Consider the following 70,931-nt stretch of genomic DNA (forward strand, 5'->3'; position numbering starts at 1 on the left):
TCCTCAGACTGGAAGCTTCTGGGTTCTCATCCAAATGGATCTCAGCTGAACTGCTTCTCAAAAGCCTGAAAGCTTAACCAGCCTAGTTCCTGGTTTTCAAGCCTTATATGCCTTTCTGCTTTCTGCCCTCACTTCCTGGGATTAAAGGCTCACTTCCTGGGATTAAAGGCGTGAGTCACCATGCTTGGCTGTTTCCAGTGTGGCTTTAAACTCACAGAGATCCAAATGGATCTCTGCCTCCCAAGTGATAGGATTAAAGGCGTGTGCACCACCATTTTCTGGCCTCTATATCTAATGGCTGTTCTGTTCTCTGACCCCAGGTAAGTTTATTAGGGTACACAATATTTTGGGGAACACAATATCACCACAGTCTTAAAAGTTTATTTTTATTTTTATTATTTTTATTTTTTATTTTTTAGAGCCAAGAGCAAAGAAATTGTAGAGAGCCACCCAGGGTATTATAATCCTACCATGGGTCCTGATCGGGAACTGCCTCAGCCCTGGGTGGATGGGCAGCATTAGTTTGATGAAGCTGGTCTGCATGTATCCAAGCCTGCCCCAAACTTGTCTGTGCTCCCCAGGAAGTAGGTTACTAGAAAGGATCATGTATATATCATGAAAGGTGAGACTATAAGATTGGGTAATATATTGGAATTGTTTAATAAAGGAAGTAGAATTAGAGATATAAGAACCCAGTTTTTTCTCTATCTGAGAAAGTTCCATGAGGAAGAAAGGGACATGAACCTTAACCAGTCCATTCGCCAGGGCCACCTCTCACAAAGGGAGAATGGTTGCCTAGTTGGCACGGCTGGAGTTGAATCCCTTAGCAGACCGAGAACCAGTGACAGGAGTGAAGGTGGGAGCCAGAGTCGGGTGGTTGGAGCAGCCCGATATCAGAGAGGATGAGGGCGTTAGTGGAGGAGCCAAAGGGCCAGACGCCTGAGGAGTGGGGGCGGGAGGTTGGATAGGCAGAGCTTCATTAGCAGGGTTCAGAGCAGTAGTGAGAGATTCTTCAGGTTCAGGTTGCATAGCTAGGAGCACATGGGCAGGAGAATAAGTCAAGAAGAGAGGGTTTAGAGCTGGGGCTAAAAAAAAAAAAAAAAAAAAAAAAAAGCTTGAATGTAAGGTAACTTTCCATTTGCCCATTCACTGGCAGAAGTTAGATAATTCTTGTAAAATATCGGGGTCCAGTGAGCCATTAGGTAGCCATTTTTTATTGTTATCTAGGGGATATTTAGGCCATTTTTTAGTGCATAGTTGGACAAGCTTAGAGATTTTTAAGTAAGACATTAAGCTGAAAGGCTTATGAGTTTCTAGAAGACATTCCAGAGGAGAGGTGGGACTAATGGGGCTGGAAGCCATGTTTCCCATGGCTGTGGCAGAGAGGAAAAAAAAAAAAGATAAACATGATCCAAGACTACAATCTCAGGTGTCTCCAAGATCCCAAGATCAAGCGAGGATCGGCGATTGGCACAAGTCATTCAATGCTTCATAAAGCTAGAGAATGAGGTCTGAGGCATATGTAGCCTGAGGATGAGGGTCTGACAGGGAGAACGATATCTCAGATCACAATCCTGGGGAATGGCTAAAGATTTAAGCCTGCGACTGGGGCCAACCGTAGCCAATGAAGGCCATGGATGGGGGCTCCCCCAGTCCCAAGGACACCAGAGGGATGGCGGAAGATTGATGGTCATTCCCACGGGTCTAGGGAACTGTTTACACTGGCTGGTAAAGGGTAAACTCGCCAATCGAAGCAGCTGGTGTTGTGCAGAGTGTTCCGGTGGCCAGGCAGATAGAAAAGTGGGCAGTTGTAGGTAGAGCAAACCTTGGTACAGGATCCTGGGCTCAGGGCACCCGGAGGGTCTACCTCATCTCGGCACCAATGGGAGAGAAGCCATGAGACACAACAAAACCCACTATAAGAGTTAAGAGATGGGAATAGAAAGGGTGTGCATAGGCCTGTGGAATAATTGTGCAGAAAGAGAGAGAAGGAATAGGTGGAGCCTGCTTTTATAGGTCTCCCCTCCCAGCCTGCACATGTGCATATGGGCTTACGTAGCTATGCCATGCATACACACGGATTAGGATTACGTATGAGGTAAGGCCCTACGACGACTAACCATGCTACTGGACAGCGCATGTGGGGTCATGCATCTGGGGAGTGGCTAGGAATTCTAACACCAATGTACAGTATAAGGACAATGATCTCAAAATTGTGACAATACACAAAATATCTTTTTTTTTTCAGAGCTGAGGACCGAACCCAGGGCCTTGCGCTTGGTAGGCAAGCGCTCTACCACTGAGCTAAATCCCCAACCCCACAAAATATCTGAAAATGAGGTAGAAATGTATAGTGCAATATGATAACAATATCCTTAATATGTGCAAATCCACCTGGCAGTTCGATCACACCAGGAAACACGTACACCAGGAAGCATCGCTTCTTCAGGCTGCATAGCCTAAGGTCATGGGTAGAACAATTACCAGTACAGTTTTCAGTAACATAGCAAAGGTCTAATGAAATCTCTGAATCTGAGGAAGAAAGGAGAAAGGGTCATGAAATGAACTCTACTGGATAGGGGGATGGTTCCTATTAGATCTAAGAGGGAGCTGAGAAACAGAAAACAGGGTCACTGTGAGGGACAGGGTCATAAGGAGGAATGTCACCCAAGGGAGGACAGGCAGCTCCAAGGGGCAGGTGAAGGGGTCTTTGACCCCAGGAGGGCATAGAGAAACTACAAGACTTCCAGGAGGGAACTAAGAGGGAGCAGAGTCATCACAAGTATAGGCCCAGGAAGGCATAGCCAATAGAGGCAGAGAGGTAAGTGTCCTAGTAGACAGATGCCCACGATGGCATAGCAGGCCAGAAAAATGGAGAGATGCCCAGGTGACAGGTACCTTTGGAGGGTGTAGCAGGCTCCAGGAGCCAGAGAGACTGAGAGATGCTTGACAGATACTTGACTGAGAGATGCTTTACATAACAGATTCCAGGAGCCAGAGAGACACTTACCTAGTAGATGAGGAAAGATGAATGGTTATAGCAGGTGGTGGGAAGAAGCAACTGAAAAGGTGGACTCTAGAATTTGGAATCAAATTTGGTGGGTGGCAGAAGCCAGCAGGAACAAATGATCCACACATACCTTAGGAGAGCCAAATCAACAACTTGGTTTGGTTAGGAGAGAGGTGGGCCTCTTGGAAGGAGGCTCATATATGCCTCTCCGGGGTTTCAAGCACCAGATGAGTGAAAATGAGGAGATGACTGCTCCAAGATATGGTTGAGGTTTTTATTGTAAATATGAAAATACAGATAGAGACATCTGGAAGAGTCTAGACTGATTCAGACCATGAGAGGAGGGGGCAGGGAGAGCAAGAGAAAAAGAGAGGGGCCAGAGGGCAAAGGGGCCATGAGTGAGCTAGCCTGAAGCCAAGAGTAGAGGATCAAGAGAGCCCACGGCCAAAATGGCAAGTTTATATAGGAATGAGAAGCTGGGCAAAGGGAAGTGAACCCCAGCGCTGGGGCTGGAGAGGTTTAGGGTAGGGGTGGGATTAGAAGTGCTGAGAAGAGCCACAGGTACTGAGTGAACCTAGAAGCCAAGCAGACACTTTGATATACGGATAGGCACCACAGTTAGCCATTTGTCCTGAGATTTTGGGGACCTGACAGGAATGCCATGGGTTTTTGAAACCTCAAAGCCCACCCCACCTCCAACACCTGCCACCCAGTGACACACTCTTCCAACAAGGCCATGCCTCATAATCCTTCCTAAACAGTTCACCACATCTGAGTTTACAGGGGCCATTCTCACTCAAACTCCCACAATGCATTTTGGACCACTCAGCTTTTGAGAGGGATGTCTGAGTCCTCAACAGAATGGAGACTTAAGAATAAATTCCATCTGTGACTTTAAGGCCACACCAATGTGCTAGAAAGCTCCTTTCACCCTGCTGGGCCCCTGTCATGTGGAAGGGGGACCTCTTCTCTGTGATTTGAAACATTTCTCTCTGACAAGTCTTTCAGTTTGCTTGAGGATGCCCCAAATTGAAATTCTTCCACAGTTACATTTGCTGTCTCTGCTCCCTTTGTTCTCAACTCCTTCCTTGCCCACCACTAGGCGCTTCAGTCCTGCAGCTTCTCTTCACCCTCCCAGCCTATATGATATTGGAATCCTCCCCTGGGTGGTGTTCTTGCTTGTCACCCTGTCTCTCAGCTCCCTCTAGGAGTTAATTGGAACCATCTGTGTTGCAGAGTTCATTTTGTTATTCTTTCTCCTTTTCTCCTTGGACTCAGATTTCATTAAAGCCTCATTATGTTACTGCAAATGACTTGGTCTCAGTACAGCTCAAGGGCCAAAGATGGCCCACTTGATTTTCAAATTCTGTTATGTGGTTAGAAACTTCTGCCACTGCACAAACAAATGATCTCAAATCTCTTATATCTAAGCTTTCTGTGCTCTACACTCCCAAAATTCTTTTATCTCTAAGCTTTTCTACTTTCCACTCTTCAAATCTTTTGTCTCTATGTTTCTCTGCACTCTGTTCTCTAAAAATCTTCTAAGACTACTATGCAAGCACTCTATCTCAGGATTTGTAAATTCGTTGGGTGTGGTTAAAGAATCTGTAAAATTTGTAACAAAAAGCTGGGCATCTTTAATCCCAGCACTCAGGAGGCAGAGGCAGGCAGATCTCTGTGGGTTCAAGGTTAGCCTGGTCTACAAAGTGAGTCCCAGGACACCCAGGCTACAGGAGAAACCCTGTCTTGAAAACAAACAAACAAACAAACAATAAAACAACAACAGAAAAAAACCCAACTTGTAACAAAAGGTTGATAATTTAAAAATCTATGCAAAAGTATATTTAAAACTTTTATCTCTTTTTATAAACTTAAAAATTTATGTAAGCTTCAGGGAATCTCAACTTGAATGACTCCTGTCAATCAACAGTCTAAGCTTTCCACCCTATTGCCTATCCCTGAGGGTGGACCCCACTTTTCCCTAGTCTTGGAACTCTTCCCCTCCCTCAACTACCAGGATCATAGGCCTGGAAGTTTCAAGTGTACACCCAAAATAAAGATTTTCCCCTAAACTCCTCAACTTTACCTTCTGTCCCTAGTCTATATCTGTCCAGGAAAATTTCAAAAAACTCCATACTGCAAACTGCTCCAAAACTGTCTCCAAAGCACCAGCCCTAGGTGCTTCTGAAAGAATTTCTGATCAGCCTGAGTCTCTGCATCCCAGGTTGCTCCAAGGCTGCTCCAGGTGGTTCTTCAGAACCTGGGCAGCAAGTGAAACAGATGTTCCCCAGCCTGCACTTCTCTGCATTCACAGTTTTGACCAACGTTCCAGTCTTCGCGCCACCCCCAACAAAGATGCCCCAATTAGAGCTAAGAAGCAATTACAGAAGAGATTACGTTGCTCCTCATCATCAAAAAAAAGGCTGGAATGTTAGGTCCCAAAGAAACCTGGGACAAGGCTTACTCAGTGCATATGGCTTCTCTCAGTTCTTCTCACCCTGCCCTCTACCCTAAATGTTTCCATTCCAGGGGATGGGCTCCCCTTTCCTTCCCCCAGGTTATTCATATATAAACCTGCCGTTTTATCCATGTACTCTCTTGGTCCTTCTCTCCTTCCTTGGTCCACTTGCCCTCTCTCCTCTTCTCTCTCTCTTCTCTTCCTCTCTTGCTTTGTGCTGCCCCCTCTCTTCTCATGGCCAGGTTCAGTCCTGACTCTTCTAGATGCTTCTGGCTGTTCTCTCTTTCATATCTACTATAAAAACCTCCACAACTATACTTTGAAGTGGTCATGTTCTCATTTTCATTCAGTAACGATCCATGGAAGGCAGTTTGGTTCAGCATGACTAAGTATCCAGTATTGGTTCAAACTTTAGGAGTCTAACTCCAATTAGTTTATTTAAGGCATATTTAAGCATATAACAATTGGTGAAAACTTTTCTGGTGATAACTAACTCAATCTCATGTGCACAATAAAGCATACATAAATCTCCTTGAGGAACAAAGTAAGCTATGTAAAGATTAGATGTGACTGCTTTGAAACTCTTTATAAAGTACATGTGACACCTTTCATAAAGATAAATTCTATAGACTAACTGAGAAAAACAAGTTTATGATAAGAGTCTGGAGGAGGATCCAGTGTGGTCTCTGGCCACACAGATAGTGCAAAGGTCACCAAGCTAGAATGCATGTCCACTACCAGCCTTTTGGGCAGATAACAGGTTATACATTCCTTCCCTTGAAGGAACAACCCTGGTGCTAACATTTTAAGTTTCCCTAATGCTTATCTGTGAGTACAAGGACCTCTATGCCTCCTACAGTCAGGCATGGTGTGGCATCACACACCTTTAATTCTAGCACTCAGGAGGTGGAAGCAAGCAGATCTCTATGAGTTTGAGACTGGCCTGGTCTACATAGTGAGTTCCAGGATAGCCAGGACTCTATAGAAAGACCCTGTCTCAAGGGAGAAAAGAGGTGGGGTCTCTGTAATGCTAAGAGGACAATGTTACACTTTTATTCTCAGTAACAAAGTTCCAGATAAGTGTAGCTTGAGTTTTCCTGCCTGGCCCACAGTCAGGGCAAATCTCTTTCACCTGCCAGTCCCACAGCCTCTCAGACCCGATCAAGTAAACACAGAGACTTATGTTGCTTTCAAACTGTATGGCCGTGGCAGGCTTCTTGCTAACTGTTCTTATAGCTTAAATTAATCCATTTCCTTTCATCTATACCTTGCCACATGGCTCGTGGCTTACCGGCATCTTCACAAGCTGTTTCTCATCGTGGCGGCTGGCAGTGTCTCTCTGACTCAGCCTTCCACTTCCCAGCTTTATTCTCCTCCTTGCCCCGCCTATACTTCCTGCCTAGCCAACGGCCAATCAGTGTTTTATTGATTAATTAGCAACACACTTGCCATATATCCCACAGCACTTCCCCCTTTTTTTTTTTTCAAAAAGGAAGGTTTTAACCTTAACAAAGTAAAATTACATATAATTTGGGAATTTGGGCGTAGCTTCTCTTACTACTTCCTGCTGGAGGGGGGCGCTGTATCTTATGGGGAAACAAAGAAAATTTTAGAATTATGGAATAGTCCATGAGGCTGTATCGTCTGAGCCAGATGCCTTCAAACCATTCTGGATGTTGGATCATCTGGGCCATGGTGTCTGGAGACCTTCAGGGGGTCTTGGCTGGTCAAACCTGATGTATCTTAATCTTGAACAAATCCATAGCCTCTGGCTTTCTGTGGGAACAAAAGCAGAGTCTCCTTTCCAAAGTAACATATCCTTATATCCAAATTTTGAAGTCAAGGTATCTCTAAAATATACATTTTGCCATAACTCAACAGCTTTTACAATCAAATGTTTTTCTGCCGTTAAAAATCCCAAAGACAACACAATCCAGATTCTCTGTGTAATATCCATTTTATGTGGCTTATTTTTTATACTACCTTTACTGTCTCTGTAATGACTTTATTTTTTAAAACTATGTATTTGTTTCTATAACTCTATATATCACCTTTTTTGTCTCTTTCAAGCCTACGTATCTTTTACACACATTGTAAACTATTACATCTGAATCTGTCTTATTGTGAATCTCTTGCCTTAAACTGCAGCAGCTGGGCTGCTGGCTCCGCCCACCTCAGCTTCCCAACATGGCTACGTTTACCACCAGCTCTGGGAGCTATCGTGGGTCTATGCCTTTATCCAAGCAGCGTGTAGCCCAAAAACCTCTTTTTTCGTTTTGTACCTGCAAAGGCTAAATCCACCATGCAGCTTAATGTGCCACCTGCAGAGGCCTGATTCCCACCATACTGCAGGTCGAGCACGCACGCCAGGAACCCACCAGTAGCTGAAACCAGCAGCTGCCGCTCATTTGAGAGAGACAATTAGGAAGCTGTTTTTAGCTCCGTTTTAGAATCTTTTTTCTCAGTTTTTAGGTGGAAACTCTTGCCACCACGTTGGACGCCATTTGTAGCTTGAGTTTTCCTGCCTGGCCCACAGTCAGGGCAAATCTCTTTCACCTGCCAGTCCCACAGCCTCTCAGACCCGACCAAGTAAACACAGAGACTTATGTTGCTTTCAAACTGTATGGCCGTGGCAGGCTTCTTGCTAACTGTTCTTATAGCTTAAATTAATCCATTTCCTTTAATCTATACCTTGCCACATGGCTCGTGGCTTACCGGCATCTTCACAAGCTGTTTCTCATCGTGGCGGCTGGCAGTGTCTCTCTGACTCAGCCTTCCACTTCCCAGCTTTATTCTCCTCCTTGCCCCGCCTATACTTCCTGCCTAGCCAACGGCCAATCAGTGTTTTATTGATTAATTAGCAACACATTTGCCATATATCCCACAGCAGATAAGTGCATTATTAGAGACCTTAGAGGCCTTAATGCTCTTGCCAATACAACGATGAAAAACCCATAAATTAATAACTCTCTTTTTAATCTCATGGGTTCACAGCAGGAACCCTGATACTTAGGCAGGAAGTATGGAACAGGATGGGGGACTGTGGTGGTATTGTGTTCCCCAAAATATTGTGTACCCTAATAAACTTATCTGGGGTCAGAGAACAGAACAGCCATTAGATATAGAGGCCAGAAAACGGTGGTGCACACGCCTTTAATCCTATCACTTGGGAGGCAGAAATCCATCTGGATCTCTGTGAGTTTAAAGCCACACTGGAAACAGCCAGGCATGGTGACTCATGCCTTTAATCCCAGGAAGTGAGCATTTAATCCCAGGAAGGGATGGCAGAAAGCAAAAAGGTATATTAGGTGTGAGGACCAGGAAATAGAGCTGGTTAAGTTTTTAGGCTTTTGAGAAGCAGTTCAGCTGAGATTCATTCTGGATGAGAACCCAGAAGCTTCCAGTCTGAGGAAACAGGATCAGCTGAGGAATTGGCAAGGTGAGGAGGCTGTGGCTTGTTCTGCTTCTCTGATCTTTCAGCATTCACCCCAATACCTGGCCCTGAGTTTTTTTTTTTTTTGTTGTTGTTGTTGTTGTTGTTTTTAATTAATAAGACTGTTTAAGATTCATGCTACAGGGGACACAAAAAGTATTTTAAAAGAATATAAAGCATTAGTGTTTATTTATTTTGAGACAGGATTTCTGCAACCCTGGCTGGTCTGGAATTTTCTATGTGTAAGAATGTAATGTTAGAATCTAGCCTCTGTAGACAAGGTTTCTTTGGACCTCCAGTCTTGTGGGCTGCAAGAATATATCATAGAGATTCAGCTGTGTATTAAAGCTGAACTTTGACCAGCCAAGGGTCTGTCAAAAGGTAAGCTATTTATTATCAATATTTGGTGTTACCCAGCCTTTAATATTTCAGCTGTCTTCTATGAAATCCTTGTGTGCCCAGACCAGTTGGTAACAGTTCAGCTCCCCAGACCTGCTGAACCTACTAAATTACTAACTGCCCAGCTGAGTTTAGGAGATAAGCTGGCAGGAGACGCCTAGCTTTGTTTCCTGTGCTAATGAAGCTCAGACCATCCCCTGGCCTTGAGGAGGCCTAGGGGTTCTCTGGAGCACTTTGACTGAGAACAAAAGAGGTTTTTACATATCAAGGTGAGAGATAAAACAACATTCCTGAGGAGGCAGGGAACCACCTGCCCAAGGAAAGAAAAGGCAAGTATTTTCTGTAGACACAGAGAGAACAGCATGGAGAAGAGAAAAGAGAATGGAAGAAGTAGAATGGTAAGAACTTGAGAGGAACAAACTGAGATGGGGAAGAATATACTGAAGGGCTAGAAGAGAGTACTAGAGGAATGAGATGGGAGATGAGGAAGAGCCAGATGGAAAAAAAAAACAAGATGAGGAAGAGCCAGATGAGAGAGAAGGAGATGGGAGAGGAGCTGATAGGGGAAAGAACTAGATGTCTTGTGTATCCTAGACTGTTGGCAGACTTTTCTGTCCCACCGGCCCACTCCCAAATAACCACACTGAGACTTATTATTAATTATAAATGCTCAGCTGATAGCTTAGGCTTGTTACTAACTAGCTCTTTCAACTTAAATTAACCCATATTTTTTATCTACACTCTATTGTAGCATGAATCTTAAAAGTTCTTATTAATAAAATCAAACCCAGAGGCCAGTTATTGGGGTAAATGCTGGAAGGTCAGAGAGATAGAACAAGCCACAGCTATCTCACCTTGCCAGTTCCTCTCAGCTGGTCTTGTTTCCTCAGACTGGAAGCTTCTGTGTCCTCATCCCAATGGCTCTCAGCTGAACTGCTGCTCGAAGCCTGAATGCTTAACCAGGCCAAATGCTTCTAGTTTCTGGTCCTCATGCCTTATAAACCTTTCTGCTTTCTACCACCACTCCCTGGGATTAAAGGCTGCTTTCTGGGATTAAAGGCGTGAGTCACCATGCCTGGCTGTTTCCAATGCGGCCTTGAACTCACAGAGATCCAGAGGGATTTCTGTCTCTGGAATGCTAGGATTAAAGGCGTGTGCTAACATTTTCTAGCCTAAGTATCTTGTGGCTTTTCTGTTCTCTGACCCCAGATAAGTTTATTAAGGTACACAATATTTTGGGGAACACAATACAACCACAGTTCCTCTCTTTTTGTCTAAAAGTAAAAAAGGCTTATAACTAATACAAGAAAAACTGTCCAATAAGTATATACAATATATACAGCCAAAAATTACATTAATGATGTCTAGTCCATTAACATGACAGATTCAGATAAAAACTCCATTATATATATTAACAATGTCCAGTCCAGTAACATCTGATAAATTCAGACCAAAATTTTTCATTACTTATTTAAAACAAGTAGTTCCTTTTTAAAATTAGATTCCATAATCTCCCTTTTTATCTTATCATATCCATACTCTATCACATGGCAGTACCTTTTTTTTTAGCATGGCATGTTCATCTCCTGCTTCCTCTGTGTCTGGCTGGTGACTCCACCTTTTTTCTTCCCAGTGTTCTTTCAGTCTGGCTCTCCTACCAAACCTCTTCCTGCTTAGCTATTAGTCAGTTGGTTCTTTATTAAACCAATGAGAGTAATACATATTCACAGTGTACAAAAGAATTATTCCACTGCACTAGACTGCCCTCAAACTCCCTCTATAGCTGAGAATGACTTTGAACTTCTGATCTTCTTGCCTCTACCTCTTGAATCCTGCCTGTACCATCATGCCTGTTTTATACAGTGTTGATGAATGAGCCCATGGCTTTGTGCATGCCAGGAAAGCACTCTATCAATTGAACAACATTCCCAGTCCTTCTTTTCAAATACTTTGAATAACAGGATCTCCCAATTAAATGAGCTCTCTTTTCCTAAACAAAGTAAACATATATATATTATATATATATAGCCACTTGTAAAACTCCTTTAGATTTCCAAGACTACATAATTTCAGTAAGATTTTATCCTAAGATAATGCTAAGTGATATCCTTTTTTCAAAAAGTGATTCAAGGCCAAGCTGTCTCTCTCATAGGATAGTTTCTTTTAAATATCATAAGTATAACATAGACACGATTTTATTTAATACAGCCTGTTAATGTATGACTATTTAGTTCCCTATACTGAATCTAAAATCTTTCTAAAATGTTCCTCTGTGATTTGGACTTTGTATCTCCCATCTGGGATCTTGTATATATGTTGTCTTTAAGACAGTAAACACTGTGGCTAGAGAGGTGGTTCAGTAGTTAAGAGTATTTGATGCTCAATCATAAAGACCAAGAGTTTAAATCCCTCCATCCAAGTTGGCTCATAAAAGCCTCTAACTCCAGTTCCAAGGGGATCTGACACTCTCTTTTGACCTCTTTGGGTGCCTGCACAAACATATATATATATATATATACACACACACACACACAGATACAGGCACACACACATAAATAATATAATGACAATACAAAATAGTAAACATATTTTCTGTTTAAGTTGTCAACATAAAAAACACAACTCTCACCCCAAAGGGAAAAAGAGTTTATTTTGGAGTCAAAAAATGGCCTGGGAACACAGATCCAATTTATCCCAATTCCATGTTCCAATGAGAGAACAATTTCATGAAATTATTAAAAGAAACAAAAAAATAGTTTTCAGTGGTCTACGGTGGCACATACCTTTAATCCCAGCACTCGGGAGGCAGAGGTAAGTGGATCTCTGAGTTCAAGGCCAGCTTTGTCTACTGAATGAGTTCCAGGACAGCCAGGGCTACACAGAGAATGTCTCAAAAACAAACAAAAATACTTTTCAAATACATTGGTGGAAACATCAGGTGTGTGGGTTTTAGCAAAGTGGGGGGGAAATCTCAGCTATAGGCCTCAGATGCTATTTGAAGGCATCATTAATCTTTTGGTTTTATCTAAGCCAAAATATTTTATCTGTTAGTCACAAGGATGTTAGGTCAGATACAGAGGTGGGCAAATAATGGCTATTAAGAAACTAAAGACAGTCTGACCTCTCCACAATCAGCCTTGTAGTAGGTTCAATGTAAGGATTCAGTTTCTTTCTGGGAACTTACCTTCACAATGTCTAGGCATACTTTTACAACTTGTTGGGACCCTAGGAGATGTCTTTGTTTTACACCAAACTTAGTGCATTTTAAAAAGTTTTTTAAAACAATTATTGTGAGTAACTATACATCATATATGTATAGTGAGGGGTTTGTGTGTTTGGGGGATATTCAGTCACACTGTGAACCCCAAGTTAGCATTTGCATTGGTTAAGTAAAATTAACCTTGAGTCAGGAAGCTGAGTTATCAACTAGTTGACAGAAAGTGATCATAGAGCGTCATAGAGCATCTGGAAGAGATAGACTCACTGGAAGTAGTAGGAAGAGAGTTTGAGTGGCATGGGCTTTTTTAGGTTTTGACAGTGCTGAAGGATGCACTTTTTGGGAGACAACAGCAAGAAGAGAAGGTTAGGTAGTTTCTACTCAGCCTCTCTGAGCTAGCAGGCTTTCATCACAGCCTTTGAATCTCAAGTCTTATTTGTAAATAGAAACATAGAGATTTAGTTAAAGCTAGCTTTAGCAGCAGCAACAGAGCCAGTGCCTTCAGGAACATAATTCCTTCCAGGTTGCAGCCTGAGTGGCTGGGCCACTGCCAGAGAAGCAGGCTGATAACTATGGAGTCACAATTGTTGGCTGAAATAGCAGTAGATTAAGACACAGCCACTGTGCCAAAGATAAAAGTTATGTGGAGGTAAGAAGACGACTGTGTGGAGTTGGTCCTTTCCTTCCCCCTCATGCTGTCAGCCTTGTTCAGTGTCTTAGTTATGGTTACTATTGCTGAAACACCATGACCAAAGCAACTTGGGGAGGATAGGGTTTATTTGGCTTACACTTCTGTCTTAGTTAAGGTTTTATTGCTATGAAGAGACACCATGACCATGGCAGTTCTTATAAAGAAAACATTTAATTGGCATGTGTAGTCAGAAGTTTTCTCCAGTTCTGCCAGGCCCCTGCAGTCCTGTGGCCCACTTATAAAATAATCATTCAGAATCTTATATTAATTATAACTTCTTGGCCATTAGCTCAGGCTTATTACTGACTAGCTCTTACACTTAAATTAACCCAAAATTCTTATTTATGTTTAGCCACATGGCTTGGTACCTTTTCCAGTTCTGCCTTGTCATCTTGCTTCCTCTGTGTCTGCCTGGAGACTCCTGACTCTCTCTTTTCTTCTTCCTGTTTGAATTTCCTATGTGTCTCTAAGCTGCCTTGCCATCGACCAAATGGCTTTATTTATCAACCAATCAGAGCAACATATATTCACAGTGTACAGAAAGACAAAATTCAAAACATTACACATGCAAAACAAAATCACCACCCTGTGATATCAAGAAACACGTTAATATATAATCTATTGTATTGTAGGACTAGCAGTATTGTAGGCACAGTTCTGAATCCCAGAGAACCCAGTTAAGTGTTGAGGCACTTGTAAAACCAAGAGCAAAGAACTGGACCAGCCATACATGGTTAGAAATAGAGGTAGTTTACTAAAAGAAAGAAAAAGCATTTCTGAGAACAGAGGTAGCTACTGAGAGAAGGAAAAAGCATGGACTTAAAAGTATAGATCCATACTGGGTGTGGGGCACTTGCCTTTAATCCTAGCATAGAGAGACAGAGGCAGGCGGATCTCTGTGAGTTGCAAGCCAGTTTGATCTACGGAACTAGATCCAGTACAGCCAAGACTATTATTACACAGAGCAACCTTGTCTTGAAAAATCTCTCTCTTTCTCTCTCTCTCTCTCCCTCTCTCTCTCTCAGAGGAAGAGTCCAAAACAATGCAAGCAAAAATTCTGCCTGTCCTGATGTTACTCATCTGGGAAAAATACAGCCCATTTTACCACAGTCCCATCACCCTGTGCCACAGCTCCAACACTCTGAATTCTTAGAGCTGCCTAGCCTTAGTGTAGAGTTCCAGGAAAGAGTAAACAGAGGTGGCACAAAGAATGCTGAGTTGTCTGACCAGCTCTACCAGATCAGAGAAACTGAGGTCATGTCAGTATCCAGGAAGTGAGGGAGGCCTGGTAGAGAGCTAGGGTTTGGCTATGACACTGCACTAGAGGCAGCTCCAGACCAGGGTGAAAAACCAGTCTCGATGCATGCACAGAACAAAGCCTGACACACTCTAACCTTTACTTAAAACACGGCCCTGGTGTACACCCTGGTGCTCTCTCCAGGTACTGCCTAATAGTCCAACCCCACTTCAGAGAATATGTAACCTGACGGACTGCAAAAAGCATATCTCCTCCTCCTTGTGTCAAGGTGGCGCGCCCAAGAAGTTTTAGAATCGCTTCTATTAAGAAGTGCAGCTGCCTGAGGCCTGCAAAGTGAGAGAGACTGGGAGACCAGGTAGCCCAGATAGATTCCTAAGCATTCCACTGGGTGACCTCTGATACTCCATGCTTAGTTCATCATGGGTGTGGCCTCCCACTTGGGAGGAACTGGAGTCCAAATCTCTGAGCAGATACCCAAGACAAATTAGAAAACCCAGATTTTTAGAAAAAGCTTAATTTGAACTTTGTAAGTGTTCACTTTGAAATGGGGCTAGCCAATCAAATCATATGTTTTGAGTGAGTTTGAAATGCATCTGCCGTAAGCGTTGTAGCTTGGATGTTAAAGTATTCTGGCAATTGGGAGCCAAGGAATACCACAAAGTCACTGTAAGCACATCAGCTTATAGTTCTGCTCCAGGGAAAGGTTTCCCCAATGTAACAACTGTGCCCTGGCAGGGGAGGGTTTCCCCAGCGGAAGTTTTCCCCAAGGAAAATGTTACAGTCCTGTCCTCACCCAAATCTCATTCAAGAGATTTATTGGGAGGGAGTAGTTCAGGGGAGTGGCTGCCTCTGCCAGGGTGGAAAAAGGTAGCAGCAAACTGAACAGGCACAGGGTTTCTGAGGGGCAGAGTTTTTCCGGGGTGAAGATTTTCAGGGTGGGAATTGGTTGAATTTCAATCCCCGAGCTTGGACAAGCTCAGAGATTGCTGGATTTTGTGTTCAGGGATTGGTTGGTTTCTGTGCTGTGCTGGTCAGGGGCAGAGTGTTTCTTTGGCTCTGGTTTCAGGGCCAAAGTATGTTTCTTTCACTGGCCCTTTTTAACTTTTTGGCTCTAATTTCAGGGCCAGGGTATTTTTCTTTCACTGTCTCTGGTTTTAGGGCCAAAGTGTGTTTCTTTGGTTCTGGTTTCAGGGTCAGGGTGTGTTTTTTTGGCTGGCCCTTTTTCCCTACACCTGCCCCCATCTCAATAACAAACTAGGGCCAGTTAAATATTTCAGAAGCTACCTCGGCCTCGAGTGGAAGATCTGAGATCTCTTCAGATTCTAGGGCGTGTTGGCAAGGCACTCAGAGGTCACAACTCCTACCCAACCTGCCTAAAGCCAGACCAAGCGCCGATTGGCCGCCGCTAGGTACATTGGGGAATGTAGTCAGGGTGTTGTGTGCTCCCCTCCCTCCACCTCCCCTCAATCTAAGTCGTCTCAGACTATATTTCCCAGTCAGGGATCCAAGCACAACCCAGCTGCCTGGAGAAAATCCTGGACGAACGCACTGGGGTGAGCTGGTCGCTAGGAGTTGTAGTTTTTCTTCTAAGACACCCGCCTACGCCTGGGAGGGGGGGGGGGCCCGGAGGGTGAGGGGGCGCGGAGGGTGGGGGGGGGCGGGGGTGGGGTGGACCAGAAACTACAAGTCCCAGGGAGCGCTGGCTGCGTGCGCTAGGCGGCCTGTACGAAAGAGGAACCCGCCTAGTGCATGGTGAGTGAGGGCCCTAGTCCGACTAAGGCTGAGTCTGCAACTACGCGATAAAGGCCGCCCGAGTCGTTCATGGCCCAGCGGGACAGTGACCATTGTCTCGCTGCCATGTTGTCAGTGATGCAGCGGTACGGGAGGAGCCGGGAGCGGAGCGCGGTGGTTGTGCGAATGGACAGAGGGAGGGGAGGTTGTGAGGGAAAAATAAGCGGCAGACAGCACGGCGGTGCGCTGGAGCAGAGCAGGATGTGGGAGGTGTGGGACTTCCGTTGGTCTGTTGGTGTCACGAAACGGTCGAGGTCCTGCCACAGGATGTGGTCTTCTTGAGGACTTTGCTGTGCATACCAGTTAATCAGCGTGATAAATTTCCTACCGCATTTCGTCCTTTGGCCTTTGCAGTTTCTCCCTCCAACTCCATTCTTAGTTAATTCTCAACTCAGTAGGCATGTTAAATTTAAAGGTATCAAACTTGGCCCAGTATTTTGTTTTTGTTGTTTTGAGACAGGGCCATGTAGCCCCTGCAAGCCTAAAACTTGGGATCATCCTGCTTCTATTGGCCCATAATCTTGTGTTTCTTAGTATTACTATAGTGTACAGAGAAGGCAGAACAGAGATCATTTCATTTTTTCCCCACCTCGGTGCTGGTGGTGGGTGTGGGGCTGGAGGATGTGGGTGGGGAGCTGAATCCAGGGCCTTTCACATTTTAGGCCCTTGCTGTTCAGCCCCTGCTTTTTCTCTATCTTAAATCCTGCAGAAATCCATGGCTTGGCTTCCCTGGGTTGATTTAGGTCACAAAAATAGTGTGATGGTGGGTACACTTAAGAGCCACATAATACTTTGAGTACTTTTTTTTTTTTTTTTTCTGACCCTGAAGCTTGTAGAAGGAACTACAGATTTGGATTATGCAGATAGTTTCTTTTCTTGACTTACATATCCTGGCCTTAATAGTCTTTCCTAACGCAAAGCAAGCATATATCTTGATGAACTTGAGCTCATCTTAGGCAAGCTCTTTTGTCCACTGGCAGCATCTGTCACAACACTTCTCAGAACTGGCTTGCATCTATTCTCCATGTTAATTTGGATCTATAAGATAACTCGTTTAAAGAACATTGCTACCAGGCAGTGGTGGCATACGCTTTTAATCCTATCAGTCAGGAGACAGAGGTAGGCACATCTCTGAGTTCCAAGCCCCAAGATAGCCAGGGCTACACAGAAAAACCCTGTCTTGAAAAACCAAAATAATAATGCTGCTGCTGCTGCTGCTAAGCATTGCTTAGGGGCTGGAGAAATGGCTTAGTGGTTAAGAATAAGTATTTGGCAAGAAAATGTGAGTTCTAATTCCAGCACCCATATCCAGATGCTCACAACCACCTGTAACTTCAACTTCAGAGGATCCAACTCCTTCTGACCTCCATTAACACTGCATTTATGTTTATAAATATATATACATATAATTATGTAATTAAAAAAATCTTTAAGAAACTATATGCTGGAGAAGATGGCTCAGAAACTAAGAGCACTTGCTGCTCTTGCAGAGGACCAAGGATGAGCTCCTAAACACCTACGTGGTGCCTACAATCATCTGTAACTCCAGTTCCAGGGGATCTGGCACCCTCTGGCCCTCTGCAGGTACCAGTCACCCATGAGTAGAATAGGCTTTTCTCAAATTCAGAAATCCACCTACCTCTGCCTCCAGAGTGGGACTAAAGGCCTGTACCACCACCCTTCGTACTTTTCTATGTTTTATTTTTGTGGGTTCACTGAGTTCAATTAATGCTGCCTGTTGGAATGTTAACTGATCTTCTTGTTGGCTTGATCTTATACAAGTAGTCATAGTTTCAGGGAGTTCATGTGTGCAATAATTGTATCATGTCCAGAAGACAGCAATTTACAACGTTATTCTCCATCCTCCAGCTTTTAAATTCTTTCTGTCCTCTCTTCCACAATCTTCCCTGAGCCTTGGAGAAGGGAGGGTTGAAATAGATGTCCTATTTAGGGCTGAGCATACTTATTCTCAGTTCTTCAACCACCAGCTAAGTTATCTTTTTACTTATTTATTTATTGAGACAGGATCTGGCCTTGAACTCACAGAGATCTTCCTGCCTTTGCCTCCCAAGTACTGGGATTAAAGGTGTGTACCACTATACCTGGCCTAGATTACCTTTTAAAGGAGAATACAATAGTGTGTGACATTTTAATCTTTGGCATATGTCAGTATGTTATGTCACTACCCTGGGCCAGATGTATTCTATTCTTTTGACCTGGATGCCTAAGGAGGGACAGGATATTTTCCTTTCTGATATTACCAGGGAAATGGGAGGTGGTACCTAATCAACCATGAGGGAGGAGTGTAGTCGGACTTTCCTTGGAGCTACCAGAGTTTGGCCTATAGCTTATCCTTGTTTCTAACTAGTTCTTATAACTTAAATTAACTCATTTCTATTAATCTACATCCTGCCATGTGGCTTGTGTCTGTTACCTCTCCTGTACACCCTGCTTCTGCATCTGGCTGGTGACTTCACTTTTCTTCTTCCCAGAGTCTTCTCTGTCCCCAGAAGTCCCACCTAACCTCTTCCTGCCTTTATTAAACCAATCAGAAGATGCCTTGGCAAAGATACATCTTCACAGTGTAAACAAATATTCCATAACATTTCTCCTTTTTGTCTAAATAAAAAGGAATAGGTGTAAATTATAACACAGTAAAACTATATATAATAACAGTTTTCAGGTAAGAATTACATTTACAAAGTCCAGTCCATTTGTACTTGGCAATTTTGGTGAAAATACCCTAATCTATCCTATCTTGATGAATCCAAAGTTTTATACCTAAAACACTTTCTATCATAACTTGTATTGCCACCCTAAAAATATCTTTTAGCCCTTAAACATCTTTTTATATAAACAACTTAAGCTTTTATGTCTCTCACCCTTATGCACTTTACACCTCTTTTGTGAGTTTCTTTTCCGAATTTGGTAACAAGGAAAACTGTAACTATACCTATTAGTCTTCAACTCCATCAGAGGCCTGAGAAGGATATACTATTACCCGAGAAAGCAGGAAGTGCTGTAGAAGTAACTGTCTTATTAAATAAGAAACACAGAGCCAATGTAAAGATAAAAGCCCAAGAGGTCAGAGCTAAAAGCCTTACCCTTCCTGCTTCAGCGATCCTCTTCAGCCAAGAGAGACCTACTTCCTGAGTGTTTGTCTTTATATAGACTTTCTGTTCTGCCTTCTCATTGTTGTAAACCCAACCACATGACCGCCTCGTCACTACCTGTCTGTACAGACCTCCAGGTCTTCTATGGTTGGTATTGAGATTAAAGGTGTGTGTCTCCAATGCTGGCTGTATCCTTGACCACACAGAAATCTACCTAGCTCTGCCTACCAAGTGCTGGGATTAAAGGCGTGCACCACGAACACCCAGCTCTGCTATGGCTTACTATTAGCTCTGACCCCCAGGCAACTTTATTTATTAACATACAAATAAAATCACATTTCAGTACAAATAAAATATCACCATAAAGTGCAGAGCAAACAACTTCCAAAACTATAGAAACGACAGAGACATCTGGTTGTCTGGACAGTCAACCAAGGTTTCTCTGCAACGTTGGGGCATCCATCTTCAGCCTATAGGCCTAAAATATATGACAGATTTTTTTTGTGAAACAGGAATTTTGAAGGACTGTGCTACCTTGTCTCAGCAAAGTTCTGCAGTCACCTTTTTTTGTACCCTGTTTGTCCAATTTGGACAGCATACTGTCAGTAGCCAAGGCAAGGGCAGTTTCTTCCCAGTAGATAACTTTGCCACAATGAAAGCAAACTCCATATGGAGTTTCTTTGATACCCATCATCTTTTCTGAAGTAGATTGGTGCTATCCGGAGCAGATGTGTCTCATTGTCATGAAAAGCCTTATGGCATTATAACATCTTAAATGCCATATTTTGTAGATCTCTGAAGTGTTTGAAGACCATCTGTCTATCTAAAATATATCTCTGTTTGACCTTGAAAACATACCTAACATGGCCACAAACTTGATTGTTACAGATGATTAACTACTAACCTAATTTCTTAATTATCTTAGACAGTTTTTAATAATAGCCTTTAAGGACTAGAACTTTATATTACATTTTAAAATGAGCTGCATAGGTACAATAACTTAAACAAGAGTAGAAACATATACAGTATGTTCTAACAAAAATAACCTTAAATATGTATCAGTATACAAAAATCCATACCTATGTAAAAGTGTTTGAGACTAGTAGATGTTTTTTTTTAGTTTGAAAGTAGATTCAATAATCTACCCTTTTATTCTATCATTTCTAGATCTCCCCTTTTTCTCTTTCAGAAAGATTCCTGACTCTAATCTCCTTTGTTCAGTTTTTTTTCTGACCGTGACCAAAAATAATTTGTAACCAACCCCCCTAAACAATGACAAACCCTTCATAAATCACTGAATGACCAAAACCCACCCACACCACTTCTCTAGACTGCTTCTTGTTGTCTGGAGGTGACAGCATTTCTAGAGGACCCTTAGAAAATTGGGATAATGGTCAAGTCCTGGGAGAGACAGCTGTATTGTTTTTTTGTTTAGTCTCTGTGTGATGGGAAAATGTAGAGCTTATCTGAAGTCTTGGCTGGAATAGTCTTTGAGGCTGAACCATCTGAGCTGGCAGCTTTGAAATCTGGATGTAGATTTTTGAGGAAACTGTAACTGAGGCATTCTGAGAAACTGGATCATTTGGGCTACTTGTCTTTATTTGTGTCTGGTCCTTTTGTTCTGAAAACAAACTTTTAAAGGTAACATACATATCTGTATTAACACAAGTATGGAATGTGCAGTGTGTACAAGTCAGCTAAAGATGATTTGTTTTATGTTTGAGCAAGTAAAAGACATCTGTCAACTTTCTAAGTCCATTTGGACTGTATAACCAAACTGTTAGGAGGACTCTGTAGCCAACAAGATTTATCATGTCTCATCCAGTTTCAGAGCTGTTCCCACGCAGAGGGATCAGCTTACATGTCATCTGTCCTGTAGTCTTTTGGCTTCCTCCCCCATGTCTGTAGCCAAGAACCTCAGGAGGTCACCCCCAATCAAATCTGATCTCTATTAACTTTGAACCATAACTTTTTGTTTCCTGTGGAAACAAAGACATAACATCTCCCTCAACACAACATATTTTCTGACTTCCATTTTGAAGTTAAGACAGTCTTAAAATATATAGGGTGGTTTAATTCAGCAGTCCCTTCCACAATCCACTGTCTCTCAGCAGCAGCTGTTTTCTGTTCATTGGAATTCAAAAAATTTAAAATTAACAAAGCACCATACAGGGTCCAGGTGCCTGTGCATTTTCCATTCTGTGTGGCTTATTCTTGTTATATTACTTTACTCTTTCTTTAAAGACTTTACTTTGTTATTCTTAAACTTTTTTTCTATGACTGTCTATACCTGTTTTTTCACTGTATCAGTTTAAAGGTTTTATCAGTCTGGACAGCTTTACTGTGCATCTGCAGCCTTCTCTGACCACATGAACCAAGTCTTCTTTTTTTTTTTTTTTTTTTTTTTTTGGTTTTTCGAGACAAGGTTTCTCTGTGTATCTTTGCGCCTTTCCTGGAATTCACTTGGTAGCCCAGGCTGGCCTCGAACTCACAGAGATCCGCCTGCCTCTGCCTCCCGAGTGCTGGGATTAAAGTCGTGCGCCACGACCGCCCGGCTCACATGAACCAAGTCTTAAACTTGCCTTGCAGCTCTGCACATGGCACTGTGGCCAGGAGCCGTGTCTTTGTAGGCCATGGCTTGCCTGAGAGACTGTGGGACTAGGAAGCTGTGTCTGGCTCCAAGTTTGTGTGTTGGAACTTTTTTTTTTTTAAACTTTCTCAAGTCCTATGTGGAAATACTTCCCCCCACGTTGAATGCCATATGTATTTTTTGTATTTTTTGTGGGGATCGTTGGCTCCCCAATAATGACACGGAGGCTTATTAATTATGAAAGCTCAGCTGATAGCTTAGGCTTGTTTCTAACTAGCTCTTATAACTTAGATTAACCCATTTCTATTAATCTATGTCGTGCTATGTAGCTCATGGCTTTTACCTCTCCTCTTGTACATCCTGCTTCCTCTGCATCTGGCTGGCGACTCTGCCTTTCTTCTTCCCAGAGTCATCTCTGTCCCTCGAAATTCCGCCTAACCTCTTCCTGCCTAGCTGTAGGCCATTCAACTCTTTATCAAATCAATCAGAAGGCACCTTGGCAAAGACACATCTTCACAGTGTAAATAAATATTCTACAACAGGGTCTGGAGAGATGGCTCAGAGGTTAAGAGCGCTGGCTGCTCTTCCAGAGGTCCTGAGTTCAATTCCCAGCAACCACATGGTGGCTCACAACCATCTGCAATGAGATCTGGTGCCCTCTTCTGGCCTGCAGTCATACATGCTGTATACCTAATAAGTAAATAAATCTTTTAAAAAAAATATTCTACAACAGAGGGATCTATCCTCAATGGCCTCAATTCAAAAGAAAATCAGTTTAAAAGTCATCATGTACTACATAAAGAGTTTGAGGCCAGCCTGAAATACATAAGACCACACACACACACACACACACACACACACACACACACACACACACACAGTGCTAGGTGTGGTTAATAAGCACATGCTTATAATTCCAGCACTTGGGAGGCAGAGGCAGGAGTTGAAGTTGAAGGCCAACCTGGTCTACATAGCCTGAACTTCATAATGAGACCCTAATCCAAAAAACAAAAAGGTGCTGGGGAGATAGCTCCAGTGAAAGTGCCTGCAGAACAAGCATAAGGATCTGAGTTTGTATCCACAGCACCCACATAAATGTGAGGAAGGGAGACAGGTGGATTCTTTTTTGTTTGTTTGTTTGTTTGTTTGTTTGTTGGGACAGGGTTCCTCTGTGTAACAGTCCTGGCTGTCCTGGATCTTGCTCTGTAGATCAGGCGCTAGCCTTGAACTCACAGAGATCTGCCAGGCTTTGCCTCCCAAGTGGCCCTGTGCCACCACTGCCTGGCCGAGTCAGGTGGATTCTTGAGCTCATTGACTAGTCAGCTTTAGCTGAATCATTGAGCTCCAGGTTCAATGAAAGAACCTGTCTCAAAAAATACAGTGGATGGAGACTGGTTAGATGGTTTAGTGGGTAAAGTGACTGTGAAAGCATGAGAACCTGAGTTCAGATTCCCAGCACCCATGTAAAAGCCAGATGCTGTGACATGTATCTCTAATCCCAATTTGGGTGGGTAGAGGGGGAAACAGGCAGATCTCAGGGGCTTGATGGCCATCCAGCAAAAGTAATGAGGTCCAGATTCAGTAAATATCCTGTCTCAAAAACTATGGTGGAGGGCCTGGCATGGTGGCAAACCTTTAATCCCAGCACCTGGAAAGCAGTGGCAGGAGGATCTCTGTGAGTTTGAGGCTAGCTGGTCTACATAGCTAGTTCTAGGACAGCCAGGACTACATAGAGAGACCCTATCTAAAAAAAAAAAAAAAAAAAAAAAAAAAAAAAAAAAAAAAAAAAAAAAAAAAAAAAATGGTGGAGAATGATAGAGGAGATACCTGTCATTCATCTCTGAGTATCACATGTGTATCCATGGGTGAGTGAACCCATACACAAGTGTGCATATACACATGCACCACACAAAACACCAAAATAAGGTGGAGCGGGATTAAAGAAGACAATGTTGACTTCTGGCCTAAATACACTTCTAAACGTGTATACACCACACACAACAGAAAAGAATAAATATCAGTGAGATGGCTCAGTAACTAAAGGCACTTGCCACCAAGCCTCACAAAGCTGAGTGTAGTTCTCAGGACCCACATAGTGAAAGAAGAGAACTGATTCCCACAAGTTGTCTTCTGACTTCCATGCATGCCATAGCAGGTGTGTGTGTATATATATGCACATAAACAAATAAAAATTTATACAACTCTGAGCCAATGGGATAAAGGGGTTTACAGCTAAGGCTGACAACCTGGGTTTGATCTCTGGAACCCCGTGGTGAAAGAAGATAGTTGTTCTCTGACCTCCACATACATGCTATAGCATGTGTTTCATGATGTATGCATACTCATGTGCATGCACACGTGGCGCTCACAAAGTGAATGAATAAGTACATGGTAAAGAACTGCCATATCTTACTAATTGGAAGAGAATCCAATTAAAACAGGTGTGAAATGACACTTCAATAGTGAATTTTGACATGTGACTAAATGAAAAGATGCTACATTACTAGTCAGGGAAGTGCTGACAATGAGATACCACTACATGCCTACCAGTACATTACCAAATATTGGTGAAGATGCAAAGCCTTTTGAGTTCTCCCGATCTGCTGGTGGGAAAGTAAAGAGATACTGCTATATGGAAAAAAGTTTGACAGGTTAAACATACCTCTGATACAATACAAAGTCCTTGGTTATTTACCTATGAGAAATAGAAATACAGGTTCACACAGTGTGTGCTCAAGGACCTATGATTTCCAAAATAGTAGAATCAGCTAGGAACCTGTCAGCAGGTGATAGGTAAAGGAAATGAGGTATAGCCACATAACAATAACATAGTAATGAACAGAACACACATAACACAGTACATCTAAAGTCCTTGGTGCTGAATGAAAGGAACCATTATATTGTATATTCTATTTTTATGAAATTATAGACTTCTTTGCAGTGACAAGGCCAGCTTGGTTGCCTGGGGATAAAGGTTGAGGATGAGGGGATTCATAGAAGGCTCCGATAATAACTTTTTTGGTGTAGTGGTAGCCTCCTAGGTACATAGTTTTCCAGAACTCCCTGACTTGTCTATTTTAAATGAATGTGGTTTATAGTGTGCAAATTATGCTTCAATAAAGTTGACCAAGTAGCAAATGGCAGGGTTGATTGAAATGTATGGCTTTTTTTTTTTTTTTTTTACTTGACCTGGGCCTAGGGATGCTCTTCTCAGAGTGAGCAGAAGTGTCCTTAACAATTTGGAGTTTTCCTCCAGGACAGAGAAATATGGTGTTTGGTGAGCAAACCAAAGTTTAAATTCACGGAAAAGTTAAAATTTAATTACAATCTATAGTTAAAGGGTAGCCACACTATGATATGAATATGTCTCTAAGAAGATTTCACACCTTGTGCTTGAGAAGTTAAGTCAAGCACAAACAAAGAAAAAGCATGTACTAATAATGAGTGCCAGAAAGGTTCTGGATCAGTTTCCCAGGTGACTCCTGTAAGCCTGAGCACTACCTCTCCCCCCCTGCAATGTGGTCATTTTCCTGATAGTCCTAGCTTAAATCCAATATAAAGTGAATTATGGTACAGACTCCCACTTTCCCTCCTGATAGGACAGGGGCCTATGTCATCTTGAACTTGCACCCCCATGGGTCACATAGACCCACATAATCCTTTCCCTAGGTCCCTCAGGTGGGACTTCCCACCACCCCTAGGCCTTTTAGCCTCAAACTGAAATGTCTCTGTGTTCTCTCAGAGTCTTCTTAGAAGTGAAGCTCAGGCTGCTATTGCACCAGAGCTGGAGATGCCCGGCTTGCCAGCTGTTTCATTGCTGCAGTGGCCTCTGCGAAGTAAAAAGTCTTCATAGAGGTAACATACATTTATTTGTTTATTAGTTATTTATTTAGTATTATTATTTGAGACAGGATCTCATGGTATCTCAGATTGGTCTTGAATTTACTATGTAGCTATACTACTTTTGATCCTCTTGTCTCCAGCCCCTAAGTGTTTGGATTACAGGTGTATACCACCATGCCAGGTTATGCCAAGCCTACAAGTGCTTTACCAACTGAGCTGCATCCTGAGTCTCTTAAGAGGCAACATTGTTTGTTTGTTTAAAGATTTATTTATTTTTTCAGCTGGAGAGAGAGCTCAGAGGTTAAGAGCACTGGCTGTTCTTCCAGAGGTCCTGAGTTCAAGTCCCAGCAACCATAAGGTGGCTTGCAACCATCTATAATGAGATTTGGTGCCCTCTTCTGGCCTGCAGGCATACATGTAGGCAGAACACTGTTTACATAATAAATAAATCTTTAAAAAGAAAAAGATTTATTTTTATTTTATGTGTTTGGGTGTTTTGCCTGCTTATATGTCTATTCACCACATGTGTTCTTCTCAGAGGCCAGAAGAGGATGCCAGATCCCCTGGAATTGGAGTTACAGACATGTGGGTGATAGGAATTGAACCTAGGTCTTCTGGAAATACAGCCAATATCTCTCCAGGCCTGTTTTTTGTTTGTTTGTTTCTTTCTTTCTTTTATTATTTTTTATTAAGAAATCTTTTATTCATTTTACATACCACCTACAGATCCCCCTCTCTTCCCTCCTTCAGTCCTCTCCCAGCCTCCCCCTCAACTCACCCCCCATTCTCTCCTCTGAAAAGTTAAGGCCTCCCATGGGGAGCCAGTAAAGCCTGTTACCTTCAGTTGAGGCAGGTCCAAGCCCCTCCCCCTTCATCAAGGCTGTGCAAGGTATCCCACCATAAGTAATGAGCTCCAAAAAGCCAGCTCGAGCACCAGGGATGGATCCTACTGCCTGGGGGCCCATTAAGCAGATCAAGCTACACAACTGTCTTCATTATGCAGAGGGCCTAGTCCAGTCCCATGGAGGCTCCACAACTGTTTGTTTAAAGTTCATTCCCACTAGCTTGGTTCAGTTGTCTCTGTAGGTTTCCCTATCATAGAATCCCTCTTCCCCTGCTTTTGTTTTTTGAGACAGGGTCTTGCTATGTAGTTCTAGTTGGCCTAGAACTCACTAGGTAGACCAACTTGGCTTCAAACTCATGGAGATCCACCACACCCAGCTAACTTTTAAGAGGTAACCTTTATGGGAAAAACAAACAAACAAACAAACCACAAAACTCTTCAAATCTTATTTTGGACTTTGATTGGTTTATAAGTATCACTTTAGGAGTTAACATAAGTTTGTTGTAAAAGGGATTTCAGGGAGAGGGAGACTAGAGAGATGGCTTAGTGGTTAAGAGTACTTGCTTTTGCAAAGGACCCAGTTTGGGTTTCTAACAATCACATGCCATCTCACAATTGTCTATAACTCCAGTTCCATGAATCTGATGTCCTCTTCTGGACTCTGCAGGCACCAAGCACACATGTGATACACATGCATGCATACAGTTAAAACATTCATAGACATAAAATAAAATAATCTTTGAAAAAAATTAAAAGGGATGGGGATGTAGCTCAGTTGATAGAATGCTTACCTAGTGTGCACAAAGCCTTGGGTTCAGTCTACAGCCCTGCCATAAGTCAAGCTTGATACTGCACATCTGTAATCACAGCACTCGGTGGTAGAGGCAAGAGATGAGATGGAGAGATGACTCAGCAGTTAAAGAGCACTGGCTGCTCTTCCGGAGGACCTGTGTTCTGTTCCCAGCACCCACATGGCAGCTTACAACTGTAACTGTTAGAATCTGTAACTCTAGTTCCAGTAGATTTGATGTCCTCTTCTGGCCTCTGCAGGTGCCAGGCATGCTCATGGTATGCGGACAAACCTCATATACATACAACTTTTAAAAGTTAAAAAAGCAAAACAAAACTAGTATTATTGGTACAGATCAAGATCAAAATCAACCACGATACATGAAACCCTTATCCCCCAACAGGAAAAGAATTATTAAAAACTGTACACATGATATTACCTCAAGGCTCTGTGGGAGGTGCATGTTTTCCTCTAGTTATATTAAAAATGAAGCATATAAGCACTAAGCGAGCAGTTTTCAAGCACCAGGTGTTCTATGGTTTAAATCTTGTTGCAATATTTGTGCTCCTTTTTGGTCTCTGGATCCTTCCTCTTGTTACTACTCTTTTTTGTTTTGGTTTTGTATTTTTTGAGACAGGGTTTCTCTGTGTAGCCCTGGCTGTCCTGGAACTCAGAGATTCACCTGCCTCTACCTCCTGAGTGCTCAGGTTAAAGGTGTGTGCCACCAGCCTGGCTTGTGACTGTACATTTTTAAGCTTGGGTATTACTCTGGACCGTGGTTTTACAGCCTCTTGTTTCCCCAAGTTCATAAAGGCAGAACACTGTATCACTAAAAATTCCCAGTAAACTCATCTCCACCCCAAACCCCTAGCTACCCACAAGGAAACCAAATTTTGTTAGTAGTGTTTAAGATGTGATTAGGGCTTCACTGGGACAGTGTGTCTGCATCCTGGGAAATCAGAGGTGCAGTGGTCTTGCTTTCAGAATCCTGACAGCATGATGTTATTGGAAGGAGCACCAGGTCATCCCTCTCAATCAAGGCTCTGCCTACCTGTCATGATTCTTGAGTTTTGGGCCTTAAAACTATAGTGTGCTGGCCTATGAGCTCCTTACAGTCCTAGCTATGCTAACCACTGATCCCCAAGTAGTGAGGAGCTGATGTCTGTAGGTCTCCCTGGAGGGGCAGGTAAGAGTGCTTTGACTGCATCACTGCTTCCCTGAAAGGCTGCCCAACCCTTTCCATTAAAGCCCTACCCTCCCTGCCTTGGTCCTGCCCTCTCAGTTACCCCCTCTTAGCCCCACCCAACCTTACCAGTACCTCCTCCCTGCACACTGTTCTGTCTTACAGATCTCCCTGTCAGCTCCCCAGCATGACACTGCAGTGTCTCATGCTCCTGGCTGGCCTCTTGATGGGAGGCATGAGCAAGTCTACAGAAAGCAAGGTGGGTAATCCTGTGCCCACTGGCAAGAAGTTGAAGCCTCCTCAAAGGCAATGGATCCTCGCCCCATAAGAATTTCAGTCTTTGAACTTAAGGTTCACTGATGTTAGCCTATCCTTCGTAGAATCCCCTTGGAGTCTACTGCTAGTGTTGGAAATGCCTAAACTCTGCCCATCATCTATTTTGTTCTGCTTTCTAGAAGTTTCTCTGCCAGACCTACTTATTGCTATAGCTGACCTAGAATCTCTACAGAATCACCCTCCAGAACTGCCTGTAGCCCAGAGCTACCTGCTCAGTTGTTGCTTACTCAGGAGAATTAATAAATACATGGTCAGGCATCCTGGCTCCCATCAGAAGTAGTTGAACAAAAACAAAAAGCATTGACACTCCAGGGGTTGAGCTTTGATATCTGGAATTGAGGTGACATTATTCTCTCCAAGCCAGGCAGGATGGGAGCCTCACTGGTTGGGGGTGATGGTATGGGGAATCCCTTACTAACTTGGCCAAGGGTAATGAAAGGGATGGCTTATGCACTGGGCCTTCATCCTTCCCAAGGTGGTATGATACTCCCCTGTGTCCCTTTTGTCCTTTAGACACTCCTTACTATTAACCAAGCTCAGATCACAAGAAAAACCATAAATTTGTAGTCCTATCCCACAGGAGACTAAGGCAGTAGAATTGTGAGGGTTTGTTTTGTTTTTCAAGACGAGGTTTCTCTGTAGCCATGGCTGTTCTGGAACTTGTTCTGTAGACCATGCTGGCCTTGAACTCACAGAGATCCACCTGCCTCTGCCTTCCAAGTGCTGGGATTAAAGGCATGTGCCACTCCTGCCCGGCAGGATTGTGAATTTAAGACCAGTCTGGCCTACATAATGGATACTTTTTTTTTTTTTTTTTTTTTTTTTTTTGAGATAGGGTTTTTCTGTCTGTCCTGGAACTTGCTTTGTAGACCAGGCTAGCCTCAAACTCAGAGATCTGGAGTGCTGGGATCTAAAGGCATGTGCCACAACCTGGCTGGAACCCTGTCTTAAAAACAAAGATAAACAGGGTCAACAAGATGGCTCAGCAGGTAAGGGCACATTCTGCCAAGCCTGATGACTCTGAGTTTGGTCCCTGGAACCCACAGTTGAGGGACTCATAAAAGTTGTCCTCTGACCTCCATGTACATGCTCATACTCATATATACACACAATAATAATAAATAAATAAAGCTGAGTGTCATGGGACTTGCCTTTAATCCCAGCACATGGTAAGCAGAGGCAGGTGGATCTATATGAGTTTGACGCCACCCTGGCCTACACAATGAGTTCTAGGCCAGCCAAAACTACATAACGAAACCCTGTCTCAAAATAAAGCAAAAATAATAATAAATAAAATTTGGAAATTAAAAACAGAGAAAAGACAAACTTAATATAAGTTTTACATTTCTTGACTGCTTTTATAAAGAAATGAGGGCACCTGTATATTAATGCTAGGGTTTGGGGAAAGGGGGATATTTTTAAGGAAGTGTGATTGGACAGAGGGTGTGATCTGATGGTCATTAACTAGGGACCTAGCCAGACTGCTATTCAGAGTCTTGTCCCTATGGCTTCAGAGACAAGGGCCTACCCTTTCAATACAGGGAGGGCACTGCTCTATGAGGGCCTTAGCCTTTCCTTGCAGGTAAAGGGCAGGAGACAGTCAAAGACTTCCTTTGAGCTCTCCAGTGTCAAAAGTATTCTATTTGAGGGCAGTTTGTTCTGTGCCACACCATGCCAGGCTGTCCAAGGCCTAGGCCCCAGGCCCATTCATACTAATTCATTAGGTCTTACCCTTCCTGGCCTTTCTGGGTAGCTGGTGTTGGACACACTTAGCCAGATTCTAGCCTTATACTTGGTGACTTATTCAGTCATCAAATATTCACTGGTCACAGGCTCTGCATAGTCTAGACTTGAAGCCAGTGGGAAAAGGACCTATTGATTAGTGATTCATGTGATATGACAGTAGTGTAGTCCAGGTGCTTGTAGAAATAGCCCCAAAGGGAGATAGCCCCAACTCTGTACCAGTAACTTCCAGGTTTGGTCTCTATGTTTAGTGCTGGAGTTTTTCCTGTGCTTTGCCAATATGAGCTGCAGTAGGAGTAGAGTAGGAATACTCACTTATTGAAGGGATGTCACTTGACCCTAGAGAGTTTTGGAGCTGTGGTTAATGAGAAAGATAGGATGCTGTTATGACCAATGCTGTCCTTGGCATGAGCTAGGCACTTACCAACCTGTCTCGCTGATGTCTCTCCTCTAGGCCCAGCAACCTGAGTGTTGTATGGATGTGGTAGACTTCAATGCTACCTGCCCAGGCACAGGCCTGTGTGGCCCAGGTAAGCATCATTGTTGCAAGTAGATAGGAGACTAGTCACCACCCCACCAGCATTCCTAGATATCTTTTATTTCTCAGTGACAAGACAGCTGAGGGGATGGAGGAACTTGGGGCAGCACAGACTAGCATTGTGCAAAGGAGGTCTACCTGGGTTTCCTTCTTGAGCAACCTAACCACACCCTTGTCTGGTCCAGGCAGGACCCTGTGTGGGATGTTCTGTAAAGGGTTGAGGCACAGGGAGAAAGAGGTTCAGAGGGGAGGAGGAGGAGGCACAGGGTTCAGGAGACTAAGCCAGGATAGCACTTCCAGGAACTTAACAGCTCTTGGGGTATCCTTTTTTAAAAGATTTATTTATTTTTATTTTATGTGTGAGTGTTTGCCTGTAGGTGTGCATGTGGTTAGGTACATGCACACCTGGTACCCTCAGAGGCCAGTAGAGGGTATCAGATCCTCTAGAACTGAAGTTCTGAATGATTGTGAGCTTCAGTGTGGGTTCTGGGAACCAAACCCAGGTCTTCTTCAAGAATAGCAAGTGCACTTAACTGCTGAGTCATCTCTCTAGTACCTCTGGAGGGAATTTTGACCCTGGAATATCCAGCAATGTCTGGAGGCATTTTTGGTCATCACAGCTGGTGCTAAATGAGTTGAGGAGGATGCTTCTAGCATCTGGAGGTGGAGGCCAGGGTGCTATTCACTAGCCTCAGTGCACAAGATGACTCCACCACAGAGGATAATCCAGCCCCAATGGCAGCATGCCAAAGGTGAGTTCCCTGTCCCACAAAAGGTTCTAGGAGGCTATGAAGATAGGACTTTCTGGAGGCAGCTAACAGAGATTAGGGTTGCTGAGAGAAGGCAAATAGGAACGTCTAGAAGAGGAAGACCCAAGTGAGATGATGCCAGGGCCACCCACTGTCTTGGCCTGTCCTGAGGCAAGAAGAAATCATTGTGATAAAAAGGTGGTCAGTCTTGAGGGGGGTGACTCTAGGCTGCTGTTTATTTTAGACTAGACTGGCCCAGAGCTGTCCCTTGATTTGTCAAGAGGCACCCCTTGGCACCTGTTCTGAGTTCCATTACAAGACTACATGAACCCAGAGAAACTGCTCAGGAAAGCAGGTACTCCAAAACACTGATCAAGTGCAATGGGAAGAGGACATGGACAAGATGTTGAGGCTGGAAGGGAGGTAGGGATCAAAGATGAGTGTAGTGACAAGGGAAGAGGGCATTGCTCTGTAGTGAGCAGAGAAAATATGAGGGTGCTATCTTAGGGTTTCTATTGCTGTGAAGAGACACTGTGACCATGGCAACTCTTATAAAAGAAAACATTTAATTGGGGCTGGCTTACAGTTTCAGAGGTTTAGTCCATTTTCATCATGGTGAGACATGGCAGCATGCAGCCAGACATGGTGCTGGAGAAGTTGCTGAGAGTTCTACATTTAATCTGCAGGCAACAGGAAGTGAACTGTGTGCCACACTGAGGGTAGCTTGAACACAGGAGACCTCAAAGCCCATCCCCACAGTGACACATTCCTCCAACAAAGCCACACCTCTTAGTAATGCCATTTCCTATGGGAGCCATTTTCTTTCAAACCACTACAGATGCCAAAGGGCCTTCATCAGCCTTCTAACCTAAAGTTCTGGAAGTTGAACTTTCCTGGATTCTTTCACATTAACAGGAGTGCATGGGACCTGGCATCTCATGGACTATAAACTGTCCAGAGATGGCTCATTGGGTGCAGGCTACTATGCCACAGAGAGGCTGGAATAAGGAAAGATGCCAAGTCAGAATCTAAAATCCAAGGTGGCTCTGGGAACAGGTACAGGGATGTAGATAACCACGTTTGTGTAGGGAGACATAGGAGCCCCATAGGCCTTCAGGGCTACCACATGTCTCTCTGGCCATGGTCTTTCCCTGCATATAATTTAGCAACCCAGCAGAAGCCCATGATAGAGTCAAATGCATCTCAACACAGGAAATGATAGTGAAAGGGATGATTCTGGGGAGAATCACTATGTAGCTCTGGCTGGCCTGGATTTCACTCTGATAGTCTCACTGAGATTATCACTCTTGGTGCTAGGTTTTGTACTGAGGACCCTATGTTCCTTGGTTTTGCCTTTAGTAGACACACATGCCTCTCATGAGATCTACTCATGCCTTGAATTGATAAGAGGAATAAAGCTAGGCCACTGTAGGAGACTTACTCCTCATCTTATGATTCCATGTTTGAGCAGGAATCTTCCACCCAAGTAGAACTGAGCATTTGGACTTTGTTCCTGTGTGATTGTTTGCCCACAGCATTGGCAGAGCTGGAATGGGCTGATGTCCCTCTTAGACCACTTGTCCATTGCTGTTGATACTGTCTTTGCCACCACAGAAAGGCTTCTGTCTCACCACAACTCATCTGTTCAGATCAGACATTATAACCTTCATTATTAAGGTCCAGTGACCCATGGTTTAGCTCTACATGCTGCCCAGTATCCAGCTTTGGCTTCTAGAACCCCATCAACATTTATGGAACATGTGTGCCCATCTTCTGTGTTGGGGATGTTAGAAGTAAAGGTATAAGATGGCCTCCAGGATGCCCTGACCAGAAGGGAAACAGCTGTCCACAAATCACTAGCCAGTACAGGCTGGGTTGTGGTGGTATTGTGTTCCCCAAAATATTGTGTACCCTAATAAACTTATCTGGAGTCAGAGACAGAACAGCCACTAGATACAGAGGCTAGAAAATGGTGTCACTCACACCTTTAATCCTAGCATTCCAGAGGTAGAAATCCCTCTGGATCTCTGTGAGTTCAAGACCACATTGGAAACGGCCAGGCATGGTGACACACGCCTTTAATCCCAAGAGGTGAGCCTTTAATCCCAGGGAGTGATGGCAAAAACAGAAAGATACATAAGGCGTGAAGACCAAAAACTAGCAGCATTTGGCTGGTTAAGCTTTTAGGCTTTGAGCAGCACAGTTCAGCTGAGAGCCATTGGGATGAGGACACAGAAGCTTCCAGTCTGAGGAAACAGGATCAGCTGAGGAACTGGCGAGGTGAGGTAGCTGTGGCTTGTTCTGCTTCTCTGATCTTCCAGCATTCACCACAATATCTGGCTCCAGGTTTGATTTTATTAATAAGAACTAAGATTCATGCTACACTGGGTCACTCTCAGAATGAAGGTATGGCTTTGGTCAGTGCCAATCTTCGGTAGAAATTTGGCTTGATACTGCTACATAGACCCTGGGAAATAGCACAGGGACACAAACAAACCTATGTGCACCTGCCCCGATGTAGAGGCCCAAGTGAGGGTACACTGCTGTATATAGGCAGCTACCTTGTATCCTGGAGGTTCTGGTGGATAAGGCTAGACCTTCGCATAGTATCTATCAATTTTAGCTTTCTGTCCTAAACACCTCTGAATAGTCTCCTCAGGCGTCCAGTAAAAGAAATGACTGCCTTAGTGATAGGTATCCACAGGAATTTGGTTGAGAGCTGTATGATTTCTGTTGAGTTAATTTCTTTTTCTGGAATTGGAGCCTGTGCCCACAGTTTTCCACATCATGTTAATGTTCCTGTGTTGAAAATTGCCAATTCATAATGCAGAAAAGCTTGAAGAAGACAGTGAGATGACTTTGACTTACTTTGGCTGAAAAACTCTTTCTTCTCCTCATGCAGGTTGCTACAGGCACTGGAATGCAGATGGGAGTGCTAGCTGTGTTCGGTGCTGGAATGGGACCCTCCCCACATATAATGGCTCTGAGTGCAGAATTCGTATGTCTTCTCCAAGCTATCTACCCCAGTTCCCCTATACTTCACAAGGGTCCTCATGTCCAATTTGGGGAGAAACCAAGGGAACCACTGTATTTGTCCTCTCCAACGGCAGTACCCACCTTGCCCAGGAGTCTTGTCTATCAGTGAGCAGCCCCTTGGATCTCTCCCTGAGTGTTCTGTTCACTGAGGACAGCTGTGGGTGAGAACTGCTCCTTGCTTTCTCATCTCTAAACTGAGATGTCCCTTTAGGACTATATGTGGAGGCCTCAGTAGTGTCCTGGGCATGGCTCAGGCCTCCCCTCAGTTCTGCTCTCCCATAGTCACTGGCCGGGGCATGCAGTTTCCCATGAACAGAAGCACAGGGACACCTGGACAGCCACATTTCGGTAAGTCTCTTAGTTTATAAGTCCAGAACTGTGCCTCTGCTTAGGACCTGGTGCTGGGGCTCATCATCAGAGCGGGTATTGGTACTAGTGCCAATCCTGAGCCACTGAGGCCACAGCAGACATATCCATGGTAAAGTATTTTTTGCAAGTAGCTATGGTCAAAGAAAAGGTCTGGAGAGAGTCCAGCATCCCTTGGGGCTGGGGTCATTTGGCTTGGGTGTGGGTACATGTTGGGATTCCATGGGATGAAGATATTTCATGGTCTCCAAAGAGCTTCAGTTATAACAGCCCTCACTGCTACCCACTTATGCTTAGCCTTTGCCTCATTCCGTGTCCACTCTGACCCCTAGGCCCTGGGATTGCATTGCCCCATCCCAACTTGCTCTCATAGGATGTAGGCTGCTGATGAGACTGCAAAACATGGGCCATACCTCCTGATATGTTTTTAAGGAAGGGACAGGCCCAATTTACCTGATGTCCATATCTCCAGAGTCTTTAAGCCCACCTTAAATGAAGGCCTGGGGAGTAAAGAGTGGAAGAAAATGTGGGGTAGCAGTGTGGCCAGGCAAGCAAGAGAGAGGACTGGGGTGGTGCTGGTAGAGAGAATATACCCAAGTCAGAGGAGCCCCATAGGTTAGGGAGCTAGACTGAACTCCAGTACAAGACTGCCTCTTCTGAGGTGACCCAATCACTTTAGGGACATATCACCCTGGCCCTCATCCTTCAACTGTGCTGGATCTTAGGCTTAGAGTCCTATTCTGAGAGGGCTCAGTCCTTCCCATGGGTCTTAGAACCCATCCCTCCTCTCAACCAGAAATTGCACTTGAAGGTGCTATCCTCAACAGTGGAAGTCCGCTGCACAGAACAATGGTGTTTAGGGTAGGGGTAGTATAGACAGGACCTTAGCCACATCTTTTGTACAGTGCTAATGAGACAGAGCAAGATCCATGGAGTCTCAGTAAGAAAGATACTTTCCATGGCTGAGTGGTGGTAGCACACACCTTTAATCCTAGCACTCTGGAGGCAGAGACAGGTGGATCTCTGAGTTTAAGGCCAGCCTGTTCTACAAAGCGTGTTCTAGGACAGCTAGGACTGTTACACAGAGAAACCCTGTCTCAAAAAACAAACAAAAAAGAGGATACTTCCCATAGCTGGCAGTTACACTGTTCCATCAAACTACTAAACCCCTAGCATGTCCTGACCACAAACAAATGGAGCTAAGTAGGAGGCAACTGCATGTATCAGAAGTGAGGTGCAGCAGAAGTACCTGCTGCCAAGGCTGGAGGCTTTGGATCTCACTCCAAGATACTGAGGCCAATCTAATAGAGAGAGGAGCCTGGAATTAGCCTGGGCCAGGAAAGGGTGGACAGTATAATGTCCCTGGTCTTGTGGCTAGGTATGTTGGGCTTGTGGAGGAGCCTGAGTGCAGAACCCTTGCTCTGACATGTGGCTGGTGCCTAGTATGGTGCTCAGGTATGTTTAGGAAATAGTGGGCCCCAGGGGTTAAGCAAGGCACACTAGACATCCATCCCCCAAGACCCGGCTCTCCTGGCAGCTGTTGGTTTGCCTGCAGGGGCTCCTCATGTGGCAGCTTCCCTCTTCCTGGGGACACTCTTCATCAGCACAGGCCTCATCCTCTCTGTGGCTGGGTTCTTCTACCTCAAGCGCTCCAGTAAACTTCCTGAGGTTTTCTACAGGAAAGACAGAGGTACTTCCTTCTGTGGCTGAGTTTCTACCTGCCTAGCCTCAGGGATACTGTCCAGAGCCTGTCCCCACTCAGGGCATAGGTGGTCCCCAGTGGGTACAGAGCAGGCGCAGGGACTCCACTGTGTCCAGACTCCTGTGCCCACACTCACCAACACAGAGTGACTTTGGATGCTCTTATAGCTGAGAATATGAGGCTGGGCCCTGCTGCTTAGAGTCCCCAGGTTAAGAAATATGGCTGAGCAGCTGTCCAGGCTCCAGGTGCTCAGGGCACTCAGAGCTGAGGCGGCTGCCAGGCATCAGAGTGACATGTTATTTTCTTCCCTAGCCCCTGTCCTGCAGCCTGGTGAAACAGTAAGTAACCTACTCAACTAGGCTGAGCAACCTCGGCTGTGTGTACCTGTGCCAGGCCATCCAAGTCTCACTTTGCCTTTCTCTTTTCAAGGCTGCGATGGTCCCCCTGCCACAGTCTTCAGGTACAGGCTGCAGCATGTTATGGGAGTTGGGTGGAAGGGCCTTACTGTGGACCAGTCTTCAAAGCCTATTCTATGGTTTTATCCCCAGATATAAAGGTCCTTCACTGGGGCCTGACATGCCTTCACACATTCTAAGTAGACTGTTCAATAAGGCAGGGACAAGGACAGGTGCTCAGCAGGCATTACTTCTCTTCTCCCTATCAACCCATATGGTTTCCATGCTGTCTCCCTTCCTCAGCATAGGGCTAGACTCCCTGCTTCTTCTGTAGTCATGTCTAAATCTAGTTCTGCTTGAGAGCTGCAAGGAACATGTCAGTTCTTGAGCCTTTTCTTGCCAGGCCTGTCTGAGCAATTGTAACCCACTGTACAGAAGAGGCCGTGAGCACAGAGATTGACTGGCCCATGGTTACACAACCATAAGCTCCAGAGCAGATTTACTTAACTTCTCTCCCCATCTCATTGTCCTCACTGTGCAGAGGTCTAGAATGGAGAACCAGTGACAGTGTTTCTCTCTTTTGAAGATAAAGTAGTTCCTTGATGAACCCAGACCTACCTTGTTCCAATTAATATCTGTCTCAAGTTCTTCAAAGCAGCCCTTCTCCCTGAGTACTTTACAGGTGTTGTCAGTGACCTGTACTACCATACAGCAAAATACACACACTAGCCACTTCAAGAAAAGCATATCCCTTGATAGTTCTTAGAGACCGAAGTTAGAAATCAAGATGTTGGGGTGAGAGACATGCATTTCAAAGCCTGGTGGATGGGGAATCTCTCATGTCTCTTCCAACTCCTAGTGTCTCATACCTCCTGTGGCTTTGTGACCACATCATCCATGTCTCTCTTTCCCTCTGAAGAAAATAATAGTCATTGATTGGATCCAGAGCCCACCTGGTTAGCCTAGGATGATCTCACCTATCCTAATAGAGTCACATCTGCACAGACCTTTTTTCAAATTAGGGTTATATTCATAAGCTTCAAAACTCAGGGTGATTTCCTGTCTTTAGAGGATGCTATCTAACTCCCTGTAGAGCATAATGCAGGTATAGTCTATGTTTCTGTCTTAAGGAAGAGCTGGGCTCTGATCCAGGCCCAGGTACTAGGGTGTGGGGTCTGGGGTTCTGATAGGAAACAGCTGAGCTCATGGGCACCTCCATCAGAAGAAACTGCCTTTGCACAAGTGGAGCCTAATGAGCATCATTTCCTTGTGAGAATAAACACCACACATGGGCTTTGTTCCCTGTGGCTGTTCACTATGCTCCTGAGAGCCTATGGTGCTGTCAAAGACCTGAACTTTACCTATTTCTGACTCAGCTTTATCTCTGACCCCATTTCAGTGAGGAAGCCAAGATACATTAGACGTGAGCAGCATCCAGACAAGAATAGGGATCCTTCTGCCTTCTCCACAGTGGAGGCCCACATCAGCAACGTCTGACCTGGAGGTCAGCTGAGACTTCACAGCACAGCATTGGAGACCCAAGGCTCCCTCCCAACACACAAAGGGCCTCGGGCTTAAGATAGGCCAGAATTGGCTCCCAGTGACAGATATATACAAATGCTAAGGGGAGCTAACTTCCATGCCATGAGATCTTCTGTCCCACCCTTACTGTGTGGTTTAACAGGAGTAACCATCTGTTTGTGAGAACTGAGACTCAAGAGCAAGTCATATGGAGTCTGGGCCCCTCAGGAGTCACAGCAAAGTTCCAGCATCTGTAACAGCTACAACACAGGCCTGATCCAAATGGTCAAAACTTCTGGAGGCCACCCAGTGGAACCCATGTTAGATAGGACTCTTTCCATCACCACCAAGCTAAGAAGAATGAAACCAAGGCCCAGACAGTGGAGAAAACAACCTGGAAACTGGTACCAGAGATAGGTTGCTCCAGCACTGGCCTGCTAATTTATCTGCTGACCTCTAAGGCATAGATTTCTGAGAGTTGCAGAATTGAGTGTCCTGGGTTTCCTGATTCTAGAGACCAGCAGAACCTAGTCTCCCAGGGACAGACTCCCAGCCAGCTACCTTTCAGGCTGAGTACTCAAAGTAAAATGTTTAACCATGAGGCTTCCATATCTGAACACTTGTAGGTCACTTGTGTCATTGGGCTTGTGAGAGCATGCTGGTCAGTGGTCCTGTCTTTGCTGTTGCAAGCCTCTAGAAGCAGTGCCTGTGAGCTGCTAGTGTGGCTGGTGGCATTGGCTAGTAGCTCCTGTGGAAGAAGGTGCCCTGTTAACCAATGCCACCCTCCCTCTATGGGCCAAGGGTGTCTAGCATCTTCTTCAACATCTGGCCCACATCTGATCTTACTAACAGTGTTACGAGCTTACTTTCCAATACTTGAACCAGTGGCCAAGATAGCAGCAGTGATTTAAAGTTGGACCAATTAAACTAGACTAGATTTTCTCTCCTCTAGCCTTATTATCCCAAGGGTCATCTATTCAATGTGTGTGGGCCAACTGCCCCATTGCCATGTTCAGGGGACAGGGAGTCAGGGATGCAAAGAGGATACCCTCAGCAGGATACAAAACCTGCCATCTGTTGTCTGGTGGGACTGAGTATAGCACAGTCCATCCCCACATGTGGCCTTGGCCTGTTCCACATGTACTCTTCTCATTTCGGGACACTGTATTGAATGAGGTGACTACCCATCTCCTTAGGACTTGAGATAGAAGGTGCCAATCAAGTGTGGCCTGATTCTTCAGATAAAACTACAGATATAACTGGGTGTGGTGACACATGCCTTTAATCCCAGCACTTGGGAGGCAGAGGCAGGTGGATCTCTGTGAGTTCAAGGCCAGTCTGATCTACAAAGCGAGTTCCAGGATAGTCAGGAACAGAAAAACACTATCTCAAACAAACAAAACAAACAAACAAAACCAGAAAAAAGACTACAGATACTTCACTAGGCTTTGTGGGGGCCACTGACAGTTTATGGATCTAAGTCACCGTTAGGGAAAGCAGGACCCTCTATGTTGGCCACTTGAGTCCAGCTTGGTGGTCCCATTTAAAGCCCATGAGTAGATGTGGAGATGTTTCTCTGCTGACTAGTGGAGGATCTAGATAATTAGAGCATAGGGATTCTAGAAGTCCTGCCTATGGTGGTTTGAATAAGGATACCTTCGCATGGGCTTACATGTTTGAATGCTTAGTCATCAGGGAGTGGCACTACTTGAGAGGGATTAGGAGGTATGGCCTTGTTGGAGGAGGTATGTCACTGGGGGTGGGCTTTGGGGTTTCAAAAGCTCTAGCCAGGCCCAGTGACTTTCTCTTCCTGCTGCTGCCTGTGGATCTGGATATAGAACTCTGAGCTCCTTCTCTAGCACCATGTCTGCCTGTGTGCCACCATGCTTCTAGCCATGCTGGTAATGGACTAAACCTTTGAAACAGTAAGCAAGTCCCAATTAAATGCTTTTCTTAATAAGAGTTGCTGAAGTCATGGTGTCTCTTCACAACAATAGAACACTTACTAAGACACTGCCCTTGCTTTCTAACTTCTGTAGCTATCTTTATACATTGGTTAGAGGGCTGTGGCCCAAGACATCTGCTGAAACCTGAAATGAGTTTGGCATTCAAAGAGCATCCCTCTGCCCTTGGCCGTATTTCAGAAAAGTGCTGAGGAGTAAGATCCTATCAGGCTAAGGTGTGGGTGTCCAGACCCAGATCCTTTGTTCTGAAACCAAAGACCTTGCTCTGGGGACAGGATGTGAAGTAGTGTAAGCAACAGGATGGAGTCTGACCCAGCATCATTTTTTTCCAACAGCTTGACACCCTAGGGCCTAAAGCAGGGTTGGGTGTTCTAGTCAACATAAGCACCTTAAGGCCTAAGGTTCCCCAGTATGATTTCTTTCTTTCTTTCTTTTTTTCTTCTTTTTTTCAACCCCAGAATTATTTCTAATGAGAATTGGAAAAGGATGTTGGCAGCAACCAGGGAAGGCAGCATGAGAAAGTGGCTGCCAGTCTGGCTCCCTAGGGCCACAGATGGTTCCTCTCCCAGCTCATCCCGAGTAGCCAGTGCCCAAGCACTGCAAAATGGAAACCTCAGATTATTCCAGCCACCTTTATGTATCACCTGCTCCCTACCCCTCCTCTTTCTGATCCGCACACCCTCTTTCCTTCATTTGCTCAGTGATTTTTACTGGGCAGCACTGGAAGTGTTCCAAAGTCAGCCCATTAGGATGAGTGGGACAAGAAAGGACCTACAACAGCATTAGGATGTATGCCAGGCCAGAGACCCTAAGAGTAATAGGACAGGGTTGGTCCTGCGTGGTCACAAGCACTGGAAGAACTGACACAGGACGAACCTACCAGATGGTCAGTACTAAGCAAGAGGCTTTCAGATAGGTCTTTGGGGATCTTGTCCTCACTGCTGGGTGCAGAAGGACACCATTGGTCAGACCATCTTATGTCCAAAACAATATGAGACCAGGTCTACATGTAGCTCTAAAAGATGGGGCAAAATGCCAAGAACAATGGTACTCCCTACCCCAGAATCTACCTATTCTATCTCAGCACCCATGTACACCTACTTGTGGGGAGACCAGTTTCTACTCAGCTAGCAGCTAAGGCCTTAGGAGGAATTCTGGTCGTAGGGCAGCCAGTACCAAATGAGAATATGCAGCTAGCCTCCCATATCCATTGTTTGGGGTCCTCAAAGATGATGAGTACCAGGCAGGTAGAGATGAGGGGTGAGCCTAAGACTGAGAACCTAAAAAAAAGTCCTGGTCTTAAAAGACCTCATGCACTAGCCATACCGTCTCTCCCAACAGTGCATCATGAGGCACTTGCAGCCAGGTCCATAGACTTGGTGGTGAGGACTGTCCTTAGGGTAGGTTTTGGGGCACTACTCAGAGGCTATGACCACTTTGGTACAAGGATGAGGTCAGTAAGGGCCTCACCCAGAGAGGGAAGCCCTAGAACTGTGGGGCCCAGAGTGAGGAGATAGAAAATAAGGTTGGCCTTATGGGCACATGCTAAAACAAATGCATACATGTGCTTAATGGTAGTAGTATATTGATGTGCACACACACACACACATTGACTTGGTTGGTGATTTCTGTCACTTGCCTGCTGGTTAGGATAGGTTCAAGATGGACCCCACTTACTGCCCTTGACAGTGTAGTCTGAGTTCTTACTATATTGGCTGGAACTCCTCCAAGACCTGGTCCCTCTGTCAGCAGGGAGTTGACTCCCCTGAGGTCAGGCCTGGGAGAAGGCCAAGGCTGTGAGAAGCCTGATAGATTCCTAAGGCCTCACAGCATATTTGCCTCTGGACATTGACTGTTCACTGGGTAGCCTTGGTGACCTCAGAGCTTAGATATCCCCAGGATCCCTCTGAAGATTGTTCCCAGAACATCTGAGACTCCAGCTTCCTAGAGACAGCATGTGACACAGAGTCATACTTTATACAGAACACTTGGGCTAGGCCCTTAGCAACTCTCCCTCAGCACACTCATGCCCTTTACAATTCTGGACCCTTCAAAGGACTCCATCTCCCTCCTTAGGTACCCACCTCCTCTCTGAACCTCCATTTTCCCTTGAGCCCCTAATTCCCTGAGCCCCATTTTTGATTACTAGTACTTATAGAATTAATCAGGAGAGCCTCAATCCTTCTAGAGCTTAGGCTCCCTTCTTCTGATAAGACATTGTCCCCAGGTTCCCACAATCCCCCATATCTTAGCTCCTTTTGAAGCTGGCCTTGATCATAAAGACATCTAGGAGCAAAATTGTGGCAGCTTCTGGGATCTGGACCATTGGGTGCTCAGTGGGTACTTTTGGTTGAGTACCTGAGGGCAGCCATTCTTTCCACCGTGATGAGATCCCTCCCAGCAACATACCCTCCCCACAGGCCTATGTGGAAGCTCCCATCTCAGGACCCCACAATTCACTGTGCTTGGCCAGAAGACAACTAAACCTCAGGGACAGGGAAGAACCTGGCCTGACCAAAGTGGTTGGAGAAGAGAAAAGACCACTGGGGTTATTGAGTCTGGTCATCAAGAAGATCTCAGCCCAATGGACCTGGGGCAGGCCAGAGGCTGCCTATACGACTGCTCACAGTCTCTAGTCCATCCCACTCCAGTGTGGCACTTCTTGCCCCAACCCTAGATGCTCCTTGCCCACCAACTGTTCGACCAACACTTTCTTCTATTGTGTCACCTGGTCCAAGCTTCTTGAGATCCCATCTTCCCAAGAACACCTGAAGGCTAAGGACTTCCTTCCTGAAGTATGGGACAAACGGTGCCCAAGCAGGTATCCACAATCTTTTGTAGCCAGCCTGGGTCCCTATTAGTATTTTATTTTACTTATTTATTTATTGGTATTTTGAGACAGGGTTTCTTTGTGTAGCCCTGGCTGTCCTGGACCTCGCTCTGTAGACCAGGTTGGCCTCAAACTCACAGAGTTCCATCTCTGCCTTCTGAGTTTAAATTAAGGGATTAAAGGTGTGCACCACCTCCACCCAGCATCTCTAATATTCTTAACTTGGCCCACCATCTAGGCTGTTGCCCAGGCCTGCCTAGCCCTGATCTCTCACCCCTACTTCCTGGACTCTAGGACAAGGAGTTCCCCAAAGGCAGTAGGGTGCTGAAGCAGCAGAGGACATTGGTGGGCATAGGTAGATGGGGCAGAAAAGTGCAAATTGGGCTGTGTCTGAGTATGTGCTAAGCTCAGTGAAGGGTTTCTGAGTACACTTGGGACTAGGTGGGCACACTTGCTTTCCAAAGGATAGGGGCTTTGTCTGAGTACCTGAGCATCTACTTTCAGTCTGGAGTCCTAAGACCAGAGGCCTGTGCTGATCCTAGACCCATCCCGACTCTAACCCTTCTCCTGGCTCCCCACCCATTCTGAGCCTGCCAGGGAGAGACCAGCCAATCTCTGGTGTTCAGGGTGTTCAGGGCCACACCCCCAGCTGCCATTATCTGGAGGGTATAAATAAACCTGCTTCAAAGCTCATGGCCTGAGAATTCACACCTGTCTCAGTCAGCCAGCTCTTGGATGAACACACACATCCTACCTCCCATTCCCACATACACACAGAAGAGGTGCGCCAGCTAAACCGGTACCACAAGAAGGCTGTTGGCTGTTGGCCTGTGGAGGAACACCTGCCAAGTGGAGCAGAGGCTGAGCCGAACCTAAAGGAGGGGGAACAAGCTCTGCTAGAGCTGGTCAGCCTAGAAACACAGAGCTTTGCTGTGGCCAGTGAAGAGGATCATGCCCAGGAACTGCTGACTCCCAGCTACCAGGTAAGGCCAGCTCAGCCTGTACTCACCTTTCACCTATGCAGTCTTGGGGTGAGGCCTAGTGCCAAGGAACCAGTCCTATGAGCAGCACAGGTTGGGGGATGATAGCCCTTGTCAAGATCACTGCTGCATCCAGGAAGTAGTGACATCAAATGCCAGAAGGTTGGGGCCCCCATGATATCACAGTGATGTCAGTTGATTCACATAGACCCAGTGATGATTCAGCAATCCTTGGGCCATTTTACTTACTCACCCACTTGGGGTTGACCAGTGAGGCAGGGAGAGGGGTCATCTCTGCTGTGGCTGCTGGGTTCCATGGGTTATAAAGCCAAGGCTTTTGTAGTGAAATACCCTTTTCTGGTCAGGATGCCAATGGCTCCTGAAGTAGCATCCCGGCCGAGGAGAGGTTAGTGAACAGTACTAAGCAGTCGGTGAATTTCTAGGATTCCTCTCAGGGAAGTAGGGTGAGCTGCCAAAGAAGGCCTGGATCTTCTACATCCCACCTTCTCCTTGACAGGCAACTATGACTCTGATATTGGCAGAACAGGGCAGGTGTGTGTGTATCTATATGTGTGTGTGTGTTTGTCTGCTCAAGTTTGTGCATGGGCATGTCTGAGGCAGCCTCACTCCTCTGGCCATTGGCTGGCTAAGGAGCATTTTTAACCCCTGGTCTCTGGCACTAGTCCCTATCCCTACCAAACAAGCTGGCCCCAGAGTCCAGGCTGCAGCTGTTAAAAAACTTCAGGCCTCTATTAAGACCCTCCCTGTTTCTCAGAGATTTATGGGCCCAGCTGTTCTCCCAGAGACCCTAGAATCCTTATATATGTGCTGGCAACTCAGATGTATACCATACAAATCAGGGACCCACACTGGGACCAAGTTCAAATGCATTCCACCTGATCCAGAGCCACAGGTAGTTCATGAGCCTGCCAGAGCCCAGCTTCCAGTTGGTTCAGGTCCAGAAGACCCCAGCTAAGTCACTCCACCTTGGAACTGCCTTCTCCAGATGGAACTGTTAGTATTCTGTGGCATGTGTTCAGCCTTGCAGAGCACAGACATAAATAGTAGCTGCAGTGGGCCACTTTTATTATCAGCAGGGGTAAGGATGGGCAACAGGTGTTCAGCCATCATGTTGACAACCCCTAGCACATGGCTTCTATTCTTGAACCCTGTCTAGATTGTCCATGCCTGGGGTACCATGGGATTGTTGACCTTGTAATGAACGGAAGAGGATAGGTTATAGTTTGGCCATGGGTGGGATTTTGGAGGTACCTACAGGTGGATAGTGTCCTTCATTAGAATCTTTGGGTCTGATGCTGGATAAGAGAAGAGGAGGTGTGACAGGCTGACTTTCTAGGAAAAGGGCAGCTCATGATGGCCTGTCTCTGTTCCACAGCTCAGAATCATGTCATCAGGCCAGCGGGTGTGGCATACAGCTATGCCACCCCACCACCAGAGCAGCTCCACAGCCACAGTGCCCAGGTCTCCTGGCCCAGTTGGCAGCCCCAGATCCCCCAGTACTCCTGGCTCAGAGAAGGTGGCCTCCCCACTAGAGTGTTCCATCTGCTTCTCAGGCTATGACAACATCTTCAAGACACCCAAGGAGCTCTCCTGTACTCATGTCTTCTGCCTTGAGTGTTTGGCTAGGCTAGCAGCTGCTCAACCTGCAGGCCGTCCTGGCAGAGAAGCTGTACCCTGCCCGTTCTGCCGGCAGCCCACAACTGTACCTGCCGCTGGGGCTCCTGCACTGCGCACCAGTCGTCAGCTACAGGCCAAGATGCCAGTGCACCTACAGAGGGAGGAGTCTGTGTGGCTTGAGGGTACCAAACTATGTTGCCGCCCCTTGCCCACCACTTCTGGCCAAGAGGCCAGTGGTGTTGTGTGTGTGGATGTAGGCCTGAGCAAACCAGCTGAGCCCACCCTACCTGCACCTGTCCAGGACCCTGCACCCAACCAAGGCTGTCTGGCCCGATGTTGGGCACGATTTGGAGACTGGCGTCGTGTAGCACTGGTTTCTGTGCTGTTGCTGGTGTTATTTTGTGTGGTGCTGTGGCCGGTGCAGTGCGCACTCAAAACTGGAAATCTGCGCTGCATCAACCGGCCACCTGCAGCCACTGCCACTCTCACTCCTACTACCGATGCCCGCTTTCTTGGGCCCTAGCCAACAACTAGGCTCAACACTTGTCCAGGCCAGTTATCCCACTTGCTCCATGGATGGATCCTGACTTACATAGGTCAAGAACACAGCAGCTTTGGAAGTTAGTCCCCCAGAACCAAGGACACATATGTGTCCCTCAGTCTCTAGGGTTATGTGCCAATGGGGACAAAAAAGTCCTCAAAGCCTCTAAGAAATACAGGCTTCTAAGGCCCTAGAAACTGCCCTCTGACCCTGTTGTACAGATGGGGAAAGGAGCGCAGGAATGTCTGGTTAGGCCCCTGACCTTCCTAAACATACTGAATTGCCAAAAGGCAGGAGTTTGCCATCCTTCCTTCCTTTTTTTTTTAATTAATTAAATTTATTCATTTACATCCTGACTGAAGTTTCCATCCCTCCTCTCCTCCCAATCCTCCTCCCCCCCATCCTTTCTTAAGACATTTTGCCAGGGTCCTTCCTAGTTCCTTTCTCTAGGAAGGGCTGGACCCTTCCATTCAGTGGGGATGCTGAGCAGCTAGTTCTCTTAATAAGAGTGAAAATGAAAAGGCAGGACACCTCTGCCCATGCCACAGCAGGAACTTGCCAGCTGTCTCTGGCCATTATAAATGGTACATTTTAAAATAAATTATTTTGTATGAATATTGTTTCTCTGTGTACTCCCTCTCCATCCCTCACCATTCAGTTTGTCCTGTTAGAAAGTCTCCCATTCCACATCCCCACAACCCAGCCTCCACCCAGGTGACCTGATTGGATCACAGTAGGACCAAAGTTGGGGACAGGGGCGGGGGGGGGGGGGGCAGGAACCAACACTCAATCTTTCCTGGCTTCAGAAGGGTGGGAACAACTCTTGACTTGGCTGCTACCCAACACCATAAAGCTGAGAACTAGTAGGTGGCATGAAACGCTATAGGCCATAGGACTTCTAGCAGACACCCCGCCCCCAGCCTTTTTTGGGCCAGCCTGGATACTGAAATAGCAAAGTTTAATATCATGAGGATCAGGGAGAGCCCTGCCCACCTCACAACCACCCAGGTTCTGCCATTAGCCCTAGGAATCCTGTACTACCAGGTTGAGTGTGGCCAGGGGAGCCCAGGCCAGTTCCAGTTTGGGCAGGTCTCAGCCTCCTCACCTCTGACCCCAAGGCCCAGGTACTTCCCTTTCTTACCAGCTGTGCCTTTGGCTAGGGCAGGGAGGAGGTTTAGGGAGGTCCTAGAGAATCTGGGTCCCGCTGTGGGGATGGGGGGACCCCAACACACCCCTGGCTCCAGTGCCAGTAGATACAGAACTGAGAACTTTACTGAAGGTGCCACAAAGCCACAGACTACCTATGATGGGGAAAGATTCTTCCATGTCCCATGGGCTAGTGACACTGCATCTTGTCACACATAGTGATGCACACAGGTGGAGCCACACCCATATCCCTGGGAGGGCCAGGCATGTGAGAATGCCTATATGGTCACATGAGCATCTCACATGTGCCATCATTCCACAAGCCTTATCCACTGGGACCAAAACAATGCTGAATCATCACAAGCACCAGATCCCAGACCACACTGAAGCATGTAGGGTTAAAGGACAGGACACAGGAAGCTGGGCTAAAGTACAGGTCATTTCAAGCTCAAACTATGCCTATCCTTGTCGCTAAGGCCACACACAAGACCATACAGTGTCTAGAATTGTGGCACACACAGGTCGACTCGCACAGGTCCACATGTAGTCACTTGTCACAGTCCTGGAACCACATTTCAGCTGGGTGGTGCCAGGACACTGGGATCTCCAAATGCTCCTCCCACTGCTGGAACCCAGGCTTATCTGGACTGAGGAGCAGGCGCCTAGGATGCCTTCCACAGCTCTAGCCATGGTCAATCAGTGAGAGGCACCCTGGGTTTCTCTCGCCACTTGTAGCGCCCAGGTTCTTTTGGTGCACGGTCCTGATCCCTGTCGAGACTCCCCAGGCACCCAAGATGCCACGGGCCGAGTACCGCTCAGGTCCAGGGCTGTGGCTGTCCCCAAAAGGCACCATTCAAATACTCTTGCTCCTCCCAGTGTTCACTCTGTGGAAGAGACCTGGTGCCAGTTCACCTTTGCACTCTGGCGCCTCCCCTCTCCACCCGTTCGCGCAGTCGCAGCTTCTGGCCTTGGATTACCGGACGCCGCATCAGAATGCAAGTCTTCCTCAACCAGCCTCAATCTGAAAGGTGGCCGGCTCCCGTGCTACTGGTGGAGGTGGTCGTTGCTCGGCACCAACTGGGTCCTTATTCCAGAAGTCAGTGTCTCAGTCCAACCCTGGGGACCAGAGAGCTGGGGGTGGGGTGGGGTGGCAGGCTAGGTGGGCGTGGCCTAAATGGGGAGGCGCTGATCAGTGGGACCCAAAGGGAGGCAAGGGGGGGGACTGGATGCCGGGGTGGGGTCAGGGAGGAGGCGGAACCCAGAGAGGAGGGTGGCTCTTTGGGGGAGTGGCCAGCGGGCAAAGGTGAGTCTGGAGGTGGATTCGTAGGGGGGAAGAGGTGAGAGGCCTCTGATTAGTGGAGTTTGTGTTGTGCGGTTCCCGAGTCTGCGTATGTAGTCAACCAGAACATTATGTGCTGTTGGTACGTCCGATACCAGTCCTGTGAGGGCCACTTGGGGTTGTTAGACCTATATGGATCCCTGTGGCCCATCCCGGTCACACTTGAAATAACACTACTCACTACTGGCTTTGACTTGCTTGTGAACCAAGCTCATCTCCTCCAGGAAACTTAGGATGTCCCCAGGATCCTGCTGGACTTCTTCAGTGGAGCCCGCTGAAGCTCTACTGCCAGTGCTTCCTGGTACCAGGGCAGTGAGCTGGAGCCCCTGCTCGGTTGTGGAGTTCACGGATGAGAAACACGCATTGCTGGGACCCTCGTGGGTGGACACAGAGATGAGCAAAAAGTGATCACTTGGAGGGACTGATGATTCAGGATCAGAGTCAAACAGGAGAGGCAAGGGAATTCTTGGAGTGGGACAGAGACCCCAAGTGTTTTAGGTACCCAGGGAAGGAAAGGGAGGGCAAGATTGGTAACATTGAGTTCCATTTGGGAAAAGTCACTCTTAGGGACTTCTGGGGACCTACACTTTCCACTGCTTCCACCCTTGCTGCAGGAGGAGAGAATCTGTGCCTGGGAAGGAAATAGGTACCACTGAATACAAAAAGCTGATTTGGGTCAGGAAGGCCATGAGTGGGAGTGTAAGTGAAGCTGCTCTGGAGCTGGGCAGATCTAGGTCTGAAGTTGAGAACATGGTGTCTTATTTTGGCTTCTATTTATGTGATCAATCATCATGACAAAAAGCAACTTGGGGAGGAAAGGGTTTATTTTAGTTTGCAGCTTATGGTGCATTATGAAGGGAAGTCAGGGCGGGAACCTGGTGGCAGGAACCTGGTGGCAGGAACAGCACAGACCATGCAGGAATGCTGCTTACTGGCTTGTTCCCTATGGCTTGCTCAACTTTCTTCCTTCTTTCCTTCCTTCCTTCCTTCCTCCCTCCCTCCCTCCCTTCCCCCCCCCTCTCATTCGTTCATTTTGGGTTTTTGTTGTTGTTGTTTTTGACACAGGGTTTCTCTGTGTAACAGCTCTGACTGTTCTAGAACTAGCTTTGTAGACCAGGCTGGCTTTGAACTCACAGGGACCCACCTGACTCTGTCTCCCGAGTGCTGGGATTACAGGCATACACCACCACCGCTAGACTGGCAGTTTGTTTTTTTATGTTACTCAGGACCACCTGTCCAGGAACAGCACTACCCACAGTGGCCTAGGCCCTTCCACATCAATCAGAAAAATGCTCACACAGACTTATCTACTGGTGAATCTGGTGGGGAGCTGTACGATAAAAGGGCCAAGGAAAGAACATCTTGACCTTGACTTGACCCCAAGCCAAGAACAGGGTCAAGAAAAAGAATCCCACCAATTCCTGAGCTTGCCCCAAGATCAGGCCACAGAAATCCCACCAATCCCAGGATACCCTGGAAAGCTCTGCCCTCCCCCGGAAACCCTATATAAAGCCCATCTTCTGCTCAGTTCTCTGCTGCTTCTCACTGGAGCAGAGGCAGCCACTCTCCTATGTTTTTCCTTCTCAATAAAGCTTTCCCCTCAGAGCTATAACACTACAGGGGCATTTATTCAATTGAGGTTCTCTCTTGCCAAATGAATGTAGCTTTGTTGTACCCAGAGTCCCTGAAAGACCACCAAGAGACCAAATCCGATGCAAAAGCAAAGAGTCTTTGTATTGTTACTCGTTAATTCAGGACCCTCCATCCATCTGGCATAGCAGCAGAGCAGGAGAGACTCTGAGTAGCAATGGGGCAGGGTTTTTAAAGCAAGGGGGGCTTGGGGTCTACGGACTACATAGGAACAGACTCAGGATTGGTTTATGCGAATGGCAAACATGTTAGTAACTTTTAATTGGCTAGGGTTAGTTGGGGGTTACAGTTATCCATTTTGGGGCAGGCCTGAACAAGTCCCAGGCTTTGCCTTGAGCTGCCACGGAGGCTGGCTGGCCTAGCATGTACTGACTGTGGGAGCTGACTCAGTGGCCCAGGCTTTCACATTGACCCATGCATGTAGCTCTAAGTTGGTGAGGGGTCCCAGACAGTAAACAATTGGCTGAACCTTGAGCGGTCAGAGTACATGCAGAAAGGGAGCTACTGCAAAGACTATGTCTTTTGTTCATGGCCCTCTCAGAAACTGCTTCCTCAAATCTCAGGAAACTGAAATTGAGGTCTTATCTCTGAGAGAAGACTGAGCAGCCTGTTATGGCATCTGCTTGGTCCTTTCAGCTTGTGTCAATTGACAGAGAGAGAGAGAGAGAGAGAGAGAGAGAGAGAGAGAGAGAGAGAGAGAGAGAGAGAGAGAGAAACCAGAACACATGGCTTTTGTGAACTGAGAAGAGCCTAGGCTTAGATTGTGCAAAATATGTTAAGGGACATGGAAGCCACCAAATCCAGTAGAGTTGGATTGGGGACTCTTAGCTTAGGGCTTCCCCATGCTCAGCATAAACTTGAGAACTCTAACCACACTGACCTATAACTGTTACCCACCAGGCTCACTTGGTCATCACTATACCTCAGTTCCTTCTGAGCCTGGATCTGGTACTCAGCCATGTTGCACAGCCACCTTCAACTGCAAGTTACAGTTCTGGCCATTATTGGAAGCACTTGTTCTAGGAGACAGTGCTTTACATCAGCTTGCCCATATGTTCTATGAGCTACACACATACACAGTCACCCATTTCTCAGGGCCCTCTTTTATGCCTAGAAGCAAGGAGTAAAGGAGTTGGCATTCTTGCTGCCATAGTGTCTGTCTGAACAGATGGAATCTTCAGCATGGCTGCATTGATGTCTCATCTCTGAGGCTAGAGCCCATAGATATGTATCAATTTATTAAGGGGTGTGATTGGGAAAACAGACTTACTAATACAAAGCAAGGTAGATGTGCTGCAGATCCGCTGCTGATCCAGCTTCTGTTTTCAAGGCTGATGGGGACCAACTGCAATCTGCTTTCCAACGCCCAAGAGAGAGCATGACCCTCTCTCTCTCCTCTTAAGTGGTCACATTTGTAGACCAGAAGCCACACCCCGATGCTTGTACCCCAAAGCTATTGGTGGAATGAATTCCCACAACACATCTCTTCTTATCCAACATCCTTGGTCCCCTGTCCCAACCCCAGAGGATAAGAGTCCAAGGTGGGCACTGATAAAAGACCATCTCCAGTTTTTCTCAGAAGCCCCACGGGGCCTTCCCACTAGGTTCCTTAGGCTGATGGAGCTCCCTCATACCTCATGGCCTTACGAGGCTAGCAGGGAGAGACTGTGAAAGCTAGGAAGAGCCTGGACAACATCCTGCATAGGAATGGGAAAAATTAAAATTGTCAATTCCTAAGGTAAACTCTGAGTCCTGTGTCTCTGTCTACCATTACTCTCCTTTCCAGGTCCCTGTGCTGCTCACTGCTGCAATGGCCAGGACAAGTAGTAGCTGTGAATGAGAACTTCTAGAAAGAAGCTGTATCCACAGAGACTGATTGATGAATTAAAACTGCAGTACTGTGAAGAAACTGGAATGTTACAGGTCCAGAGACTAATTACTTTGTGTTGGGCTGCTTCTAGTTCTCTGGAACAGCCATTCCTTGATAAGATAAAAAGGTAGATTATTGAAAAGGCAACTACTAATTTTAAATATTTTATATTGAATTGGATTTTTGTATATTGTATACAAATTATGTATATTGATACAAATTTGAGATTGATTTTTGTTAGAAAATACTGTACATATATTTCTAATCTTGTTCAAGGTATTGTACCTATACAGTTCATTTAACAGTGTAATGCAATTTGCTAATCCTTGAAAGTTATTACCAGCTATTTAGGATAAAAGAAATGTAAGTTAGTAGTTAGTCATTGTAGTCATGTTAAGTATGTTTTCAAGGTAGAGCAGATATATATTTTAGATAGACAGGTCATCTTCAAACACTGCAGAGATCTACAGAATGTGGCATTTAAGATGTTTTAATAACATAGATTTTTTTTATGACTATGAGACATGTCTGCTCCTGGCAGCACCAATCTACTTCAGAGAAGGTAATGGGCATTGAAGAAACTCCATATGGGGTTTACTTTCATTGTGGCAAAAGTTAGCCACTGGGCAAGAAAGTGCCCTTGCCTTGACTGCTGACAGTATGCTGTCCAAAATGGACAAGCAGAACACAAAGAAAGGACTGCTGAACCTTGCCAAGACAAGGTAGGACAGCTCTTTAGAAAATCCTGCTTCACAGATGAGTCTCTCAGATATGCTAGGCCTGTAGGCCAAAGATGGATGACCCAACTTTGCAGAGGAACCTTGGGTGACTGTCCAGACTATTTCTGTCATTTCTCACATTTTTTGGAAGTTGTTTGTTTGCACTTCCTCCTTACTCAGTTAATATTATTTCCTTCTCGGGTCTCTGAGGGAGTTGAAGATTAGATAGTTATAGTTTTCTGTAGCTAAAGTTTTCCTGCCTGGCCCACAGTCAGGACAAATCTCTCTCACCTGCCAGTCCCACAGCCGCTCAGACCCGACCAAGTAAACACAGAGACTTATATTGGTTACAAACTGTATGGCCGTGGCAGGCTTCTTGCTAACTGTTCTTACAGCTTAAATTAATCCATTTCCATTAATCTATACCTTGCCACATGGCTCGTGGCTTACCGGCATCTTCACATGCTGTTTGCCATCCTGGCAGCTGGCAGTATCTCTCTGACTCAGCCTTCCACTTCCCAGCTTTATTCTCCTCCTTGTCCCGCCTATACTTCCTGCCTGGCCACTGGCCAATCAGTGATTTATTTATTGACCAATCAGCAACACACTTGACATACAGACCATCCCACAGCAGTTTTCCTTGTTAGCAAATTCAGAACAGAATATGGTGATATTTTATTTGTACTGAAATGTGATTTTATTTGTATGTTAATAAATAAAGTTGCCTGGGGGTCAGAGCTAATAGCAAGTCATAGCAGAAGCTGGGTAGTGGTGGTGGTGCACACCTTTAATCCAGATCACATGACAGGCAGATCTCTGTGTGTTCAAGGATACAGCCAGCATGGAGACATACACCTTTAATCTCAATACCAACCATAGAAGACCTGGAGGTCTGTATAGACAAGCAATGATGAGGAGGTCATGTGGTTGGGTTTACAACTAATGAGAAGGCAGAACAGCAAGTCAATAAAAAGACAGATACACAGGAAGTAGCTCTCTTACTGGGGGGAAGGACAGCAGTAGCAGTGAAGGGTAAGAAAAGGTTTTTAACTCTTAGCTATTGTTCTGACCTCTTGGGCTCTCAACTCTGCATTTGGCTCTGTGTTTCTATTTTAATAAGACAGTTACATCTACAACAGAAACTCACTAAAGAGGTGTAAATTGTATAAGTTTGAAAAACATCAAAAGATAGTTTTCGGTTGGTAATACAAGTTAGGATAGAAAGTGAATTAAGTACAACATTTTGGACTCATCAAAATAGGATAAATAATGGAGTTTTTTGTCTGAATCTGTCAAATGTTAATGAACTAGGCATTGTTAATGTATTTCTTGATTGTATATATTGTATATACTTATTGTATATAGTTTTTCTTATATTAGTTATAACCTTTTATTATTTTAGACAAAAAAAAAGGGGGAAATGTGGTGATATATTGTATATCCTAATAAACTTATATGGGGATCAGAGGACAGAGCCAGCCACTAGATTAGACATAGAGGCCAGACAGTGGTGGCACACACCCTTAATCCTATCACTTGGGAGGGAGAGATCCATCTGGATCTCTGTGAGTTCAAGGCCACACTGGGAACAGAGTCAGGCAGTGGTGGCACATGCCTTTGATCCCAGCACTTGAGATCTCATGCCTTTGCTTGGAAAGCACACACGCCTTTAATCCCAGGAAGTGACAGCTGGGTGGAGAAGGGTATATAAGGCATGAGGAGACAGGAACTTAGCAGCATTTCAACTGAGACCCTTAGGGGTAAGGACTCAGAGGGATTCAGTCTGAGGATTCGTGGAAACAGGATCAGCTGAGGAGTTGGTGAGGTGAGGTTGGCTGTGGTTTGTTCTACTTCTGATCTTTCAGCCTTCACCCCAATATCTGGCTCCGAGTTTTTTATTAATAAGACCTTTTAAGATTCATGATACAATTCCTTGCCCATTTCTGCTTGGGAACTAACATCATGTGACTAATAGATAAAAACTTTTAGAGCTGGGCAGTGGTGGTGCACACCTTTAATCCTAGCAATTGGGAGGCAGAGGTAGGCAGATCTCTGTGAGTTCAAGGCCAGCCTCGTCTACAGAGCTAGGTCCAGGTTAGTCAGGGCTACAAAAAGAAACCCTGTCTCAAGAAACAAACAAACAAACAAACACCTTTAGAATCTATTAATTTAGCAGATCACTAGCTTCTACTAACCCAAAAGCTCAGTGTCATCCTGGGCCTATGGACACGTTCCCCCATCTCACTTCAACTGCTTCTCTGTTGCACCAGAGTTGCAATATCTTAGGATGGGGTTGTGGATAACCCTAAGAGCAAGGAGCAGTCCTTCTTAAAGGGGCCAGTCCTTGTTTTCCACATTGACCCAAGTTGACCTTACCTTTCTTCACTAGGAAATGGATGACCAAGGAAAAAAGGTCTCCATATACTACCAGGACACTTACACACAAACTTGAAACCAGTAAGTACCTGAGAACAAGGGGAATTCAGAAAGTGTTTGGAAATATCTCTTTACTTAATCATATTTTTGTTTTTGTATGAGATAGGGTGTCTCCCTGCTGTACTGGAGCTCCCTATTTAGAACAGGCTAAACTTGTGGAAATCCTGCTGCCTCTGCCTCCCAAATGCTGGAACTAAAGTTGTACACCATCACACTAGCTTCTTAATCATATGTTGAAGATAAGAGGAATTAAAATGAATAAAGATGATTTAAATCAATACATAGACACTACTATTGAGCATAATCCATGGTTTACTATAAAATGAAAAGCGAGGTGAATGATTCCTGTAAAATTGTTTAGAATTTGGAATGCTGATGGTTTGGAGGCCCTTTGAGATAAATCTAAGATGCCCTCCAGGCATCAACAAACTGCTGGGAAAATTAAAATTCCTTGTCCTCCCTCAGCAGCCCAGCATGAAGTCTTTAGTTCAGAAAAAAAAGTGACCAAGATAAAAAAAAAAGGTTTTTTTTGTTTTTTTTTTTCAAGACAGGGTTTCTCCGTGAAGTTTTGGTGCTTATTCTGGATCTCACTCCCTACACCAGGCTGGCCTCGAACTCACAGAGATCCACCTGGCTCTGCCTCTTGAGTGCTGGGATTTAAGGTGTGTGCCGCTGCCGCCAGTGCCACACCACCACCACCACCACCACCTGGCTGAAATATTATTTTTGAAGTCCAGAGAACAGCTGAAACAAGGTCATTCTAAGGAAAGGTTAAATCAGACTTCACAGGAGTGCCCAGAAACTACAAACTATCTCCCTTACAACAAGCTTGTAAATTTTTGCCAGGTGGTGGCCAGCCTGATCTACTGAGTGAGATCCAGGACAGCCAGTGCTACACACAGAGAAACCTTGACTCGAAAAACCAAAAAAAAAAAAAAAAAAAAAAAAAAAGCTTGTAAATTTTCATCTCTTTGCATGCACAATTCATGTGGGGCCTCCTTGTTCTATGGCAGACAATTCAGCAGCCCCACCACCTGCTGCAGCGGCAGCAAATAAACTCCCACTACCAGCTGCTCCCAGAAAGCTGCCTGACCATGCCTTCTATAGTGGAAGGGGTGGGGAAAGTTCGCTTTTACCTTAAAAACATTCTGGCAGTACCTTTGGATACAAAGGATGGACGTGTTGCTTGCTGATGATACACATTTAAGAGCTTTAAAAGTTTAATAACCTGAGTCTCTTAAATAAAAAAGTCTCAAAACTGAGGCTCAATAAGCTGCCAGCCCTCAATTGGTTAATAAACAACAAACAAACAATGGAGCCTATCAACAGTCTCATTAACTGCCACAAGGCTTTAAGTAAGTAAGTAAATAAATAAATAAAAATAAAAACCCCTGATTTTAAGACACAGTTAGGGGCTTTTTTCACTAATAGACAATAAACCTACAGAGACCTTTATGGACTTCATTAATTTTCTACAATAAACTAAAAAAGACAGGATAATAAATAGATTGCTACCACCTTATTTCTTTCAGTAATAAAAGTACAAATTCTGACAAGGCCTCTAAATGTTTCAAATGTAAAACTCAGGTCTTGCCTTTTCCTAGCATTAATAGGCTTTGATATGGGGCAGAAGAAAAACAAAAGTGTAGGGACTATTTATTACCACTAATTTCAAAATCCTTTGGTTTTATTTTGACTCTTTAAAACTTTTCCATAAGGTATGAATATTGTGGTGATATATTGTGTCCCCCAATATATTGTGCACCCCAATAAAGCTTATCTGAGGATCAGAGGAAAAAGCCAGCCACTATATTAAACATAGAAGTCAGGCAATGATAGCACACGCCTTTAATCTTAGCATTCTGGAGGCAGAGATTCATCTGAATCTCTGTGAGTTCAAGGCCACATTGGGGAACAGAGCCAGGCATGGTGACACAAGCCTTTAATCCAAGCACTGGGTGAGTAGAAAGAAATAGAATAAGAAGAGGTAGGGCATGACCTGATAGGGTTGGGCTTGAATCTTGACAGATGAGTGTGGCCTCATTCTTCTAAGATCAGAGGCAGGCTGTTTGAATTTGGTATCCTCTGAAACTTAAGAGGGCTAGGTCCTGTTGAGATCAAAAGATCATCTTGAGTTGGTGGTATAAATGGCAGCCTGAAGGGGCCTGTCCATTTTGGAACAAGAGCACGGGAATTGTGTCCTAGAGGACAGAGGAGAACCAGGTCCCCAATGTTAATTGGAGAGGGAAGAGGACCTGGGAGAGGCTGAGGCAAATGATGCTGGGAGAATTTCCAAAGAAAGGTGCAGAGATAGTGTAACAAAGGAATAAGGAGATGATCAGGGAGAGGCGATGGTTGAGACGTGAGACCAGGAGGCATAATCGGCCATCCATACATGAGCTCAAAAGGGGAGATGAGGAGGGTTTTTTTTTTTGTTTTTTTTTTTTTGAAGGCCCTTAATCACAGGAGAGCCAATAGTAGGAGTTTTATCCAATCCGTATGAAGCTCTTGGGAGAGTTTGGTAAGAATGTTTTTGAGGGAACAATTAGTTTGTTCAACTTTGCCTGAAGACTGGGGATGGTAGGGGATATGGAAACTCCATGGGATATTAAGGGCTTTAGCTAGAGTTTGAGAGACTTGAGGAGTGAATTCAGGGTCATTATCTGATTAAGGGAGGTTGGAAAGATTGAGGGCTGGTAAAGTGAGGTTGGCTGTGGCTTTTCCTATTCTTCTGATCTCTCAGGTTTTAAGCCCAAAATCTGGCTCCAGGTTTTGTTTTTTATTAATAAGACCATTTAGCAATTCATCTACAGAATATTATCTCAAAATTTATAAGATTTATATATATATATTAAACTTTTTGTCATATTAATGGTCATATAGAGTACTCACTAATTCTAGAAAAAGGCTTTATCTAGCTTCCTGTACATGATTTTGGGTTTGAGTCTCTATCAGGTAACTAGGAATTAAGTTTTTGTACTCTGGATGTACATAACAAATATTGATCCTTTAACCTCTTCAAGATCTGCTGCATATGACATTTAAAATGTTTAAATTTTTTGCAGTGAACCATGACCATGCCTAACAGTGACTACTGAAGTCTCCAAAAGGATGATAGGGCCCCACAACAATTACACCAGGACTATGATAACACCACTAAACTGAAAAACACCACCTAACGATCAGCTTTGAACTACAAACTGCTCAGGATCACTTTGAGGTGGCTAGCTGAGATGATACACCCTCACAGACTACTCTAGCCAGGACTTGAGACAAGCCCTGCACTTTTCCATCATGCAGAGACTGGACAATAAATGATAGTTACCTCTCCCAGGACTTGACAATTAACTCAAATTTTTCTTTTCATATCTCCTAAAGATGCCATCACCCCCAGACAGCAGGAAGTAAATTTAAGAACATGATGCTCATATTCCCAAGAGGTGGGGTGGGTGGTTTTTGGTCTTTCAGTGGGTTATGGATATGTGCCATTGTTTAGGGTGGTTGGTTACAAGTTGTTATTGGTAATGGTTAAAAAAAAAGGCTCAACAGAGGAGATTAGATTCAGGTTTCTTGTTTTGAAGAAAAAAAGGAGGGATATAGAAATGATAGGATAAAAAGGTAGATTATTGAATCTACTCTGAAAAGAAGGGGGATATAGATATTATAGGATAAAAGGGTAGATTATTAACTCTACTTTTAAAAACAAATTACTTGTTTTAAATATTTTACATTGATATGAATCTTTGTATATTGACAAATTTGAGATTATTTTTGTTAGAACATACTGTACATACATTTCTACTCTTGTTCAAGGTATTGTACCTGTACAACTCATTTAACAATGTAATGCAAATTTCTAATCCTTGAAAGTTATTATCACAAACTATTTAAGATAATAAAGAAATGCAAGTTAGTAGTTAGTCACCTATTACAATCAAACTTGTAGTCATGTTAGTTAGGTTTTCAAGGTCATACAGAGATATATTTCAGACAGATAGGCAATCTTCAAACACTTCAAAGACCTACAGAATATGATATTTAAAATGTTTTAAGAACTTAGACTTTTCTTTTCCTTTTAATAAATATTTCCATTTTCCAATAGGTGAGAGAGAGGAGGGATTATATGAGCAAGACATTTCTTGACAGTGAGCCATGTCTGCTCCTGGCAGCACCAATTACTTCAAAGAGGATGATGGGCATTGAAGAAACTCCATGTGGAGTTTACTTTCTTTGTGGCAAAAGTTAGCCACTGGGCAAGAAAATGCCCTTGCCTTGACTGCTGACAGTATGCTGTCCAAAATGGACAAGCAGGACACAAAAGAAAGGGCTGCTAAACTTTGCCAAGACAAGGTAGGACAGTCCTTCAAAATTCCCTACTTCACAGAGGCCTGAGTTGGATTGCCCCAATGTTACAGAGGAACTTTGGATGACTGTCCAGGCAGAAAGATGTCCCTGTTGTTAGGTAACATTTTACCCTTCTGGGGTCTATGAAGGAGTTGAAGACTTGATAATTATAATTATAGGTTTTCTTAGTTATGATAAAAAGATAAATTAGATGTGAAACTTTAGACTCACCAAGATAAGATAGATAATAAAATTTTTCTAATTTTGTCAAATACAAATGGACTAGATATTGTAACTGTAATTATTACTTAATAACTGTTTTTGTTGTATATAATCTTACTATGTTAAAGTTAAAACCTTCAAACAAAAGGGGGGAATGCTCTGGAATCCTCTTGTACACTGTAAAGATTTGTCACTCAAATTTGTTTAATAAAATACTAATTGACCAGTAGCCAGGCAGGAAGTGAAGGTGGGGTGAAAAAACTAAGAATGCTGGGAAGAAGGGTGGAGTCAGGAGTTGCCAGGCAGATGCAGAGGAAGCAAGATGAGAATGCTGTACTGAGAAAAGGTACCAAGCCATGTGGTTAAACATAGATAAGAATTATGGGTTAATTTAAGTGTAAGAGCTAGTCAGTAATAAGCCTGAGCTACCAGCCAAACATTTACAATTAATATAAGCCTCTGCATCAATTATTTGGGAAGTGGCTGCCAGGTATTTGGGAGTTGCTGAAGGGACAGAAACTTCCACCTACAGGCTTCCTACTGAGATACGTAAACTCACAAACAGATTCCAGTGAAAAAGCAAACTCAAAACTACTATGCTGTTGTTACTGGCTTAAAGATGGTTTTTTACTAACCCTTTACAAAAGAAGCAGGAGGAGGAGTTGGGGAGGAGGAGGGGAGGAGGAAGAGCAAGAAGAAGAAGACAAAGATGAAGACAAAGAAGAAGACGAAGAAGAAGAAGAAGAAGAAGAAGAAGAAGAAGAAGAAGAAGAAGAAGAAGAAGGCAAGAAACAAGAAGTTTTATCCAACCTGATGGTTTTATTTAAACTCATTCAAATACCTAGCCAATGTCTAGGTCCCATTCCCTTTATAAATTGGAGCCTAGACACCTGTGCTTTCTCTTACAGGCTTTTTCTAGATCCTAACAGGACTGGTAAAGCCATACTGTGAACTGATGCCAGAATACAACAAAAGAGGGACACCTTCCTGAATTTCAACCACATGTAAACTTCATATCACTCCCTCTGTCCTGCCCTGCCTTCACACCTCCATGACAGGGTTTCTCTGTGTAACCCTGGCTGTCCTGGAACTCTGTAGACCAGGCTGAACTCATAGAGACCTGCCTGCCTCTGTCTCCCAAGTTCTGGGATTAAAAGGTGTGCGCTATCACCATCTGGCTCTTCATATCACTTCTTATTCTCACCCCATTTACCAAACTTTTCATTACACTAACACCCTATGCCATATTTCATGCATTTTTTTGGTCACATTACTCAATGCATTAATAATGTAAGCAGGGGCACAGTGAAACATTGAAGTGGACCACTCCATGGGTAATGGTACATGCCTTTAATCCCAGCACTCAGGAGGCAGAGGCAGGTGGACATTGAGTTTGAGGCCATCCTGGTCTAAAGAGTAAGTTCCAGGACAGCCAGAGCTATATAGAGAAACTCTGTCTTGAAAAACAAAACAAAAACAAAACAAAACAAAACAAAAACATATAAAGCAGTGATATACACAGCACAAAATAGTTCAGCAAGTTGCAGGAGTAACCTTTAATAATCAAAACAGAAATGTGAAATAAAAGGATGGAGTAAAATTTCCAATTTACTTCTACTTAAGATGTTATGTAGCTAGGCACCAAGCATAGTGGTGGACGCCTTTAATCCCAGAAATTGGGAGGCAGAGACAGACTAGCCTGGTCTACAGTGAATTCCAGGACAGCCAAGGCTACATAGTGAGATCCTGTCTTGAAAAAACAAACAAAAATGTCATGTAACATCTTACAATGCCCTGTGGGTTGATGCATGCATACGTATATGTGCATGGTCTACATATATGATACATTCTTTCCCACTCATGTACATACATAGAAAATTATTTGCAGTTTGATTTAGGACAATTCTAATGTGCCACTCTGAAGTGTGATCCTAATTAGTCTTATCAATTAAAACCAGGAGTCAGATATTGGGGTAATAACCTGAAAGACCAGAGAAGCAGAGCAGCAGCCACTAGAGACTTCTTACCTCTACGAATCCTCAGACCAAATGGGTCCGAGATCCTGACTCCACCTCCTAATTAAAGGTGAGCCTCCCAAGTGCTGGGATTTAAGGTGTGAGCCACCACTGCCTGGCCTCTATGGTTAAGTAGTGGCTAGCTTCACCCTCTGATCTCCAGGCAAGCTTTATTTGTCAGAACACAAACAAAAAATGTCACACACCATCACTCTGTTCAGTTATTTGAATCACATTTGGATCTGCTTTCTTCACAAAATAGGGGAGAGAGCAGGAACTAAAAAGGTTGGTTTGGTGTAACTGAGATTCCCTTTTTAACTATACACTGATGAGTAGTTTTCTTCTGTAGTAGTTCTGTGAAGGACTGACTCAGTAGTTTTCTTGAGATTTGGTAATGTATCACACACTCATGCTATACTGGAGGAGTAACTCTTACTCTGAAAATGATTTAAGAAATTTCCTGTCCCCATTTAACTGTCATGCCTTGGATTGGCCAGTTGGTTACTCAGGCTCATATTATTGGGGGAATTCTTGGAAATATTCTCCATATTTCCTGAGCCTAAAGAGCCATTCATGTGGTGGGTCTCTATCCTTCTAATCCATGGGATCATCTCACCCAGGGCCTATTGGAAAATTAGTCTGTTAGGTCCAGAAGGTACTGCATTCATTAAAGTATACACATCATCTCTAGAATTGGTTGGTTCTTCCGTACTAGGTATGATGGGTATTCCTGGTGGCCCTCTACATTCTGGAAGACCTACTTAATTCCCAAGAGACACTGAGGAATATGGTATTAAATTGGCATTTGTTGGGTTTGGCCAAGGTCTACCACCATCTGGACCCATGTTCATTCCATGCATTCCAGGGCCACCTTAAAGTATTCAGTAGGTCTCATCACATCTCCATTGTTCTGTGGTCCTAAAGGCATCATTCTTCTTGGAGGAGTCATTCTCTGCATTGGCTCACCCATGTTTGGATGTCCTTGTTGTGTGGGTCCATTCTGCTGGGGAGTAATGGCTAACTTCCTGGGACACCTCCAAGTACCTGATTAAGTACCCTCAAAGGGGGCCTTGGACCTCCAGGATACCAAGATGACCTACTAGTATGACATCTCCTGGAGACATGTTTCTTAGCACGGGGAACTGCTGCAGCACTATAATCATACAAGACTTTTGCTTTGCTTGAGTGCTCACAGCAGTCTCTGGAGCTGCATAGAGATCCCAACTTACAAACCACCAAGAATGTAATATTCCTGGTGGTTCCCTCAATGTGATGTCCGCTTCCCCCCCACCCCATCTTATCTCTGATTAAAATGTATGGGGCAATTTCTGAGCTCCTACATGGAGCAGATATTCATACACACATATGAATGTCAATATAAGTGCTAACTTCTCCCAGGCCTGGCTGTTGGATGGGATGGTATCAGTGTCATCTTTGTCTTTACTGTACACACTTGGGCAAAAAGCAGCTCCCACTGTCACCCACCTGTCAAACCATCACAGCCTACCCTTGTTCATTCTTGATGTTAACCCAGAGTCCTATGTCTCTGTCTACCATTACCTCTCCAGGTCCCTTTGATGCTCATGGGTGTGCTGGCCGCAATAATGGTGTTTAATCACAGCAATAGAAACTCTAAGACAGAAATTGGTATCAGAATTGTGGTTTATTGCTGTGATAGACCTGATCATGTTTTGGGGAAGATTGTGACTTCCAGAAAGGCCATTAAGTGTTTAGAACTCAATGTGCTGTTGTGGGAACTTAGAAAATGCTGACAGTAGTTATTTTGAATTAAGAATTTGTGGTTCTAGTCAGGTGGGACTGAAGAATCAGTTGCGATTAATAAGAGACCAACACCACTGGAGTAAAAATCTTTGCTTTGCTGGGACAATGGATGCTGGTCAGCTGGGACTGGAGAACCAACTATGATTAACAAGACATCACCACTGAGGCTGAATCTTCTGGGAAGTGTATCCTCAGAGTTAGCATACAGAGACTGTGGTCCAGAGGCAGCCAAAGCTGTATCTTATGCTGGTAATATGTAAGAGTCTTCAAGGTGGTATTGGTTTTGAAGGCATGAAGGGATCATGGAGATCAGTAGAGGCTTGGCATTGTGTGAGGTTTTTTTTTTTTTTTTTTTTTTGCTTTCAAGACAGGGTTTCTCTGTGTAGCCTCGGCTGTCCTGGAACTCACTTTGTAGACCAGGCAGGTCTCGAACTCACAGAGATCCACCTCCCTCTGCCCCCTGCCCCAAGTGCATGTGCTACCTCCACCTTGCTAGACTTGGAGCTTTTAAAGATTTTCTTTTTTGGGAGGATGGGGTGTTGAGACAGTGTTTCTCTGTGTAGCCTTGGCTGTCCTGGAACTCGATCAGTAGACCAGGCTGGCCTCCTGAGTGCTGGGATTAAAGAAAGATTTTTTTTTTTTTAAGTTTTAGTTTTACAGGGATTTGGGAAATTTAGAGACTTTGGATATTTAGAGATGGAACTTTTAAAGACTGTGGGACTTTTAAAAGTTTGAATGTTTTATAGTGTGTGTGTAGGTGCTGCTAATAGATGTCCTTTGGTGCTGTAGTTACAGGAGCTATGAGCCCTCTGACATGGGTGCTGGTTACCAGACTCCAGTCCTCTGGAAGAACAGCAAGTGCTCTTAACCATTGATCCATCTTTCCACCTACCTCCTATTTTTTTTTTTTTTTTTTTTTTTTAATAAGGTCTCATCATGTAGCTCTGGCTATACTGGAACTCACTATGCAGACCCAGCCTTACCTTGAACTCACAGAGCTCTGCCCGTCTATGCCTCCCAAGTGCTGGAATTAAAGGCACTATGTCTGGCTATATCCCCATTAACCATATAAGGCACCTCAGCCAAAAGGAGCTGTGGATTCCCAGTTCGGGTTCTACTTTCTCCATCCAGAGACAGGAGAGTTTGAAGTCTGTGCCTCATGAATCTAAGCAAGAAGCCATCAGGCTGTTAAGTATAAACACAGTCCCTGTTTTAAAGTTTTCACACTTTATTTTATGGTATTTGACATAGACACATACTGGAGTTAGTAACAAGATACCATGCAGCTCCCTCCAGCCTTGGACCACCATAGCAGGAAAAAGGTCAGGCTGCCCCCATCCCAGTCTGGTCTTTCTCCCAAGATGACTGTGCTGGACATTAAGGACAGGGAGTGGAAAAACAGATGGTTGCTGTAGTTTAAGGCATTTTTGGCGCTATAGCCACCTCTGCTACCCCTGTACTTGCCCTTGACTGGACATTGGGCAGATAACTGTCACTCAGACAAGGATAACTACCCTTACAATGGACCTCACATCAGACCAATTAATGGTTGCTGTGAGTTAAAACAGGAATGACAACACTTCCAGATCAGAAATCAAGTAAAATCAATGCTTAAAGAATATGGTTAGAAGTCTGGCTTAGATAGCCTTTGAGAGACAGACGCAGCTGGCTGCTCAGGCAGGTAGGCAATGGAGGTCAACCACATCCCATAGTGACCCACTCCTCTTAGGGACTCCTAAGTGGCCTGGTGTTTAGAGAAAGGATGGCTATGTCCAGAGTGGCTGGGTAGGTGGGCAGGGCCAGCTGAGGGCCAGTCAAGACAACTTAGATGAAGCCTGGCTTGTTTCCAGCACCCTGGGATAGGCAGACACATTTGGGGAAGTAAAATGATGCCCTGATATCAATAACTTTTCTAAAGCACAGTATTGGTACAGGGAGCACTAGGGGTCCAGGCTAGCCTGGGATGAGGCTGGTCCTCGGCACATGCAGGAGAGCAGCTTACGTGGGAACCTACAAAGGACCCAATGGTACTTGCTCTAATGAAGAGCCTCTTCAGCTCCAACAGCCCCCTCCTGCTCAGGGACACTGTTCTCATCCAATAAAGCATTAATAACATGGGAATAGGGCTTGCCAATGGGCCAGGAGACCCAAAAGACCAATACAAATGGACAGGTAGGGACGTACAGTGCAAGGGGCTGAGGCATGGTACCTTAGGCAGAGGAGTGTGTCCTAAGGCTGCCTTCAAAGTCAAGGGTTCTGGGTTGCCACAATCTACTTATGAGTCCCTCAGCACCACTTTGTTTCTGCAGCACAGCTGCCTGGACGGAAAGGAGGCCAGGCCAACAGTCCTTCTGGCCAATGTGCAGGCAAGAAAATCATATAAAAAAAGCAATGAGTTTACAAAAATAAAAAATAATTACAGTAGGGAGGGTGGAGCTCTGGTGGTAGTAGCTCAGGGAGTGGGGCAGGGCCTTAGCTCTGGTTTGGTGACAGCGTCCTCCAGCAGGTGCAGCCGGCGATGGCCCACTACCACATCCCGCAGACAGCCCACAAAACCTGTGCCATAGGCCTTGGGTAGAGCCTGCCCCACTGGGAGCTTCTGCAGGCCTCCTACAGGACAGACAGTAGATCAGCAGGCAGTAATGCTAACATATGAGGCCACCAGGACCTGAATACCAGTGGGGTACTACAACTACACATGAACGCAAATCTCTGTGGCCTAAGATCTGAAGGGTTAACGAAGAAGAGGGTGCTGCCCTGCCCTGGCTAGCCCATCTGTTATCCAGATGGAGTTGATCTGAGTGTCAGCTCTAGGACAGTCTATCCCTCAGGTAGTTTGGGAACCTTGGGTATCTCCTCCCCGGCCACCTCCAAACACTCACCAAGCCACAGGGCTCCATCTGTGTCCAGTTGTGTGGCGCCCAACGGGGAAGAGCCAGTCACAGGGGCTTCATTGCCCACCTGAAGAGAACCTTCCCTCTGTTCCCTAGGGGATGGGTAGGGCAAAGCTGTCAAGAGCTCCCCACTCCCTCCTCTAGGACCTATGCCCCACATTTTCTCTATCACATGCCTTGCAGATACAACACCCTGGGAATGACACTCTATGTTCTCCCGGGGGCCAGTGGTTGATTGCTTCTCCTGTCTTTTTGTTGCTTCCTCCTCCCCTTCTCACAAAATACCTTGAGTCAGGCTGCTAGTGACCATGAGTGACTGGGTATGACCCAGCTAAGCAAGTTCAGCTGTTATTCTCAGTGGGCTCCACTGACCTGTGAGCCCTGACTCGAAGCCAGCGGTTGGTATTGACCTTCACAGTGGAGCGCAGCACAACTGGCTGGGAACCTAAGTCATAGCTCAGCTGCAGGTGTCCATCCACAATGGCCAGAGCCACATAGTCTGCACGTTCTGTGGCTTTGCCACTCCACAGTACTAACCCCTGAGTGGCCTCAGTGCGCAAGCTCAGTTCAAAGTGGTTGCTCTGTAGTGCCTTCTCACTGAAAAGTGAAAGGATGGGTCAAAGGCTTCCAGGAGGGTGGTAGGTGATGGAAGTGGGGTAGGTGTAGGTGTTGTTACAGCACAAAAGCTTAGGCTACTGCCACAGAGATCAGAAGCTGGTGATCAGACCCAGGCAGCTGGGTGGGCAGGGGGACAAAGGAGAGAGGGAAGACATGGTCAACTAGACAAAGTTGATTCGAGAGGTGGCAGACAAGAGGCAGGCACATGGCAAGGTAATGTGCTAGGTCTCTCATGTCCTGCCATGTGCTTACCTGAAAAGGGCCCCGGAATCCAGAGTTTCAGGGCTTAGAAGCAGGAAGAGAGGGAAGCGGTAAGCAGGAGACAAGACAGGCTGAATGTAGGCCAAAATTCCTTTTGTCAACATGTGCAGATGAGAGGAAGAGCAAGCATAACTCCAGGGTATCAATGGCCCTTCCCACAAACGGCCTTGGCAGTGACCTTTATGTAATGCATATGTTGGGCACATGCCCTAGTGGGTAGTTCAAGGAGGGAGGCATTGGTGACATGAAATGGACACAAAGGCTCTTCTGATGGCAGCAGCCGTGGAGATGCCCTAGCACATACATGACCATGTCTGTGCACACATACACACACACACACACACACACACACACACACACCCCACATATTTGCATACATGTACACACATCTGCACAAACTCACATTCACACATGTATGTTGCATGCACATATGGGCATATGTAGATATAGTACACATATATATACCCACAAATCAGATACATACCCAAGTACTACACATAGAAACATGTATACATGTATACACAAGCACAAAATCACACTTGCACTGGAGCCTCAGTGGTGGGTGATGGCCCTTGGCAGGTATATCCCGGGAAGAGGACTGACCATTTCCAAGGTAGGAAGCTGGGCCTGACAGTATGTAAATAGGCCCCAACCCCATCCTCCATCCATGGTAGAAATTCTACCTTTAGTGGGGCTCAAGATCGTAATGCTAGGAGCAAAGCATGGACATGAGTGAGTGCCAAGGTATGAGTAGAGCCAAGGGCCTACTTACGGTGGAATCTCATTGGTCAGCTCGCTTGCAAACAAAGAGACAGAGATAGTGAGAATGAAGGGGGTAGGGTAGATTCTAGGCCTTCCCTCCTGGCCAGAGCTGAAAGGGTATGGAGAATCTAACACCTCTACCCTGAATGGCATGCACAGACAGGACCAGACAAGACAGCTGAGAGTGGAGGGAGTGCCTGGCTCCTGACTGCACGTTACCTCTCAATCACAGCATTGAGGTATTCGATGTAGGTCCGCCCATCAAAGGCCAGTGTTTCTAGGTCCCCCACTGACTTCTCAACTAGCCCTGGGAGACAGATGGGATGAAATGGGCCTCAGATGAGATCTCCAGGCCATGTCAAGTCTCAGCCCTGGGCTGCCAGTGCTCACCCTTCTCGCAGTGCAGCCCAGAGAAGCCCCCAGGACACAGGCATTCATAAGTGGCTTCCCTTGGGATACATGAACCCCCATTAAGGCAGGGGTTGCCTGAGGCCTGGCTACAAGGGTGGTCTGCAAAAGGTGAGATGTCCACTGCCCGCAATACATGCTCCTGAGTCAGCAGCTGGTGACCGCTTAGAGACACCTGAAGAGGAGAGAAGGGAGTGCCTTTGTCATATTTGCTACCTTCTCTGATGAGACAGCCCTCACCTGGGACAGAATTGAGACATACAATGGCCCTTCTCCATTCCACTGTGGAGAACCCTGGCTGGTACCCGCCCCCATACCAGCTGGATGGCACCATCGAAGCCAGAAGACACTGCCGCTCCCCGGGCCAGCTTGCTGAAGTCAGGAGCTCCTCCAACATAGAGGGGTTCCTTGAGGTTGAGCATTGTGTGAGGCACCTATAGGAGGCATGGGATAAAAGGTCATGTATGATCCACCCACTGGGCCAGAGTAGGCCAAGTCCCAGGTCAATATGCCCAATTGCTTGATGCCCCACATCTACCCCTCACTATCTAGGAGGCAGCATTAATCACACAGAAATGGCAGATGTGGACCTTAGTGGGAAAGGGCTACTCTAGGAATGGGTACAAGAGATGGTGAGTTGGGTAAGAGGCCAACAATACCTTGCGGGATTTCTGACATCCGGAGAGCAGGTGGGGGGGTTGCAGAGCAAGAGCCAGAGAGCAGTGGGGGCAGAGAGGAGAGAGACCGAGGCACAGGGCAGAGAAAACAGTTATGTGAGAGGTGCCTATCGGGGGCTATAAAGCCACCAGGGAGGAGGAAGGGAAGTGGTGGGAATAGGGTGTGGGATATCTGGGCCTTCCTCATGCCCTGGACACTCACCGGAGACTCCCCTAGCACTCGGGGCCCATCGCCTACTTGAAGGGCACCTTTGCGGCCATTTCGTTCCAGGGATACCTTGATCCAGGTGCCCAGGGCTATGGGTTCCTTGCTCCTGCAAAAAGGTAGGAGTAGGTTCTAGGCTCTGCTCACCCAGGGCCCAAGTCATATAATCATGGTATATGCACTGACATCTCAACCTCAGGACAATCCTTTAGGTCCTCCTTGTGATCTGTGCAGATGGTCCAGAGACAACCCTGGGTAATGCCCAGTCTAGTTCCCATATGCCCACCTGATGACTGCAGCCCCCTTGCCAAGGTCATAGCGGAACTCCAGGTGCCGGTTATGCAGGGCCAGGGACACAAAGTCCCCCTTGCCATCTGTCTTTTGCCCATTGTAGAGGAGTAAGCCACTGGCCCCACGAGCCAAGAACACCATCTCCAGTGCCATCTTCTCCCTGGGGTCATATGGGGTTGTGGGAGTGTATCACTGTCTCCCCATCAGGCTGGCTCCCTTCCCTTAATCCTCCTGCCCTACTAACCCCAGGTCTCTCTCGAAGGTGTGCAGGCCTTTTAGTTCCAGGTAGGAGAAGCCACTAAAGTCAGCCAGGAAGGGCCGGGAGCCAGTACC

At 45.3% G+C, this 70,931-nt stretch overlaps 3 protein-coding genes and 1 pseudogene across 6 annotated transcripts in view; 2 read left to right on the forward strand and 2 right to left on the reverse strand.

The window, feature by feature from the left end:
* The first annotated feature begins 16,119 nt into the window (after positions 1-16,119).
* Positions 16,120-40,968, forward strand: C2H1orf159 (chromosome 2 C1orf159 homolog). 2 transcript variants are annotated; one of them, XM_059255587.1, is made up of 10 exons: positions 16,120-16,218; positions 25,703-25,815; positions 28,786-28,879; positions 31,154-31,229; positions 34,889-34,984; positions 35,305-35,370; positions 36,944-37,078; positions 37,403-37,428; positions 37,520-37,550; positions 38,885-40,968. In XM_059255587.1, the coding sequence occupies exons 3-10, from the start codon at positions 28,808-28,810 to the stop codon at positions 38,980-38,982; spliced, it is 600 nt and encodes a 199-aa protein (XP_059111570.1). In that variant the 5' UTR covers positions 16,120-16,218; positions 25,703-25,815; positions 28,786-28,807; the 3' UTR covers positions 38,983-40,968. The 2 variants fall into 2 exon arrangements, with proteins under 2 accessions (XP_059111570.1, XP_059111571.1); XM_059255588.1 differs by lacking the exons at positions 16,120-16,218; positions 25,703-25,815 and adding an exon at positions 32,231-32,341 and having other exon boundaries at positions 28,861-28,879.
* Positions 40,969-43,851: 2,883 nt separating this feature from the next.
* Positions 43,852-47,574, forward strand: Rnf223 (ring finger protein 223). The gene is made up of 2 exons (XM_059255585.1): positions 43,852-44,783; positions 46,177-47,574. Exon 2 carries the CDS (start codon positions 46,186-46,188, stop codon positions 46,939-46,941), a length of 756 nt encoding a protein of 251 aa, XP_059111568.1. The 5' UTR covers positions 43,852-44,783; positions 46,177-46,185; the 3' UTR covers positions 46,942-47,574.
* A 15,596-nt stretch (positions 47,575-63,170) lies between these two features.
* On the reverse strand, positions 63,171-64,285 carry LOC131904953 (single-stranded DNA-binding protein 2-like; annotated as a pseudogene).
* A 1,729-nt stretch (positions 64,286-66,014) lies between these two features.
* The window catches only part of Agrn (agrin), a 32,096-nt gene continuing 27,179 nt past the window's right edge, over positions 66,015-70,931 (reverse strand). For all 3 annotated transcript variants that reach the window (XM_059255591.1, XM_059255589.1, XM_059255590.1), the window contains 9 exons: positions 70,843-70,931; positions 70,594-70,758; positions 70,305-70,416; positions 69,743-69,859; positions 69,408-69,600; positions 69,237-69,324; positions 67,749-67,973; positions 67,365-67,468; positions 66,015-67,092 (listed from right to left, as the gene is read on the reverse strand). The exon at positions 70,843-70,931 is cut by the window's right edge and continues 11 nt beyond it. In XM_059255591.1, the coding sequence (XP_059111574.1) occupies positions 66,935-67,092; positions 67,365-67,468; positions 67,749-67,973; positions 69,237-69,324; positions 69,408-69,600; positions 69,743-69,859; positions 70,305-70,416; positions 70,594-70,758; positions 70,843-70,931 (1,251 nt within the window). In that variant the 3' untranslated portion in view covers positions 66,015-66,934. The remainder of the gene's footprint in view (positions 67,093-67,364; positions 67,469-67,748; positions 67,974-69,236; positions 69,325-69,407; positions 69,601-69,742; positions 69,860-70,304; positions 70,417-70,593; positions 70,759-70,842) is intronic.

The sequence above is a fragment of the Peromyscus eremicus genome, chromosome 2 (genome assembly GCF_949786415.1).
Source record: "Peromyscus eremicus chromosome 2, PerEre_H2_v1, whole genome shotgun sequence".
Taxonomy (NCBI): domain Eukaryota; kingdom Metazoa; phylum Chordata; class Mammalia; order Rodentia; family Cricetidae; genus Peromyscus; species Peromyscus eremicus.

Bases quoted from the DNA above. Each gene is read 5' to 3' on its own strand.
- C2H1orf159 (XM_059255587.1), top strand. From the start codon at position 28,808: ATGACACTGCAGTGTCTCATGCTCCTGGCTGGCCTCTTGATGGGAGGC. The intron at 35,371-36,943 runs GTAAGTCTCTTA...GTTTGCCTGCAG, and splicing joins ACCTGGACAGCCACATTTCG to GGGCTCCTCATGTGGCAGCT. The intron at 37,429-37,519 runs GTAAGTAACCTA...TCTCTTTTCAAG, and splicing joins TCCTGCAGCCTGGTGAAACA to GCTGCGATGGTCCCCCTGCC.
- Rnf223 (XM_059255585.1), top strand. From the start codon at position 46,186: ATGTCATCAGGCCAGCGGGTGTGGCATACAGCTATGCCACCCCACCAC.